The sequence below is a fragment of the Nicotiana sylvestris genome, chromosome 7, assembly GCF_000393655.2.
Source record: "Nicotiana sylvestris chromosome 7, ASM39365v2, whole genome shotgun sequence".
NCBI lineage: Eukaryota > Viridiplantae > Streptophyta > Magnoliopsida > Solanales > Solanaceae > Nicotiana > Nicotiana sylvestris.
Window position 1 is genome coordinate 28,193,166 of NC_091063.1, and position 72,089 is coordinate 28,265,254.

Sequence of the window (72,089 nt, forward strand, 5' to 3'; positions counted from 1 at the left end):
AAAAGAAAGAGGCGGAAAAAGATCAGGAAATATACCTAAAGAAAGAACTCTGGCGAATCAGAACAACTTCAAAATAGATCCAAAAAATAAGTTAATCAATCATTCTTGTTGAGAACGATCAATTAAGGTAGGTTTTAATCCAAATCGAGTCTTGAAAACTCGAAGAAAATCGAAAAGGGGAAAAACTAGGGTTTCTGTTTCTTAGATTTGGGATTCAAAGAAATTAACGGGGAATTTAGGGAAATAGATGGTAGGATAGTGTTGAGAGGAGGCTTGGGATTGTGGAGTGTGATTTTGGGGGTTTTCTGGGCGGCCTAGGATTTGGTTGAAATCTCATATCTGAGATTGATGGAAATCGGCGGGGATTTTGGTGAAAACGTTGATGGATTAACATTTGAGGGAGTGTAGGGTGTGAATTTGGGGTGGTTTGGAGGTGTTCCGCCGCCATAGTGCGATTTCAGGGCGGCGGAGCCGGTGGGGATCCTACGACGGCTAGGGTTTGGGTCTCTGAGGTTGGAGATGAGAGAATGAAGACAGTTTTTAGGGTTTTTGGGGGGGAGGGGGTTCGGACATTTAAATAATTAAGAGGAGGTGAGTTACAAGCCGTTAAATCAAAATGGTGTCGTTTTGAAATGATCCAACGGCTGGAATTGAAAGGGGGGAAACGGTGTCATTTCAGGAATAGGATCGGCATGGGGAGGTTTAGGCTTAGGAGTAATCGGACAAAAAAAATGTAATTGGGCCACTGATTTTGTTCTTTGGGCGGCCCAAAAATCAGAGACCAAATTATTTTTTCCCCATTTTCCTTTCTTTTTCTTTAATTTTAAATACTTAACTAAATTAATTAAATTCTAAATTAATCTAATCTGTAAAATCAGACTAATTATCTATTTACAAAATTAGTTAATCCTAAATTGATGAAGAGAAATTTTTTGTGATTTTTATTTTAATAAAGCAATTAATTAACCTAAAATATGAACACAAAACCTAATATGCAATGCATGAAATTTTGACATTTTTATGGTACTTTTCATGATTTTAACAAAATTAAATGAGCATAAGAATGCAGACAATTAATAAAATCCTACAAAAATCCTATGAAATTAAAAGCAATTTAGAAAAATCTATTTCTTTAATTTTTGTAGGATTATTTCTAGTAGGGCAAAAATCACATGCTCACACCAGATGATAAGAAAGACTTAACAAAACTCAAGCTTAAAGTGAAGAAAATAATTTCGAAGAAAAAATAAATGTGGTGTGGGCCCCACTTAAAAATAATTTAAACTAAAAATAAAAATAAAAACTCTAATAGAAGTCCTCACGTGCTCAATTTTAATTGAGACACAATTGAATTTCCATGTCAGCGAGGTGTTTACAAGACACGCTTAATAGTCACTTAAAGTTTCTAACTGAAAATGAGCTCAGTTAAAGTGGTCGTCTGTTTGTTGGGGACAACTTAAAGGGGCCGTTTATGTATTTCATTCCAGTTTTTTTTTTCTTTTCAAAACAATGTTGGGTTATGAAAATTTTACTTTTTTCAAATTCAACTTGAAAATGCATTTTCGAATTTGAAAAATTGCTGAGAACTAGTTTTTCAATTAAAAAATTGGAAAGTTGATTAAATGTTACAAATTTACCCTATATTTTTGAAAATTATAAAGACCCCAATCAGTTATTAAACCTAGGTAATACCTACAATTACCCACCATCTGATTGAGAGGCCTTGAACTATATTTTGATATCCACTATTGAGATATACAATTTATACTTTTACCTGAAGGAGTCAGTACAACTTCTATTAGAGATTATTCGTATAGTTAAACAATCATCATGTTTAATTATTTATTTCAAGTGGGATAATCAAGTTGGGATGATTTTGATACTTTTATAAATTATGAGTATAAATCATGTTTCATGATTTTGAAAAAAGTACATCTAAATATATTGCAAAAATTATAACCAACAAGTTCAACATCAAATCAAATTTTAGTGAAATTTCAAATTTGAAAAAAAAAACTTGGAATTTATGTCCAAATGCCTACTAAATAGAAGAAAACAACAACAACAACAAATCGAGTGTTGTCCCACAAGTGGGGTCTAGGGATGGTAGAGTGTACTTAGACCTTATCCCTAGCTTTAAAAAGGCAGATAGGCGATTTCCGGTAAGCCCTCGGCTTAGGAAGAATAAAAAGGGTAGGGAAATAACAAACAAACCAATTTGACAACCGAAGCAAAAATACAAACTAACACTAAGTAATGCAACCAGAAAACAAAAACAAGGCACCAACAAGTAATAACAACAATCTAGGGTAAAAAATACACGAAGAACACTAAATGATGTATCAAAGCTATTGTGACAAACAAGGACAATACTCGACTACCTTAGCCTCTACCTCTATTCTCAACCTCCACACCTTCCTATCCATGGTCATGTCCTCAGTCAGCTGAAGCAATGTCATATCTCGCATAATCACCTCTCCCCGATACTTTTTTGGCCTACCTCTACATCTTCGTTGGCCCTCCAACGCCATCCTCTCACACCTCCTCACTGGAGCATCAATGCCTCCCTTTTTAACATGCCCGAACCATCTAAATAGAAGAATAATAGAATAAGAATTAGCCCAAATAGTCATTCACCTAATCACTTAAACTAAAAATAGCCGATGAAGATATAATATATACATAATTTATGTATTATATATGTATAATTATATATATAATAAATATATAATCTATGTATATCGCTAGAAAAAATAAACAATAAATATAAACGGCAATTTATGTAAAGGTAATAGAAGCAATAGACCATCTTTGATCTAAAAGGTTGATTGTTATGGTCTTTTATGGTACGTACGTGTCAACTAATAAGTTTACATCTCATTTTCGACAAATCATTCTTTTTTAGGGAAATTTCACATAAGAACAATTGGGATCCCTACTTTTTAATTTTATAACCAATATTTTAATTTTACAATCAACTAGCTCAAAAATAATAGGTTAATATTCAACATCCAACTCCCAATAGGTTCTCAAAATTACTATTTAATTTTTAAAAAAGATTGGTCAAGCTTTTAAGTTAATTTTCGAATCAGTAAATGTAACTCAAATATTAGTTCAACAAATCAAATCCATTTGGATAATGAAAATTAGATTTTTAACAAGCTTAAATATGTGGGTTTAGGTTTCGAATTTGATTTTGTGAGAAATTTGGAGTGAGTATTATCTAGAATTGTTAGAAATAGTATAAGGAGATTGTATATAAAATTTGAAGTCATTTAATGGAGATTTGGACTGATTTTGAACAAGAATTCCAACTGAAAATTGTGGAAGAAGTTCGTCTACAGATGTTTGTATAAAGGTGTATAAAAATGTATAATAGTGTATAAGATGTGTTTATACACTCATATACACTATTATACAAGATTATACATAATTATACAAAAAACTGACGTCGTCTTCTTCCTTGCGTTTTTTCTGAAATTTAACTCAATTCTTGCTCAATTCTACTCCAAATCACTTCAAACTTAAATTTTGAACTCCTTTTGATATTTTCAATCAATTGGAACAACACTCAATCCAAACAACTAACAAACCCAAAATATCTTATTTTTGAAAGCAAAGCTTTGAATGACCTTAAATGGTGGAATGTTGAATCTTCAATTTTCTTACATTGCAACCGGGTGATACAGGGAAGAAGCAGTAATGGCGGACGACCCTTTGAAGGATATGTAGAAGATGTGAGAAGAAAAGAGAGTGAAAACAATGGTTGTGGGAACATAGATTTAACTCCATAGCTTTTAGAAGCAATGATTGTAAGAAAACAGATTTTGAATTTATTAGTGCTTTCAAAATATGTACAATATTAGCTAGGTCGGGTAAAACTTAAAATTATGGGCCATTTTTTATTATGGTGTAAAGTTGTGTGTATTTTCTTGTAATTCTTTCTAATTTTTGTATGTTGAAAAATGAATATTTTTTATTTAATCAAGTATAAATGTGTACAACTATTAACTCATTTGAACTATCAACTAGCTTTTCACATACATCCACTACATACCTAGTTAGTAAACAACATGTAATAGAAATACAATCCAAAACAAAGTATATTACTATTTTTAGATAGGGGTGTCAATTGGGGCGAGGCGGGGCAGGGTAAGCTTTGGTAAAAATAGCACGGTATAGTCAGTTTTCGGATTTCATTCAAAAATAGCCAGCATTTACGAAGTTAATGAAAAATAGCCACTATTTTGCTGCAACAGAGACTGGTCCAACATAATATACTGGAGTTCGGTGCACCTGTGTATGAACTCCAGCATATTATGCTGGACCGGTATACTTTGCTGACTCCAGTATAATATATTGGAGACTGGAGTACCGGTGCTCCAAACTCCAGTATATTATACTGGGCAATTATACTTGCTGGAACTCCAGTATATTATGCTGGAGTTCTAGTGTACTTATGCTGGAACTCCATCATATTATGCTGGAGTTCCAGCATACTTATCCTGGAACTCTAGTATAATATACTGGCGTATTTTTCATGTTTTGAATAGTATTTTCGCTCAGATTTATCTTTACATGAAAAGTGACTAAATTTCGATTACTTTTGAAACTTGGCTATTTTTGAACGACCAGTTGTAAATCTGGCTATTTTTGAATTTCTCCTCAAGCAGGCCTGCTAACATTTTGACCCACCCTACCTTGCCCCATTTAGTATTTTCTTAGATTTTTGCCCAGCCCGCCCCGCTAAGCCCTGCCCCGCCCTGCCCCGTTTATGTTTTTTCATCATTTTCTTTATTTTGTCTTTTATAATATTCTAAATTAATTCTTTTAACTTTTTGAAATTTTTATTTGAACCAATTTGTTTCGTTTAGTCGTTATTTTCTTAAAAGTTGTCAAAACTGATTAAACTTCAATCGTGTGGCTATTTGTCAATTTTTAAAAATTATTGTCAGAAAATAATAGATATTTATCTGGAGGGGAATGTTGAAATTCTATCTCCATATTGTATACTTTAATGCCTTATTGAGGATAGCAAAGATAGTTGTTAATACTTTATATAATATTTCTCTTTCAACTTAAAAAGATAACTTAAAGCTAACACTATGAGCAACAGTGATATTATACATGTTGAACCTCTTGAAAACTTATATTTTATACGAGATGCACGCCTGAAACACTTGACTTCTTTAATATTTTCTCTTTTATATAATTAAATAGCTGAGTTTTTTGGTCACATAATTAGTTGAGGGTTTACAATTCTTTCATAATTTTAACTCAACAAAAATTGTAGTTTTTTTACAAAACACAAATAAAATTATTGCCATTTGGATACCTAAAATTCTTAGTCTTGGTGGAGAATCCCAATCTTCTACAAAAGATTGCTAGCAATTGCTTCTCTATGTGGCAGAAGAAACTGTCACATATTCTACATATTTTCCAAATTAAAGTTTGCCCTACCCTGCCCTAACCCACTAATTTATCAAAAAAAATATTAGCCCTACCCCGCCCCATTTAAATCTTGGGGAAAAGACAAGAGTACCTATAAAAGTGAAACTATTTACCTTGCCCTACCCATTAAAGAATTCTACCCACTAAATAATTACAATCTCCTACCCATTTAATAAATAAACGGGAATATCAAAATAACTACCCCACGCTTAATGCCCTACCTATAAAAACGCAAAAGCTGCTCAAAATTTCAGAAAATCAGCGCACAAAATTGAGATTTCCACCGACATTCCCTAATTTGAAGATCACTAAGTGTGAAAAAACAGATCGAAGATGTTGATTCGCATCTTCTTTTCGGATTTTGATTTCGCTGTTGTTTTCAGATTTTGATTTCACTATTGTTTTGATTTTGATTTCGGAGCTAAACTTCTGAATTTTAGCTGAAAATTCTAATCTAGGTTTGGAGATCTAGAGATCTAGAGTTTTGATTTCGAAAACTCTGTTGCAGCTATATACTGTTGAAATTTCGAACACTGTTGAAATTTGCATTATTGAGATTCAATTTTAGACATAAAAGTGATTATAACTTTAGAATCATGGAAAATATTCCAATTCTGCTGCAGCATAGTGGAGAATGGGATGATAACAATAATTTCATAAATTTTCATGTTGATGCAATTCTAATAAAGACTTCTTGGAAATTTGAACAACTTCTCAGAGAAATTGCAAAGCAACTGCAAAAGGACAGTAAAACAATAGCTATTCAGTATGCTATTGCTCAAGGATATCTACCAATTACAATTTGCAGCGATATGAGTGTTAGTGTTTACATGGAATTGAAAAAATCAAGTGCAGGGATGACAACACTTCCCCTGTGTGTGTCGTTTGCTAAAAACATTATAGCTGCAAGCACCTCTAGTTTCGATGTTGCTCCAATTTCATCAGAAATTGCACAATTTGAAAGCACTGATATGATTACTACGTTTGATGTGCAAGAAGGAGATGACACCATTTTAGAACTTGATGATGCAAACATCATAACTGATCAATTTCATCAAAATGTTAAAAAGGGACAAATTTATGAAGACAAGAACTTGCTGGCTCTCGTTATAAAACAGTATGTCGTTAGAGAAAAATGTAAATATCGGGTTCATAAATCATGCCCAAGAAGGCCCGTATGCATGTTTTCAAGTAAAAAACTATGTGATACCTATATAGTATATAAGTATGCTAAATCAGTATACTATGCGAGTATAGAATTGTATTGGTTTGTCTGTATTTTTTATCAGTGATACTGGTATAGTATATAAGTATGCTATATCAGTATACTATGCGAGTATATAACTGTATTGGTTTGTCTTTGTTATTATCAGTAAAACATAATACCAATATAGTATATATGTATGCTAAATCAGTATACTATGTGAGTATAGAATTGTGCTGCTTTGTCTATATTTTTTATCAGCAAAATATAATACTGATACAGTATATAAGTATACCAACAGAGTATACCATGTGAGTATATAATTGTACGGATTTTTGTGTGTGTGTTTTTATCAATAAAACATTATACATAACTGTATTTGTATTATAAACAAGTATATCCTTGAATGCGTGGATGAAAGATGCACTTGGAGACTTAAAGCATTAAGTCTGCGAGCATCAAATCTTTTCAAAGTGACGGATTTCAATTCTGTCCACAGTTGTTTAACTGATAAGAGATTTTGTTCACAAAAGCAAGCTGTCTCAGCTTTTGTTGCAGCTGTGGTACAAGATAAACTTGTTGACCCGAAAACCATATATACACCAACAGATATCCAGAGAGACATCCAAAAAGCATATGGTATGGACTTAAGCTACATGCAAGCATGGAGATAAAAAAAATAATGCAATTATTGAGACGATCACCAAGTGAATCATACAAGAAAATGCCAACATATCTTTATATGTTAGAGTACGCTAACCCAGGATTAGTGACATGACTACAGACTGAAGGAGATGGGAGCTTCTTGTATGTATTCATAGCTATATATGCATCGATTAGAGGATGGGTCTATTGTAGGCCAACAATTGTAGTTGATGGAAGTTTTTTAAAGTCAACATATAGAGGGACCATACTCACGGCTTCCACGCAAGACGCAGAGGGTAAGAATACAATCCAATTACATTCGATTAAAGAAACAAAAAATATTTTCAAATATTATATGATACCAGTACGGTATACAAGTATACCAACAGAGTATATAGTTGTTTTGCTACACACTTGCACGTACCTATAACTATACTACTATATGAAATACTAAATTAATATTTTGTGTACAATCCAATTACATTCAGTTAAAGAAACAAAAAGCATTTTCAAATATTGTATGATACCAGTATGGTATACAAGTATACCAACAAAGTATATAGTTGTTTTGCTACACACCTGCGCGTACCTATGACTATACTACTGTATGAAATACTAAATTAATATTTTGTGTACAATCCAATTACATTCAGTTAAAGAAACAAAAAACATTTTCAAATATTATATGATACCAATATGGTATACAAGTATACCAACAAAGTATATAGTTGTTTTGCTACACACATGCACCTACCTATGACTATACTACTATATGAAATGCTAAATTAATATTTTGTGTACAATCCAATTACATTCAGTTAAAGAAACAAAAAATATTTTCAAATATTATATGATACCAGTATGGTATACAAGTATACCAACAGAGTATATAGTTATTTTGCTACACACCTGCACGTACCTATGACTATACAACTATATGAAATACTAAATTAATATTTTGTGTACAATCCAATTACATTCAGTTAAAGAAACAAAAAATATTTTCAAATATTATATGATACCAGTATGGTATACAAGTATACCAACAGAGTATATAGTTGTTTTGCTACACACCTGCACGTACCTATGACTATACTACTATATGAAATACTAAATTAATATTTTGTGTACAATCCAATTACATTCAGTTAAAGAAACAAAAAATATTTTCAAATATTATATGATACAAGTATACCAACAGAGTATATAGTTGTTTTGCTACACACCTGCACCTACCTATGACTATACTACTCTATGAAATACTAAATTAATATTTTGTGTACAATCCAATTACATTCAGTTAAAGAAATAAAAAATATTTTCAAATATTATATGATACCAGTATGGTATACAAGTATACCAACATAATATATAGTTGTTTTGCTACACACCTGCACCTACCTATGACTATACTACTATATGAAATGCTAAATTAATATAGTGTGTTGTAATTGATATTTTGTTCGTTGGGTTTACAGTACAAATTCTACCCCTTGCATATTCAATTGTTGATTCGGAAAATGATGCATCATGGGAATGGTTCTTCGTGCAGTTCAGAGAAACCTATGGACAAAGAGAGGGAATGTGCATTATATCAGACATGCATGATGCTATATCGAAAGCAACTTCAATTGTCTATCCAGAAGTCCCTCATTGTGCATGTATGTTTCATCTATGGAACAACATAAAGACAAACTTCAGGAAGAGCCAAAAACAAATCAAAGAAGTATATTTTGCGTTAGCAAGAGCATGCACTGTTGAAGAGTTCAACAGGCATATGGCAGAGTTAGAAGCTATTGATAGTAGAGTGAAAACATACCTGATGGATATTGGATATGATAAATGGTCCCGAGCGCATTCCAAGGCAAATAGCACCATGACCATGACATCGAATATTGCGGAATCAGTAAATGCAGCAAACAAGCACGCAAGAGACCTCCCAGTTGTGAATTTGCTTGACTTTATGACAACATTGATTCAAAAATAGAATTACACCAATCGGAAGGATGCAGTGGAATCATTTATGAAGATTGGTGCAAAGTATGAAAAAATATTGGCAAATAATACTATCTTATCACAGACGATGACGGTATGCATTTTCAAAATCATAAAAACACTGCATGTACTGTATTTTTACTTTTTTACCTTTGTGATTTCACTAAACAACTGAATATTGTTATTTAAGAAATACTATTACTTCATATAGCTAATGACTTTTCTTAATTAAAATTATACTAGGTGTTGCCATCAACTGAATTCTTACATTTAGTAATTGATGGCCAAACAAGAAATGTGGTGCACCTACATGAAAGAAACTGCACTTGTGGGAGGTTTCAGCTAGACGATATTCCATGTCCACATGCAATGGCAGTTATACAAAAATTCCATATGGATTCATACAAGTATTGCTCGGATTACTACAACATAGACTACTTGCTGAAAACATATGAGATACCAATAAATCCATTGCCTGATGAAACAACGTGGCAAATTCCAGAAGATGTCTCTTCGCAGGTGGTACTGCCACCAAGAGGAAAAATCAAACCAGGAAGACCTAAAAAGAAGAGAGGCATAGGAGGCTGGGAAGGAAATACAGTTACATGTGCACTATGCGGGAGAAAAGGACACAACCGGAGAACATGCCGAAATATTCCAAAGAAAGATTGATATAATGCTTCAATATTTTTATAGAACTCATATATCGTAGAATCATAGCATTTGAATTGCAAAAAAATAAAATGCATTTCTTGCACTAGACATATATTTGGTATGATGATTCTTTGAGAAATTACTTTTTGGCAACAAATTTATATGGCTACTTGTATTTTCAATAAGAATCTATTTATTTTCTATTTTAGTATATAAAAGTGGGATGCATTTACATCTAGTTGTTGCAGGAAAAAAAATGCTAAAATATATATGTGATACCCAAGTGGTATATCTGTATACCTTATTGGTATATCTGTATATCTTATTAGTATCAAAATATGTGCAGAAATAGAAGTGGTGCTGCAAATGCAACATTTGTACATAATTTGTTAACAAAATGGGCACGGTTTGCAGCTCATGTCTGTATTGAAGTATAACAAATTGGAAGCCATTTACATGCATTTATTGTACATCATCAGGTACATTAATACAAGGTGATACTCAAATGTTATATTTGTATACCTCGCTGGTATATAGTGGTATTGCACTAATATGGCTAAAACAAAATATGCGCATAAATACAAATGGTGCACTAGATACAACGTGATACCCAAAATGCGCACGCTTTGTAACTCATGTCAGTACTTACATCTAGTTGCTGAAGGAAAAAAGGTGAGTCAAATGGTATATCAGTATACCTGATTGGTATATAGTTCTACTACACTAATACACCATCTATGCTAAAACTACAGATGAACATTAAAGCTTAGACCATCATCACATTCGAAAGCAGATCATTTAACTTCTGTCACAACTACTTTGTATGTTGTTGAAAGTGTTTGCTTCATATGCCCCTAATTTTCACTTGCAGAATCCATTAAACCTTACCCTCTGGCAAAGGAATGGACCTCGGCATCCTAATAAACCAACAACTTTATGGAAGAAGCCTAAGAAAAGCCTAATAAAACAAGCTGAAATCAGAAACAAAATCAGCAAATTTTCAGCATCAAGAGACATAACTAAACTGATAACCCCCATGTACTTGAAGAAATCTATACCACATATTCTGAACCAGAATAATTAAATATGACAAAAGAAACATTAGCAGCTGAAAATATTTTATAAAGGCACAAGTTTCCTACAGTTTTGAATCAGCAGAAGGTCATTTACTACTAATAATACCATACTTCACCAAAAACTATTAAAATCCTGCAAAGTTTTCATGATACGATTAACTAAAACCAAAAAGAGACCTATACTACTTCATGCGTTTCTTTCCACGAGTCTTTTTAGGTGCTACTGGAGCCTCAGATTCACTTGATTCGCCATGCAACTGCTTGTTTCTCCCATAGTGCCACAACAGTATACCAAACCTAGCTCGAAGACCATCCACATCAAAATTGGCAACAGGGATTGGAAGATCTTCAATAATATACTCAGCAAAGCAAGCAACATATACTCCACAATCTCTGAAATAAAATAAATGAATAGACTATAAAAATCAATTAGAAGTGAAAATGTTAATATGAATGAGGAAAACAAAGTAAAAAAAAGTAACTATTCTTACGAATTTTGCTGTGTTGGCAGATTTGTAATCAGTTCAATCTCAAAAGGATCAGTCAACTTCTTTCCCATGTGCAGACCATTTTCTACTACAATGTCACTTCTTTGGTTATAAAATTCAATACTAACTAGAAATAGGGGGATCAACACAACATAAGTCTCTGCCACTTTTTGAATAGGTTTTTTGTGCTTTCGACTACGTAGCGAGTCATATACGTAAAAACATCTCTTGTGGAATGACACACACCCCAATATCCAATGCCAAATTTCTGCCAAATTAATTGGAAAAATGACATGATCAACCTGGTGCCATGGAGTGTTGCAATGCATCCTAAATCCTTTCATATACTCCATGATATCGTCTGATCTATCAATCAAATGATCTTGTTTTCCACCTTTTACAAATTCTGTGAAAATCCTTTGAATGATATTATTAAAAAGAGTATCTGTAGTTGTGACTTTGATTGGCATATTAATTCCATATTTTGCCTTCTTCCTAAGATAGTAGAATATAATATTCAAGTTCTGCAAAAAAGAGAGAAAGAAAACATGACTACCACTAACAATATGAATGAACTACTACAACAACAAAAATAAAAAGCAGTACACATACCGAACTAGAGAGCGGCCTGCCAGAATAGTTTAAGGTATGGAAAAACGTCTTATCATCAATCTGTTCAACTTCAAAGTCAAAACAAGGCTCTAGCTTTTGATCACCAGGTAAATACACTTCCCTATTTCGTATAAAAGAAGATATGGATAAGAAATATAACAACAAACATTAAGAAAAAATGAAAACAAAAGTACATGGAAACGAATACGCACTCTCCCAATTGCATGTTTGCTTCAACAAAGTTTGAGAATGCAGTCGTAAGCTTAAAATCAACAGTCTCTAAAATGTCATTTACAAATGGAAATCTTCCTTTGATAACCTTCGAGGATCCCCCAACTGCACTAACACCAGATTGCCATTCATTCCTATACGGCGACTGTTTTACAGCTGCGGGGCGCCTTCTCCGTGCGAAAATTGCAGGAGTAGTTTCAACGTCTGTTTGTATTTGGACAATACTTCTTGATGCCGATTGATCAAGTTTAGACTTATTTACAGCACGAGTTGTCAGTTCATTTCCAGATTGATTTACATTACGTCTCCCTCCCTGTGTAATGGCAGCAATTAGATCAAGTTGAGAATCAGTATATTCAAAATCAGAATCCAAGTGAAGATCACCCCCGTGTCGACATGGAGCTTAAATTAGAAAATGCTAGTGAATAAATAAATATACAAATTTAAGAAATTTAGATAAAAAGAATGAAAAGTTATATATAGAAGACATTACCAGAAGGCAAATTCACATTACTGCCACCAACATCCACTTGACCAACACCATCAACCCGACATGCTGAACACATAAAAGCATTATCAGCATCACTACTTAAATAAAAATTAAAAAACTATCAAGAACCTATCATTTATATACTAACTACAGAATTAGTAACATCAACATCGTACCCTGTGGAGCAGTATTAGACTCAATAACAACATCTGCTCGTGTCTGTACAGGGATTCCTGATGGCAGCGGAGCAGGACCCGACTTTTTAACATCATGAGATGACTGCTTATATGTTGCTTGTTGTGTAATGGCGGTGATTTGATCAATTGCAGATGCAGACAGTTCAAAGTTAGAATCTAAGCCAAAATCATCATTAACTACACCATCACTTGTTGTGACGTTCTTCACATTGACACCAGTGGCACCTCCATCTTGACCAACCCCACCAAAACCAGATACTAAACATATAAAAGTATAAGCAAGAGTACTATTTTCAAAAACAACAACAAAAAAAATCAATCAAATCTATGATTTACATACTAGAAGGCGCTTTGGGCGTGCTATCTCCAAGAACTACAGGATCATTCCCAACGTGGCCACTTTCAAACTGGTCATAATCATTATGCATCTCACGAAAGTCAAGATCATTATCCTGTTGCTTATGCTGAAAATGAGAAACTAACAATTTTAGTATTATGTATATTACAAGAATACTATGTGCACTAAAAGTAAAGAATGGAATAGTATCCTATAAGCATATATTGCATCTTTGAACAATATACTATAGCATTATATTATATAAAAGATCAATACCGCTGAATTTCCCTCTGGTTTCATTGACTGCCTACCAATAGCTGCAAGCACCTCCTCAAACTTGGTCTCTACAAAAAGCTTCAAAGCTTGTAACTCCTTCATTACCTCAGCATTGGTAGGTTGGGAATCACCTCCAGTACTTTCATGCATACTTTGCGTCTTTGGTAATTGAGTGCTAAAAAACTGAAAGCTATCGGGCTGACTGTCAGTGCACTCAACTTCAATTTCAAAGTTTAGACCACACACATCAAATAGTTGCTTCTCATCATCAGTTGGGGTGATGTTCTTTAGCTGCAATTATTAAGCATACTAGTTAGAAATAGAAATGATAATAAAGTATGGAAAGATAAAAGATCCCTATTACCATATGATACCAATATAGTATACATGTATACCAACAGAGTATATCACTGAACTGGGATATTGCTACAACTGTGACTAAACTACTGTACCAAAACACTAAGAGATGCAATAAAACTATGAGAAAATTACCTGCTCGCGTTGCAAGCTACATATTTGCAAAGCAACTTGCTCATTCGGTATTTGACCCATGACTACCGAATTCAAAATTCGTGGAAGTTTGTTTCCAAGATGATCAGCAAAGTAACCATCCAAACTTGGGCATCATTCATACAACCAAGTCTGTAAAGCCAACGGGAAGCCACCGAGTCTATAAAAAGAAGGCTTATCTTGAAACTTGTTGGAACACGAGTCAATTGTAGATTTATAAACATCTATACCCCAGGGATAATTATTAAAATCACCGCACTCAACCAAGTCAATGTAAGACCGTGAAATAACCTTTGTTTTGAGTTGAGAAAGTAAGAAGTTGTTCACAAAATAAAGAACTGCTATCTTCAACGCATCATCATCTGTTTCCCATTTCTTCTTCTTAAAACAGTCTGCTAGTTGGGCAAATGTCACGGATGCAGTCCCAAAATATTTTGAAATCAACCTTTTCTCTGCTATGCTCTCTATACTTGTATCACTCTTACATTTCAACCCAGTAACAAGTGCAAATTCACCCAAGCCAAAGCGCAACCTAGAATCATTCACTACAAACCGCATCTCATTTTTCACCTCATCATGTACTTCTCTAATAAGCAAATGGCGCAACCCGAATCTGCACAATAACTGGTGGCAGATCCAAAAAATAGCCAAAGCATGTTTTCTTAAACAGTTGAAGTTGCCTCTTTGATAAATTTGCTTTCAATTGATGAATAACATGGCAGTTGGTATCCCAATCAACCTTTGGTTTATAATCTAAGTCCATAGGCACAAGGAGACTGCAAAACATGTTCATATAAAATAATTTTAGAAATAGAATTCACTTCAAATGCAACTAAACCAACTAAAAATATTACAACTACCATACGATACCAACACGACATATAACTATACCAACAGGGTATACAATTCTACTAACTAATTTCCGGCAACTACAAATTTTACTTATAAAGAAACAAAAGGAAAATAGTGTGGGAACAATTTGCAGTAATACTAAGTGACCATCAATGCATAAACTTACTTTAAGTTGTTTCATTTGAAGATGCATATTCAATATTACTAGGGAGGGAAAGCCAAAAGAAACTTAGCTATTAAATCTACAGTATCCGAAAACTATTCTATCAAATACATATTTGAGAGGATAGTAGCAAAATACTTTTCATCTTGCATATTCTTGAGATTACTAAGGAAGTAAAAGAATAGCATAAACTCACATCAAATTGCACTACAAGCTAGCTAATATTCGACAAGGAACTTATGCTACAGTACCAGCGCTTCTCGCCCATTGACCTCATCCACACAATGCCACCTATAAAGAAAAGCTCATTCTGCACTCCTAACTTACACGGTCCCATTCCTTCCATGCTTCTCTCCACCACTGTCAACTGGCTAAATACTAAATCATGTACAAAACCATCTAATGCAAAGCTGAAAATCAAAAATCACACAGAGTATCTCTAGCTTCAATAAATATGGTTGACTATAACTACTGAATCAGTGACCTTTTTTAAACCTCAAGCAGAACATTAATTTAATCTGTCTATATTGATTCAAAAACATTGAGAAACTAATAGCAAAGACAAATATGCCATCCAAAATTAACAAGCTCATTATTGCAAATTAACTGGTCTGTACAATATACTAGAAAAGATCACTCAATTCCTTCACGCTCAAACACAATGTATACAAAATGATATCTTTTACTTCTTCTAAGCAGAATGATAGGCCTAAATTTTGCTAATATCACAGAAACATACACATAGAACAACTCAAATGAACTTCACCCAAAAACTCAAAATTCGCTGGTACTTGATTTTCTCTTAGTTAATCATCTAGTGATGGATTTTGACAGCTATAAACACTATTACATCGCACTGAACATTGATGAAACGGATAGCTGGAATAAACAGATAAATAGAAATCGTAATAAATTTACAACAGTTCTCTTAAATGTACAGAATGAACTTGAAGAAATAGAATTCACTTAAAATTAACACAACTGACTATAACTATAATATAATACAAAAGCATAACAGGAAATCAAAAAATAACAATGTACTATACATTAAAAATTTCAAAGATCATAATTGTAAGAAAATTACCTTCTTGGGTGCGATACCAATTTTTTTCTTCTTTAACTGAGAATCATCACTACAATCAACATCTACTGGTTGAGTCTCTGTTTTAGGCACGGATTCACGTCGGCTTCCCCCTAACTCAGAATCCTCAACAACTTTACCTTTTCCCTTATAAGTCACAGGAACACCTCCTATGACTGGTTCGGAATTTGTGTCGGGTAATGACAAGTAGGGAGTTTCATCGACTGACGAAACATTAATATTGTTGCCTTTTCCACCCTCTAATTCTACATTTTCAGTTGTGTTTTCAACATGACTACTGCTAGGGTTACGACTAAATAGAGACGAGAATCAGAAAATAAGGAAAAACTAGGAACAGACATGGCTGAGGCAACAGATTCAGCAGCTACTTGTGTTGAAGAATGATATTGTCCACGGCGCCACCATCTACGCGCACAATACTTCCGACCCATAGAGAAGACAACAACCCATATACATTGATTCACAAAAGTACAAAGGAAAACACAAAAATCCTATGATTTTGAAAACCCACTTTCACTAAAATGTACTTTCAGAAGCAAAAATTTCACCCAAAGCAAAAATGTCACCCAAAAATAGGTACCAGACGAAGAGATAGAACGGAATCGAAAAAAAAAATTAACAACTCGAATGTGGGTGAATTTTGCGTTCTCATCGGTTGGCTATGGAGATTTGGAAACTGTACTCTAGTCTACTTGTTAACTGTTAAAGAACGAAGAAAAGCGTGAGAAGCTTGTGCCGGGTGAAATAGGTGGGTTGGATCGAAGATAAGGAGAGATTGGTAGATTGGGCCGCGTGAAATATAGGGGCCGGGTAAATAAATTGGGCCGACTGGGTAGGCAGGGTAAATAGTTTGGGCATGAGTATTAAAAGGTAAATAGTTTGGGCTTAATAGGTGTAAAGTGAGATTTTCCCTTAAATCTTTCCCTGCCCTGCCCCATTTAGAGTTTACCCTGCCCCGCCCGTCCCAATTGCCATCCCTAAATTCTAGATAGGGAAACTAGATTTTAGAATATCTAATAGCTTTCACTCCATATATATTATATGAAATACAAAAGGCAATATATAAGAATCCAATACTCTTGCTTTAGATCCGCTGTTACATGGTAGTCGACCATTTCATATTTTCATCAGTTTCGGAGTCATATAGGTTGAGTTTAAAAAAACGTTAATGGAGTTTTTAAAAAGGAAAATTATTTTCAAGTACTAAAATTTTGATATTCATGATATTAGAATAAATTGGTCCAACTTAATGTATCTCCTGGAAACAGTCTCTCTGCCCCTCGGGGTAGGGGTAAGGTCTGAGTACATATTACCCTCCCCAGACTTCACTTGTGAGATTATACTGGGTTATGTTGTTGTTGTTGTTGTCTACTAAGTCTATAACTATATTTTTCTTTCTTCATATATAAAGACACAACTACAAAAAAAAATTGTTACCTTATTATTGTATATATATATATATATTGATCACGCGAGTAAACATGTTTGTTAAGTTAAATAATTACATATTGTATACACTTTAAATGACAATAAAATTTATAACGTTAAGTATTTGGACTTTTTTCTTTATAATGATTCTATATCCGAAATTCACTGGTCCGATTAATTCAAATTCTCCTTATCAGGATAATTGAAATTTCATTTCAAGAGCGGAAATCGAGTCCTTTAGAGAAGAGCGGAGGGATTTTATCCCTTCATCACAATTCTTATAGTTTTATTTTTTATAAAGACCTATTTGGAGTATTTTTAAAAATCCTTTTTGGAGTTTATGTATAAACTATGTTATTATGTGTAATTTTTCTCAAAATTCTATGCATAAATTACAAAACGCTATGCTACAACTTGTACTTTAGGTTGGACCATCTGTTCATAGGAAAGTTGAAACATTAGAGATACTTGTACAAAAATATAAAACTACTTGTCAATTCGTAAATACAGAAGTCTATAAGATTTTCGACCACTTCATGAAGTTCAAAAAATTAAAATAGACATAAAATAAAACAGTATTGTAAAACGATAAAATAAGGAGAGTATTACAGAAAAAAATAGGGAGAATTCTAACTTTAGGATAACTTACGATAAAAGAACTCTTTATTAGAAAATTAACTTAATCACAAAGTAACAAACTTTAATACAAACTCTAATTTAGCTTAAATATAATATTATCTTTGTTATAGTTTATTTGAAACTATTTCTTTTTTGGTCCATTTCAAAAAAAAATATTATTTTTAAATTTAATAACAATTTAGCTTAAACTTAGCCGGCATGGAGTACTATTTATAAAGAAAAAGAAAAGAAAAGTAAAGAAATGTTGGCGGATCTTCACTCAGATCCCCTGTTCAAGGAAGTGAAGTGGAGGGTGCGATTACAAACAGAAACCCTATTTCCATAATTAACACGCCCCGGTGATTACCTGCTGCAAAAGAGAGAACGAAGAAAAAATGGGTGCTTTCGTGAAGCTACTGGACTTTCTTCTTTTCATCTACTTTTGCTTCATAGCCATTGTTGCACCATTCTTTGATGGGCAAGCTGCTCTTCCTAAACACATGTTTCCGCCCGTGTTCGTTAACCTAAAAAGCTGGTACACTCAAGAATATGGTGACTATTTGGTTTCTGAGCAACCCCATTTCTTTGTTGGGTTAATTTGGTTGGAGCTTCTCTTTGCATGGCCCCTCTCTATCATTACTCTTACTGCGATTGCTACTGGAAAATCTTGGGTTAATACTGCCTGCTTGGTCTATGGTGTTTCCACTCTCACATCAATGGTATTGAATTTGTGTAAATCTAATTTCCAATTTTATTTATTGTTTTTCTATTCTAATTGTCTTTTTTCTTTACATGTCTCTTTTAATTGAAGATTGTAGATTGTTGTGCTAGCTTCAAATTATATCTTTTCTCGTGATTGCTGATTTTGAAATCTGTGGAATTTGATTTAATTAGATGGAATTTAACAATATTATGGGATGAAACAGATCCGTCATGGTTGATAGATGTGGGGGTGGAGGGGGGGGGGGGCGCTTATCCATTTTTTTTTTTAAAACCGTATAAGACTGGAAAGATCTAAACTTTCTAGAGTAAGTGGCATTGCCGTTAACCCAAAGCTGTAAAAACTGTAACTTTTGGATCTAAAAATCTCCTTAATTTTTTCTTTGGGTGCGGGGATAGGCAACAAAGTGAAAGGCAATATAATTGACATTGGAAAACTTAAGAGCAAAAGAAGGTAACATTATGAACATTGGAGAATTCAAGAGTAACAATTACCGGTATCATAGTGCAATAGAGAAGAGTCCTAGATGCACAAGCACAATCACAACTTATTCTAGCGCTTCTGGTTTTTGAGGGATCAGTTGTGCTATACTTTTGTCTTGCAGAAATCAGTCTTCCACTTAATTATGAGGGTGCCAAAATTCTGTTGCAAATGTTGAATTCAGATTCAAAAACTAGCCTTCATAATTGTGCACTTTGTGAAACAATTGGAATATTTATGTCGACTGTTGAAATTGTTTGCAGAACACATTTTCGTTTATGAAATTATTATGATATCTAAAGGAGTTCCCAGTAGAAGGGTTTGACACGTCCTTTTGCAATAGTTTTAGTTTCACTAAAGTAAATCTTTTGTCTGTTGATTGCTTTCAATTATTATAAAAACATTTGATTCTGGATGAGGGTAAAAGGTCATATTAGAGTTGCAGAAGTTCACAACTTGAGATAGCAGTGAAGTAGAGTTGCATCTGCTTGTGGTTTGCTTTTCTAATTAATGGTACAAATTTCAGGTGGCGATACTAAGTGAAATGGTGGGTTCCCAAAGAGCGTCGGACAAGTTGCTGATGTGTTACTATCCATTTCTTGGATTTGCTGTTTTAGCAATTTTACGTGGTCTAATACCTCCTTCTGGCAAGACTATGAGCATTGGAAAAAGATCTGCTATAAGCAGGAAGAAGAGGGCTTAATCTTTCAACTTAGAAGCTATAATCGAAGAGTTTGTATTTCTTCTGGCATTGACACCTAAAAACCTTATCAATTTTTGTTCTTGGTTCTTTCTTTGTTTCCCCTGTTGATATTAAGTTCTGATGCTTGGGTATGAGTTTTGACGTGAACAATCCCAAAATGAGTTGTAGTTTCACAATTGCTGGTAACTTGTTAGTTTTAAAAGCTTGATGTGATTTTTTTTAATCTCAAATTTGGTTCGTGACAATCTGCCTTTGTATCTTTGAAGAATCATTGATTTAGATGGAATAATAGATAGGAATTAATATTTAGTAATTCTCTAAAAAGCCTACCAAAGTACTATGAGGGTGTTTGGGTAAGCTTATAAGCACTTTTTGGCGTGTTATATACCAGAAATAGAGAATCCATTTGAGTTCTCTAGAAGACAATTACAACGTATTGTAGAGCATTTCAATTGGATAAAATTGGTCATTTGCGTGTTTTATAGTAGTTGACAGGAAAAAAGAAGCTGCAATATTTGACAACATTACTTAAGGTAAAAATTCTAGCTAATTGACAGTTTAGTAGTAACAAATGACTTCTGATCTTTTCACAGTATGCTGAGGAGTTTGACTGGAATGTTTAACGTATCAGTGTAATAGTTCATCACTCAGAATGGACGAAGGAAATAGCTTTGGACATTCATATATTATGCTTTCTTGCATTTTCTCCTTATGATTTTCTCTTGTTGGTACAATAGAAGCTGCTTAATTATGATGGTGGAAGCTGAAATGGACCCAAATTCCTTGCATGATTTCTGTGTACAATTTGGTGGGAAGTCTACTTGTATGATTTTTCATGCTATGACTGGAAATGTTTGACTTAATTAGAAATAAACCCAGTAGATACTTTTTCTTTATTTGGCCCTATCAGCAATGAGAAAATCTTTGCTTTTCCCGCTTGGATGAAGTGCTTTGAACTAGAGAACAGCACATGCTTAGTAGCTATAATAACTTTAGTATTAAGATTTCATACTACTTCAAACCGTTTGTGTTTCTTGATCGTAGTTAAGAATAAATGAGATCCATGGAAGTTTTTTCGAAGTAGCTGAACAATTGAATCGGCTGGTATAGAATCAGCTGCACATTAATCTTCCTCTATTCTATCAATTTCATTCTTTTTTATGTCCACATGTTTGCTTGCTTCTGTGTTGAATCATGTGCCTCTTGAGTTATGCCAACAACACGGCGTGGAACTCCTTAGAATAATCACAGTATCCTCTTTCTGGTCAACTCCACTACTTAATAGCTAGATCATCATGGTGCTTGCTTGATCTATGGTTTCACTTGTGTAACCATATTAGAGTTAACTTTTGAGAGCACACAAGGCATTGCCGAGCCTGTTGCTCATCTGGCATATGTTGGTCTTTCTCTATACAGTCAGACCTTTCTATAACAACATCTCTATATAATAATCATTCACTATAAAAGCTAAGTTTTCTCGGAACTATTTTTTACGTTACGTTATAATATACGTTCTCTATAACAGCACTTCACTATAACTGTCAAAAAATATCGGAACAAACGCAGTTGTTATAGAGAGCACTATGTATTTCTCCCTCAACCAGAGATGTTATTGGCATTGACTACGAACCCACAAAGGTCCTGCAAAATTAACTGTTGTGAAACCTTCTACATCTTAATTTTGTGTGTGTGCCTTTTTATCTCTGAATTTGTTGCATCTCCTGTTGATTTAACTATGACAGTGATGTGTGTCTTTGCTCCATTGGTTAACCATATGGCTAAATCAGTTATAGCCATAGCCCCAAACAAGATTCTGTATATTTGTAATGCACTGAGAGAAATTGATGCTATGGAAGTAGTTGGTCTAAGGGATTCAATAGGGCAGGGCAGAACGGGGCGGGTGAAGCATTGCCCTGCTACAAATTCAACTCGCCTTGCCCTGCTACAAATTCAACTCGCCTTGCCCTGCCCCGTGGAACAATTTTTCTCTTTTTGTGCCCCGCCCTATTTAGCCCCGCCCCATTTAGCTCTTCTTCTTTTCTTTTAAGTTTGGAACTGGAATTTATCCATGTTTATTATAGAAAGAATGAGGAATAACTTCAAAGCAACAAAATATGATTTCCATGATAAATTTGATAACGGTATGGCTTTGGTTTGCATGATGTATAATTTCTTTGTTATTTCTTTTCTAATGCTTGCCTTAAATTGTTAAATACTTTAGTAAATAGTTTACACCAAATGAAACAAACTTTTTTCTTTACGAGTGCAAGTTATATCTGCTATAGCTTTCTTTGTACTTCTACTCCCTTCAATCCACAATAAGTGACTATTTTACCTTTGGCACACCCATTAAGGAAATACGAACTCCTAGAGGAAAAAAAGATGTATTCACTAAATAAACTTTAATTAACTGTTACCTTGATATATTGGAATATGTAAATAAGGGCAAATTTTGAAAAAATAAAATTAATTTCTTGTTGATTATGTACAATAGAGGGAGACTATCCAGTTAGGAGTTAGACTAGGAAGGTCATTGGTCGTCTATTGATGCAGGACTTTCCCTTCTAGTTGTACTATACCAGCCATCTATTTCGTATTTCGTATTTTGTATCCTGTATTTCATATTTCATATCTCTTATATATTCGTATTTTATATCCTGTATTTCATATTTCATATCTCTTATATATTGTTGTTGTTATTGTTGTTATTTTTATTACGCATTTTTATGGTACTAATATATCATCTCCTATTGCTTTTTTGAGCCGAGGGTCTCCTGGAAACAGCCTCTCTACCCTTCGGGGTAGGGGTAAGGTCTGCGTACATATTACCCTCCCCAGACCCCACTTGTGGGATTATACTGGGTCGTTGTTGTTGTTGTTGTTGTATGTAAATCGACATTTATTTTGGACCAAAATATAAAGGTAAAATGATCACTTGGGAGTACTTGCTCCAACCAATATATAAATATTTTTCATTACTTGCTCGGCATAAAGCAAAAATGTTAAGAAACAAATTGATATCTTATAGAAGTATTATATTTGCTAGTATGCTACTAATAATGAAAAATAGTTTCTTAATGTAATAGTTTTATAAGACCAATGGTCTTGCATGTGCTTGTGGCTTGTTGTTTCCGAGCTTGTACCTCCTGTTGTCTTTTAACGTTAAAGCAGGGATGTTAAGGGACCAACTTTGGTTGAACGAACGGGGAATGAGTTGTTGTCTCCTTTTATGGTCAGACAATGAGTTGCTGTCTCCTTATATGGTTAGACAATTTTCACCTGTGAGCTAGCTTTTGAGTATAAGTTAGTCCTAAAGTCTACTTGTTTAATTAGGTTGGGTTGCTGTTGATCATTTGTCTAAACCAGTTCTTTTTTTCATAAAATTCTAAATTATTTTATACCAGAATAGGAAGTTATATATCTATACGTCCGAAGGAGAAGGAACTCGGAAACAGATGCACTTGAAAGAAGTTGGTGTTGTAGTCTTTCTTTTGTTTCTTTCTTCGACGTTCAATTCCACTGCCCTTGATTTTGATTAAGATATTTTTGTTCTTTGTGAGATTTTGCATGGAAAATCTGGTCGATCAATATGAACCATGAATGCACCCTTCACCAGTCACATCCTCATAAAAATAAATTGAACGTTGTAGCTACCTGAGTTTTTGGAAAGAAACAAACCACATGAGCAGTAGGTGAGATGGCTGCAATCTTCTAATTCATGTTATTGGTGTTCTCGAGCACATTGGGCCATACTAGTCAGTGCATCTAACACTCAATTTTTAGCCACAAAATTCAAAGATTATTTTTGGTGCATTATAAAAAAGTGTAGATAACAATATATTCAGCATGTAAATTAAATAAATCGTTCCAGAAAATTTAAAGAATGGAACTTAATTTAAAAGTATACGTGTAGCTAGGTCCTTGTGAAGTTTGGAAGAGCAGGTACATTGTCCGATAAATCGAGACATGACGAGAAGTAATTACAAATATAGGAAACCTCTATGTATTTGTTGACACAATTAGTCTAAAAAGGAGACATAAAATGTAGTCATAGTTGCATAACAAATATGTTTATCAAGCAGTTGTTAAATGGAACACATATGTATCGCACCAAACTTGAGGAAATCAAAGTGATGTGGAAAAGGACAGGAACGAGCTGCCAAGGCTTTGAGTACAATTAGTTAGGTTATGAATTATGATAGTGATTGCAACGATGGCCATGCATTTGCCCGAGCTGTATGTTTGCTAGATATTTGCAGACATTATTGATTTCCTTCTATGACCTATAGCATTAGTGAATGGCATTATGACTTGTCAAAATGTTTTGTCATACTTCGAAAAGATTTCTGTGCAAGGAAACTTGACCTGAATCTTCAATAATGATCGTTCATTACTTTCAAACTTACCCCCACCCTCTCCCAACACCTCCCCCTCCTCCCCAAGGAAAAAATCAAAAAGAAAATTTATTCCCCCAACTCAGCATTTTCAATAATCCATTGTTGAAAGTATATGTAAGCTACAATAACCCGTTTATGAATAATATATGTTAGAAAAATAATGGGATGAAATAATCTGGCTTCGATATTGTAATTGTCCTTAAGGAATTTTAAGCTTCCCATTTTGTTGCTGCAGGGATAATATCATGGGAATTTTAAGATATTTTTTTTTTATTTTGAAGATGATACAGGTATTTATAATACCTCTAGGAGTCTGTTGGAATTAACAGATTCATCTTTTCATAACATGCACCTTTTAAAACCAATGGTCACCTTTTTTGAATTTAAAAAAGAAAATTGTTAAAAAATGTTTTCTGAAATTTAATTTAAAAAAACGCTTTAAATTAATTAATGAAATAATAGGTGACAATAATATAGTCAAATTTCATTTTTTATCCAACACATCCTTTAAAATATTCAAATTATATAGACAAATAAGTGCTTTTAAACACTTTTTTCTTTTTTTCTTTTTCCAATTATGAGAAACAAAACAATCTCTTTTTAAATACTCTCATCAATCACTAACTAATCTAACAATATTTTTCGTCTTATTATTACTTACTTTGAAATCCTTACTATGCGGAATGATTCTCTATAAAACTAGTTCTTTTACTGACTACATCCTTTGCTATTTTTGGCATTTTATAAAATACAATTTGCGAATAGCTTGCGTCATAAAACCGTGTTTTGCATATTATTGATATGCTCATTAACACTTAAGGTAAATTAGTATGGGCTAAAAGAAGATCCATTTGTAAAACCTCTACTATATTACGAGGATACTCAATTACTTGAACGTATCTCCATTTCTCCACTTTTCTTACAGAGGAGTTCCCACCACTTGTTTAAATGACCTGATATTTTTCCAAAAAAATCTTGGAATCTTCAACTAAATAAGTTGCTTTTCTACCGTTATGTATAGGAGTTTCATAGTTCGGTTTGGACAGATTTTCCTCTAAAAAGAAGCCAAACTAATTAAATTGATTTTTCAAACTTTAGAACCAAACAGAACCAATTCAACTTTCAATAAGAGCATTCTATTTTTCTGTATTTCGCCTTGGTTGTATTAGTTGCTTGAACGAATATTATCGATAAACCCCTGTATTTCGCCTTGGTTGTATTCGTTGCGTGAACGAACACAATTGACACAAGCTATATTTATTACGCATATGAATAAAAGTTATATAAGCCTGTAACCATTGAACAATATCTTCAAATAATAATTAAGCAAATTATAGTTACATATAGTAATTAGTCTCTAAATTATAGTGCTTTATGAAAATTCCTCTATGTTATTTGGACGGATGAATATCAAAGGTAATGACACTGTATAACCGCTGTAAAAATAACAGCCGAAGAAATATATAAAATTTGTATGCATATATATATATATATATATATATATATATATTCTGTGTGTTATACAAAAAAATTATACAAATTTTATACATTTTTCGACTACCAGATATAAATAGTTTCTGACGCGGGCTAAAAGTGATAATACTTTAGAGAAATTTTCAGAAATCACTATATTTTAGCGATTATTAGCTTGCTATAGCTACCATTTACTAAATTATTTCCTATAGCTATGTTTTCAATTGTTATTGTCACGACCCGAATTTTCCACCCTCGGGAGTCGTGATTGCGCCTACTGGTGAAAGCTAGGCAAACCAACCGTTTGAATTATTTACCTTGTTCCCATTTTAGTCCTTTAACAATTTATAGCTAACATTAGATAAACAACGGAAATTTAATAAGTGGAAGACTAAAATGTAATATTTTTAATAATGATGCCAATACCAATCCATACAAACACTACCCATAACTAGTGTCACAATTTCACAGACTGTCTAGGATTACTACAAACAAAGGTCCGAAAAATTTATTACAACACTGTCTCTGAAATATATACAAGAAATAGAATAAAAGGATAGGAGGAGACACCAAGGCCTGCGGACGCCTGCAGGAGTACCTCGGATCTCCGAATGGACGGAAGGAAGCAACCCAAAGCTACGACACTGGGATCTGCACATAGTGCAGAGTGTAGTATCAACACAACCGACCAACATATGCTGGTAAGTGCCTAGCCTAACCTCGACGAAGTAATGACGAGGCTAGGACTAGACTACCAAATAAACCTGTACAGTTAAATCATATACAACGAAAATAAAAGTAGAATGTAGGGAAACATGCTGCGGGAATATCGAATAATAATAGAAGAACAACAAATAAATATAAGGATCACCACAGTTCAATTGAAGATAGGAAGGGGGAACCATGCTGCGAGGTACAACAAGTATCAATAGAAAACCAACAATTAAATGTAGAGAAACCATAACTTAGTTATCAATAAAAAATAGGAAATCAAAGACAAGTGCACGACATCACCCTTCGTGCTTTAACACTCTCTCACAAATAACATGCACGATATCACCCTTCGTGCTTTATACTCTTCCTCATCCAAGCAACAATCACAAAGCAATTTGGGCAAGGGAATCAATAACATCACAATAAAATCAAGTAACAATAGGAAATCAGTAAATAAACGTAGAGAACACCATAACTCAATTATTAGCAAGAATTAGGAAAATCAAGGACAAGTGCACGGCATCACCCTTCGTGCTTTTAATCTCGTCCAAGGCATCCTGTATTAGATTTGTACCCAACAACCGAGCCTCTCCCGGTTCAAACCATCCAACTGGCACCGCCTACCATATAAAGCCTCATAAGGAGCTATCTGAATGCTCGACTGGTAACTGTTGTTGTAGGCAAACTCAGCTAAACACAAAAACTGATCCCACGAGCCTCCAAAGTCAATGACACAAGCTCGGAGCATATCCTCCAAAATCTGAATAGTATGCTTGGACTGCCCGTTCGTCTGAGGATGAAATGTTATGCTCAACTCGACCCGTGTGCCCAACTCACCCTGAACTGATCTCCAGAAATGTGAGGTAAACTGCGTACCTCGGTCCGAAATGATAGACACGGGCACACCATGAAGACGGACAATCTCCTGGATATAGATCTCAGCTAACCTCTCAGAAGAATAGGAGACTGCCACATAAATGAAATGCGCTGACTTAGTGAGCCTATCAACAATAACCTACACTGCATCGAACTTCCTCTGAGTCCGTGGGAGTCCAACAACAAAGTCTATAGTGATACGCTCCCACTTCCACTCAAGAATCTCAATTTTTTGGAACATACCACCAGGTCTCTGATGCTCGTACTTTACCTGCTGACAATTCAAACAACGAGCCACATATGGAACAATATCCTTCTTCATTCTCCTCTACCAATAATGCCGCCACAAATTCTGATACATCTTAGCGGCGCTCGGATGAATGGAGTACCGGGAACTATGGGCCTCCTCCAAAATCAACTTTCGAAGCCCATCCATATTAGGCACACAAACTCGATCCTGCAGCCTCAAAACTCCATCGTCTCCTAATGTAACCTGTTCGGCACCTCCGTGCTGCACCGTGTCTTTAAGGATATACAAATGAGGATCATCATACTGCCGATCTCAGATACGCTCCAATAAAGAAGAACGAGTGACTTTGCAAGCTAATACACATCTGGGCTCAGAAACATCCAACCTCACGAACTGATTGGCCAAATCTTGAACATCCAAAGCAAGTGGTCTCTCATCGATCGGAATATACGCAAGACTGCCCATACTGGCTGACTCCCTACTCAAAGCATCGACCCCCACATTGGCCTTCCCCGGATGATATAAGATGGTGATATCATAGCCTTTCAATATCTCCAACCACCTTCTCTGCCTCAAATTTAGCTCCCTCTGCTTGAACAAATACTTTAGACTCTTGTGATCCGTGAACACCTCCCATGCCACGCCATACAAATAATGCCTCCAAATCTTCAATGCGTGAACAATGGCTGCTAACTCCAAATCATGAACCAGATAGTTCTTATCATGAATCTTTAACTAATGTGAAGCATAAGTAATGACCTTGTCATCTTGCATCAACACTGCACTAAGTCCAATACGAGATGCATCACAATAGACTGTATATGTCCCTGAACCTGTGGGCAAAACCAACACTGGCACCATAGTCAAAGGTGTCTTGAGCTTCTGAAAGCTCGCTTCACACTCGTCCGACCATCTGAACTGGGCACCCTTCTGGGTCAACCTGGTCATCGGGGCTGCAATAGATGAAAACTATTCCACAAACCGACGATAATAGCATGCCAAACCCAAGAAACTCAGGATCTCTGTAGCTGATGCGGGTCTAGGCCAGTCCTTGACTGCCTCTATCTTCTTTAAATCTACCTGAATACCCTCTGCTGAAACAACACGACCCAAGAAAGCAACTGACCCCAACCAAAACTCGCACTTCAAAAACTTAGCATACAACTGACTATCTCTCAAGGTCTGAAGAACAAATCTCAAATACTGCTCATGCTCCTCCCCGTTGCGCGAATAAATAAAAATGTCATCAATGAACACTATCATGAATGAATTCAAGTAAGGCCTGAACAATCGGTTCATCAAATCCATAAAAGTTGCTGGGGTATTTGTCAACCCAAATGACATCACGAAGAACTCATAGTGCCCGTACCGAGTGCAAAGAGTTGTCTTAGGGACATTGGATGCCCTAATCCTCAATTGATGGTAGCCAGATCTCAAGTCAATCTTCGAAAATACCTAGCACCCTAAAACTGATCAAACAAATCATCAATCCTCGGTAATGGATATTTATTCTTGTTTGTAACCTTGTTCAACTACCGGTAATCTATACACATCCTTATCAATCCGTCCTTCTTCTTAACAAACAACACCGGCGCACCCTAAGGCAAGACACTAGGTCTAATGAACCCTTTATCAAGCAAGTCTTGCAACTGCTCCTTTAACTCTTTCAACTCAGGCGGGGCCATACGATACAGCGGAAAATAGAAATGGGCTGGGTGCCTGGAGCCAAATCAATGCAGAAGTCAATATCCCTATTGGGTGGCATACCCGGCAGGTCTGAAGGAAATACCTCAGGGAACTCATGAACAACAGGCACAAAATCAATAGAAGGAACCTCGTCACTAGAATCATGAACATATGCCAAATAAGCCAAACACCCCTTCTCGACCATACGCCGAGCCTTCATGTATGAGATAACACTACGGGTAGAATGACCAGGAGTCCCTCTCCACTCTAAACGAGGCAACCCCTGCAAAGCTAAGGTCACAGTCTTGGCATGACAGTCCAAGATAGCGTGGTAAGGTGATAACCAGTCCATCCCCAATATGACATCAAAATTAATCATATCCAGAAGTAACAAATCTACATGAGTCTCAAGACCCCCAATCACAACTATACATGAATGATGGACACGATCTACTATAATAGAATTATCCACCAGTGTAGACACATATACAGGAGCACTCAAAAAATCACTAGGCATGACCAGATATGATGCAAAAGAAGATGACACATAGGAGTACGTAGATCCTGGATCAAATAAAACCGAAGCATTTCTACTACAAACCAGAATAGTACCTGTGATAACTGCATCAAAAGCCTCAGTCTCAGGCCTGGATGGAAGAGTATAACATTGGGACTAGGCCCCACCACTCTGAACTACATCTTTGGGATGGCTTGCTGCTGACTGGCCTCCACCTCTAGCGGCCTGACCTCTACCTCTAATACCTATATCTCCACCTCTAGCACCTCTACCTCCACATCTAACTGGCTGAGCGGGCTGAATGAGTCCCTCAATGAATCTTCTCACTCTCTCTCTCGGTGGGAAGTATAAGGAGAGCATGACGGTCCAAATCAATAAACTGGGTCTCGTACTGATTAACAGTCATGGAACCCTACTAGAGGCGCTCAAACTGCCTCTGATAGATCTCCCTCTGAGTGATAGGAAGAAACCTCTCCAGAAATAAATGAGAAAACTGATCCCAAGTCAAAGCTGGTGACCCAACTGGTCTATCCAAACAACAATCTCCCCACCAAGTCTTGGCGAATCCAGACAAACGAAAAGCAGCAAAGTCGACCCCATTGGTCTCCACTATCCCTATGTTCCTGAGAACCTCATGACAACCTTCTTAAATATCCCGGGGATCCTCAGAAGATGCACCGTTGTAAGTGGTAATGAAGAGCTTGGTGAAACCTATCCAACCTCCACAAAGCCTCCGAAAATGTAGTTGATCTATCACCGGTCTGTGCTGCTGCTTGGCTGAAGAAGCGGTACGTGAATTTGCCATTCGTGAAAGGACAAGAGTAGAGGTTTCAATTTAGCAGTGAGAGAACAAAATCGCACGACAGAGAAGAATAGAAGTGAAAAGTTTCCTAACTCTGTAGCCTCTAGCGGATATATACAGACGCCTCCGTACCGATCCCTCAGACTCTACTAAGCTTGTCCATGAATTGTGAGACCTAAGTAACCTAGAGCTTTGATACCAACTTGTCACGACCCGAATTTCCCACCCTCGGGAGTCGTGATGGCGCCTACTGGTGAAAACTAGGCAAGCCAACCATTTGAATTATTTACCTTTTTCCCATTTTAGTCCTTTAATAATTTATAGCCAACATTAGATAAATAGCAAAATTTCATAAGCGGAAGACTGAAACGCAATATTTTTAATAATGATGCCAATACCAATCTATACAAACACTACCCAGAACTGGTGTCACAATTCCACAAATTGTCTAGGATTACTACAAACAAAGGTCCGAAAGATTTATTACAACATTGTCTCTGAAATATATACAAGAAATAGAATAAAAGGATAGGAGGAGACGCCAAGGCCTGTGAACGCCTGCAGGACTATCTCGGATGTCCGAATGGACTGAAGGCAGCAACCCAAAGCTACGGCACTGGGATATGCACACAGTGCAGAGTGTAGTATCAGCACAACCGAACCCATATGCTGGTAAGTGCCTAGCCTAACCTCGGTAAAGTAGTGACGAGGCTAGGACTAGACTATCAAATAAACCTGTGCAATTAAATCATGTACAACAGAAATAAAAGCAGAATGTACAGTAAAGGATGGGAGGGGGAAACATGCTGCGGGAACATCAAATAATAACAGAAGAACAACAAATAAATATAAGGATCACCATAGTTTAATTGAAGATAGGAAGGGGGAATCATGCTGCGGGGTACAACAAGTATCAACAGAAAACCAACAATTAAATGTAGAGAAACCATAACTCAGTTATCAATAAAAATCAAGAAATCAAAGACAAGTGCACGACATCACCCTTCGTACTTTAACACTCTCTCGTAAATAACATGCACCACATCACTCTTCGTGCTTTAACACTCTCTCACCAAAACAATGCACGACATCATCCTTCGTGCTTTATACTCTTCCTCACCCAATCAACAATCACAAAGCAATTTGGGCAAGGAAATCAATAACATCACAATAAAATCAAGTAACAACAGGAAATCAGTAAATAAACGTAAAGAACACCATAACTCAATTATCAGCAAGAATTAGGAAAATCAAAGACAAGTGCACGACATCACCCTTCGTTCTTTTACTCTCGTCTTCACAATAAAATAAATATAAATGGCACGAAATTGTACATCGTGCGGCACGACATCACTCTTCGTGCTTATACACTCTTCCTCACAAAATCATACACGACATCACCCTTCGTGCTTTAACACTCTCTTACCAAAATAATGCACGACATCACCCTTAGTGCTTTAACACTCTTCCTCGCCCAAACAACAATCACAAAGCAATAAGCGTAAGGGAATCAACAATTTACAATTAAATCCTAGCAAGGGAACAATAGTACAATAGTCATAGCCCGACAAGGGAAAACAATATCAGTGATAACATCCCAGCAAGGGAGACAACATTAAATAACAACATCCCGGCAAGGAAGACAATATCATAATCCTCTTTTATTTTTTCACCTTTACTTCACAACTCAATTCACAATTTGAGCCAATGCTCTATAAGGTTCAATTACCAATTATACTTCCACAAATCACTTTACAACTTGAGCCAACGCTCTTCAATGTTCAAATACAAATATCACTTCCATAAGCCTTGCTCAACAATAGAAATCATTACATAAAGCATGAACAATACAAATAGAGTCACATTAATCATAATATAAGACTTACGGGCATGATGGACACCAACTTATAGATACTCGTCACCATGCCTATACGTTATACTCAATAACTAGCACGTAGCAAATGGGACACAACTCCTAATCCATCAAGCTAAGGTTAGACCAAACACTTAATCTCAAACTTCCATGACCAACTCAAGCCTCAAACACCGCTTTTTCTTTAGAATTCGCCTCCAAATAACTCGTATCTAGTCCAAATTGATTTAACAACATCAATAAATGCTAAAGAATTCATACCCAATGCTTAATTATAGGTTTTCTATCATTTTTCCCAAAAAGTCAAAAAATCGATCGCGGGCCCGCTTGGTCAAAACTCAAGGTTCGGACCAAAATCCGATCACCCATTTACCCACGAGCTCAAATATGCAATTAGTTTGGAAATCCGATCCCAAAACAAGGTCTAAATTCCAATTAATCAAAAAGCCCTAACTCTACCCAAATTCCTAATTTCTACCATAAAAATCCTAGATTTTTGGATGAAAATTGATGAAATGCAATGGAAAATCGAAAGAAAAAGTTTAGAATCATATACCAATGTTTTGGGGAAGAACTTATTCTTTGAAAATCGTCTCAATGCTCTCTAGTTTTGAAAATATGAAGCTTTGAACTAAATCCCGATTTGCTATTGTTTTTAATTCACTGGACAGGCTTTCTTCGCGTTCGCGAAGGGTCAGGCCCATTAGCCTTCGCGTTTAGCGGCTCGCATTCGCGGAGCTTTGACTCCTCAAGCCTTCGTAGTCGCGTAGAACAAAATCCCCTTCCTCCTGTCCCAGCCCAAAGGCCTTCGCGTTTGCGATAGCAGGTTCGTGTTCGCGAAGGGTAGCACCCCCAAAGCTTCGCGTTCGCGACCTCTTTCTCGCGTTCGCGTAGAAGGAAAATTCCATCAGCCCGAGTTACCCTTTGCGTTCGCGAGAGTCCTTCCGCGAACACGAAGAACAAAACATCAGAATACCAGAAACTAAAAACCTGTAACTTTTCTAAGTTTAAAAACCTTCCGAAACCTATCCGAAACTCACCCGAGCCCTCGGGGCTCCAAACCAAACATGCATACTAACTCAAAAATATCATATGGACTTATTCATGCGATCAAATTGCCAAATTACCAGCTTTAACAACGAATTTAGCATCAAAATCAAAGAAAAATTTCAAGAACACTTAAGTTTCAATTTTCACAACCGAGGGTCCGATTCATATCATTTCAAGTCCGTTTCTTACCAAATTTTACAGGCTCAACTTAAATCATATATAAACCTGTACTGGGCTCCAGAACAGAATACGGGCCCGATACCATCAAATTCAATTACATTCAAATTTCCAAAAACTCTAAAATTTCAGTTAAACAATTTTCTTCAATAATTCATTTCTCGGGCTTGGGACCTCGTAACTCAATTCCAGGCATACACCCAAGTCCCATATTTTCCTACGGACCCTCTAGGACAATTAAATCACAAGTTCGGGTCCGTTTACTTAAAATGTTGACCGAAGTCCACTTAAATTAAATTTTAAAGGCCAAATTAACATTTTCATCACATTTCCACATAAAAGCATTCCGGATATACGCCCAGATCGCGTATGCAAATCGAGGTGAGGAAAAAGGAGGCTTCTAAGGCCTCGAAACACAGAATTTACTCGTATGGACTATATTCGATGTATTTTTGCTACTGTATTCATGAATACAGTAGCAAAACTCGGCGGAAAACAAGGGAGTCCAGCTAAGCAGAGAATGTTTTTGACTGTATTCGCGAGCTGTATTCGCGAATACAGTAATGAAATTTACGGAAAAGAATAGGTTTTCAGCTGTTTAAAAACGGTAGGTGAATCAATTAACGCGATAGACTCCTAATATAACTCAACAAACTCAATTATAACACACAAAATTTGTATTTACAGTTATAGAAAAGATTCTTAATCGAAAAACATCCCAAAATAGAGCAATCTTCTGAGATTCAATCCATCTTTTTTTGGTGGTATCTTTATTAAAATATTTTTTAGTGGTATCTTTACAAATAGATTTATTTATTAAATTATATAATTACATTGAATACAGTTAAATACATAAAAATATATTGAATACATAAATTTATATTGAATACATAAAGTATAGCAGATCATCTATAGTGCAAATACACATGAATACATACTGCAGATATATTTGAATACATATATACATCTGAATACATAAATTATATTAATTAAGAAAATATATGAATACATTCTACAATATATTGAATACATACTGCTGGACAAAACAGTGAAACTAAGTGAAGCTTTGAAATTATATAATTACATTGAATATAATTAAATACAGTGAATGTATTGAAAAAGTAGAAAAAACTAAAGATAGTGAAGACAATGAAATACATGAAATACAACGAGATACATTGAAATACAATAAAAAAAGATGACAGACTCTTCAAGTTTCTCAGCCCCAAACTTCGTCCCCAATCCACCGATATCCAGGCCGCCTCCATGTAGGGCATCGCCGACGGTTAAATGAAGACAGTTGTTGAAGAAGCACCAATTTAAAGGATCAAATGAAAATTAGAGACAAAACTTCTTCGGATCTCACAAGGCAAACATGACCCATCAATGCAAAATTTAAGAAAAATTTAGAATGTGTAACACAACTGTGTGAAAGAAATCGCCGGCAAGAGGAGAGGGTTAGGGGTGACACAATAAGGAAGGGGGGAAGTGGTTGCCGACCGGATCTGTCGTTGGCGGAACACAACCCCTTCTAGGGTTTCTAAAGAAGGGGAGGAAAAAACCGGGTGGAAAAGAGAAGAAAGAGGAAAGAGAAAAGAGGAGAGAGGGAAGAGAGAGGGAGAGAGAAAAATAATACACAGCGTATTTAATGGCTTAAAGGTAGGAAATGACCATAAATAGATATTTTATTATAAAACTTAAAAGGTATAGGAGATAATATTTTAAAAGGATATTTATTTATAATAAATAAGGTATCAATCTTTGCTATAGGAGGTAAAATTTCCAATACTTTAACGTTTGACAGTGACGGACAAGAAGACGTGGGTCTAGTATCATACCAGTTTGGGTCTTAGCCCATCTCTCCGATTTGGGACGTTGGGCCCATGTTAATATAACACTCGTGTCTGTCATACTCAAAACCATGAACCATTAATTTCATATTTTAATTAAGAGAAATTTTCATAAAGCACTATCTTTTAGTGATAGTTAGCTATCTATAAATACCATTTGCTATATTACGGATTGTAGATACGTTTTCTGTTGTTATAAGATGTATTAGATGTATTTAAGCTACTGTATTCATGAATACAGTAGCAAAAATAGGCGTGAATCAGGGAAGTCTAGCTAATCAGTTGTTGTATTCGAGTGTATTTGACTGTATTCATGGCGTGAAACATAGGATTACAGCTGGACAAATTATTGTATTGGACTGTATTCAATTGTATTCACGGCGTGAAACAGGGGATTACACTATTTTTAAATAGAAAGTGAATCAATTAACATAATAAACTCCTAATATAACTCAACAAACTCAATTATAACACATAAATTTTGTATTTCCAGTTATAAAAAAGATTCTCAACTGAAAAATACCCCAAAACATAGCAAACTTCAGAGAAATTATATACTACATCTGAATAGATAAATTATATTAATTAAAAAAATATATGAATATATTCATGGAATACAACAAGATAGTGAATACAATGAAATACATGGAATACAATGAGATACATTGAAATACAATAAAAAAAAGACAGTGAATACAATGAAATACATGGAAATACAGCGAGATACATTGAAATATATTAACAGAAAATTCAAGTTGCTCAACCCCAAACTCCGTCGTCTTTGTTGAAGAACAAGCCCTAATTTCCGGCGAATCCGCCGTCGAGCAATGATGGCAGAATAAGGACTCCATTAAAGCTTGAATCTTGTATTGAAGCAATTGCAAGGGTGTGAAAGAATCCATTACCGAAACAAATTGGTTGTATTCTTAACAAACATAAATATAGTGATAAATGACCATCGAGCTTGAATCTGTTAAACTTTATATAGATATGTTTGCAGTTGCAGTCCTACGCAACCGATGACCCTAGTGCTATCTGTCCAAATTGTCGAAACCATATGTCAACATATTTGACGTGGTAACATATATGCATTCTTCGATGGAATTGGGGAAATTGGGATCAGAGAGAACATAGGTGATGTGGGTGAGAGGAATTTTGAGATTGAGCATCGTGTTTTCAGAGAATGGGAGAAGAGAATGACATGTATCAAAGTAGAGAGAAAGAAAATAGTGTAATTGAATAGCGTATTTAGTGGCTTAGAGTTAAGAGGTAATCAAAATTAGATATTTTGCTATAAACATTAAAAGGTATCTATAAGATATAATTTTTTAAATAGTATTTATTTAAAATAAATAAATTGTTAATCTTTGCTCTAGGAGGTAAAAATTCCTTTAATTAATTCTTAGAAATTGCCTCCATGTGGATATTGAGGGTCAAATATCTGATACCCCATTGGCTTATAATAGACCGTAGAGTAATGTAGAAGATGAGCCTCATCACCTCATCTCTGATGTATACTCAAACTGGTAAAATAAATTTGTGTTTACTTTATTTTCTTGAAGTAAAATCATTTCTCTGGACTTATGAACATCTATTAGCTTTATGGTACGCGCTTTGTGCGTGTACTTGTATCAATGAATGCTAAATTTAGAAGATATAAATATTACTTCCTCTATTTTAATTTGCATAATATATTTTTCTTATTAAAATAAGATAGACAGATAGATAGATCCGTGTACATTTTTGTTGTTGTGCACAATACATATAGTTAAAATTAAACAAAGATCTAATGTTAATTGTTTTTAGTCCTTTTATATTTAAAAAAATATAGTTTTCGATTGGCGACTTTAAATAATTTTGATACATGGTTTTAACTTTGTGAGTTATTTCGATTTTAAATAATTTTGATACATGATTTTAACTTTGTGAGTTATAATTTTTTTTTCTATTTTTTTCTTTTATGTCAAATATAAATAAAATTTACTGTCTTCATCTTTTAGAAAATACAATTCCACCAACCAGAACTTAGTTAATTTTGCTAGTAAACTCATGAGTTTATTGATTAGTGCAACTTCAGTACTAACATCTGTAACGGTAATCGTTTCATTTACCAATTGATGTGATTTCTGACATTGATCAATTATTTGTTTGATTGGAGTTACGTTCTTGTTGTTAAAATAAATGTTTCATATAACTAATAAGTTCACCATTTTTTACCTATTTAAATGCTCTTGATTACTAATAAATATTTCCTTTGTCTTAAACTATTTATCGTATTTCTATTACAAACAGCTAAAGAAAATATTATTTCAAAGGATTTTTTTAACTATTTAACCCTTATTATGTCATAAATATAATATCTCTTCGTTGAACATTTACTTAATTTATGTGCCATCTCCATCTTCAAGAACAATTACTACTAAGAATATAACAAAAACAAATTAGTTTGAAACAATTACTTCTAAAATGACAAATAATTTGAAACATCTATTTTTAGAATTACGATAAATAACTTGAGATGGAGGGAGTAGAAATTAATTCCCTTATATTAATTATATATTGGCTTATTTTAACTCTAATTCTCATCTAGCTTGACTTTTAGAATATCGATAGTACTTAGAAATAAAAAGAAGAATTAATAATAGTAGTTTTTTTCTTCAAATTAAAAAGTAGTAATAGTTCGTCTCATTTTTTTTTGCCTTTAATGTCTAGAATCCCAATTTAATGCTTAGTGGTGAGACATTAATACTTTGAAATTTGAATTCCTAAAACGTATTTCAATGTCAGAATTAGTTCTTATATTTGGTCCTAAATATTAGGATTTTAAATTATAAAAGGAAAATTTTAGTTGATTTTAATATCTTAAATATTGGGATTTCCTATTATAATAACTAAAGTTTTAGTTGATTTTAAAATCCTAAATATTAGAAAATTAATAAAATGACTATTTTATTCATTGTGAACTCTATTTTTAAAGGGCAAAAAAGGCGAACGTCATTTCGCTAAGAGTCTTCGTGCTTTTAATATAGTATAGATTTTAGTTATTTTATCATCAAAAAGCTAAATTACGATCTACTCTTACTTTAAACAATATTTATATCTGTCAACTGTATCTTCTATTACCATAAACAATATTTATATCTGTCAACAAGTTAACTTTATCTTTATTTTGGGCACTTCTATTTTTATAAAATGAACCTCTATTTTTTAATTATCTTAAATGGACACCTAACCTAAGTTGGAGTTGAGAGAGCGTATTTTTTTTTCTTCTAGAAAAATAAAAATTCTGACTATCAAGTTGTATGAAGCTCGTGCAAAACTTGCAGTTTCCAGTGCGTACTAAAATTTTCTAAGAGTCTTTGAATTGATTAGAAATAATGAATCATTGGAAAATGGATGGAAACTAGGAGAAATTATCATTCTTTCCTTCTGCAAATGACACGTAAGACAAATATTCATAATCAAACAATATTGCTACCACTCCTGTTGTTATTGATTTATAGTATAAACTTCTATTATTTCTACGATTCTATCTTATATAATTAATCATGATTAAGTGTTTGAAAACGATGAAAAAAAATATATCTTGCATCCATTGATTTGGTGTATGTTTTTATCAAGAATCTAGCTTAAACCATTGATCACTTAAGACGGAAGAAGAGAAAGATAATAGGAAATTATAATTTGACTAAAATCGTCACAAGTCAACAATTTCAAAATCCTCCAAAACGAACTTACGAAGAAAAAAGAAAAAGATCTTGAGATTCATACTAAAAAAATGCTTAAAATTGAATTGGAAACTGTTAAGAAATAACGAAGGAGGCCAAGAATCCAAATTCAATTTGTGCACAGTTTCAACTATTCTAAGAAACACTGCATTTTGTGACTCGATTAGAATTTTCACCATTTGCCTTTTGCAACATGTTTATAGACAGCACATTTACAACTACCCTTCTCTACCTCGAGAGGTCGGTCATCTTATTGCGCCCCCCCCCCCCCCAACAACAACCCAACCAATAAAAATAATACTATAAATTCAAGCCCCCCGCAAAGCATCTCTCTCCATAGTTACAATTTTAGCTAAGTATTAGTCTTCTGGCCATAGCATTATACTTCATTTATTTCCACTCTTAAGTTAAGAATTAGTACAAGATGGCCTTCTCTGTAGGGAAATCTTTTGGACTTTCCACAACTTTTGATCCCCTGCAACAAAATATTTTCAGTTCTAAACCTTATGTTTCATCATTTTTCTCCAAGAAAATTGCCCTGCAAAAGTGTGACAAAGCCAATATTCTGTCCAAAAAACCTCTGTATATTTCAGCAGTTAGTGGATTTGGACATGTTGATGAATCAAAATCTAGGGACAAATTGGTCCAATGCAATGCCTATGAAGCAAGCAGACCACAGTCAATACCAATTAGCATTGATTTTGATCAAGAAACTCAAGTTGCTGCAGCTCAGAAGCTCAAGATTGGGCTTTATTTTGCAACATGGTGGGCTCTGAATGTGGTGTTCAATATTTATAATAAGAAGGTTTTAAATGCCTTTCCATTTCCATGGCTTACTTCCACTCTTTCACTTGCTGCTGGCTCTCTCATTATGCTGGTTTCTTGGGCTACTAGAATTGCTGAAACTCCCAAAACTGACATTGATTTTTGGAAAGCTTTGTTTCCTGTAAGTAAATGATGGAATATAAATTGTTTTTTAAGGTTCATTTTGGACATTGAATTCTTACTATGTGTTGTGTTTTGTTAATAGGTTGCTGTGGCGCATACAATTGGACATGTTGCTGCAACAGTAAGCATGTCAAAAGTTGCAGTTTCATTCACACACATAATCAAGAGTGGAGAGCCTGCTTTCAGTGTTTTGGTTTCAAGTTTACTTTTGGGTGAAACGTTTCCATTGCCAGTTTACCTTTCACTTTTGCCAATAATTGGTGGTTGTGCACTTGCTGCTGTTACTGAGCTCAATTTTAACCTAATTGGTAATTTACAAATCAATCTTGGCTATTTAATACTTTGAAATTTATTGGCCCGACTAACGCACATTTGCACCACCTAGGATCCCCTAAAGGGAAGCACTCCCGAATAGGCTTGAACTCGAGACCTTCATTCATTCATGGAAATCATCTAGTAAGGAAGAAGTGAGCTCTAGCCATAGTCTTAGTAAGCCCACTCCGATCAGCGTCGAAGCTAGGAATTTTTCCAAGGGTGTTCAAATTTAAAAGAAGTAAAAAAAAATTCCAACAAAAAGTGTTTAATATGTGTTATATACCTCTAAAACGTAATATTTTATCTATGTACACAGTGCAATTTTTCGACGAAGGGTGCTCAGTTGACCACCCTCATAACTATGTGGCTTCGCCATTGACTCCGACTTATGGCTTTTTGATGATTTCAATCAGACAGAAGCTGAGAGTGGTTAAGAGTGCAGGAATCTTATCCATCCCGCCATACTACTTAGTAGTAGTCGTCAAGTTTTAGAGTTATATGAGATTTATGTTGCTAATAATGCAATTCTTGATGTTAATAACATGCAGGTTTTATGGGGGCAATGGTATCAAACTTGGCATTTGTATTCAGAAACATATTCTCAAAGAAAGGGATGAAAGGGAAGTCTGTTGGAGGGATGAATTACTATGCTTGTCTTTCCATTATGTCTCTTTTGATTCTTACACCCTTTGCCATTGCTGTGGAGGGTCCACAAGTATGGGCACTTGGTTGGCAGAATGCAGTCTCCCAAATTGGTCCTAATTTTGTATGGTAAGTACAATACTTTTTACTAATATATTAATATTTGGTTTTAATATTCCCTACTAAATTTAATTCTTCAAGTTAGCTTCTTGATGACTTTAGATTTTACTTAATGAAATGGAAATGGGAAGTGATATTAGATATTTGAATAATTATCTCGATCAGATGAATGTTTGATATTGACATAAGAACAGAAAATCATATACAAGTTCTAAGTACCAACTTGCTGTAGGATCTCATGTCACTTTCAGTTTCTTTTAACTGCAAATACAAATGTCTTCTCACATGTTTCCATTGCTCATAGTTTATACTTATTGCATATGTGGTTCTGGTGCAACGTAACTTGCAGGATCTTTAAAAACCTAAAAGAAAATCGAAGATTTGCAAGATTTTGTTTAACTTTGTTTGGTCAATTCTTAGACTTGAGGTTTTGTATATATGTATCATGTGTCAGTAGTCTATATAACAACATATAAACTTATGGTTCTTGAAATTGCTCTTGGTTTAGGTGGGTTGTGGCCCAGAGTGTGTTCTATCATTTGTACAATCAAGTCTCCTACATGTCCCTAAATGAGATCTCCCCATTGACATTTAGCATTGGTAACACTATGAAGAGAATTTCAGTCATAGTTTCCTCCATCATCATATTCCAAAATCCAATTCAACCAGTGAATGCCCTTGGTGCGGCCATTGCAATTTTTGGAACTTTCCTCTACTCACAGGTAAAAATACATTCATATGTTTTGTATTGTTGTCAATGTGAATGACTTTTCATTGTTAGTCTGGTACCTATGTTGCTTGTACTCTCCAAAAATATCGCTAGGTGCGAGTCGTATCCTCCAAAAGTAGTACATTTTTGAAGGATCTGATACGGGTATGACAACATTTTGAAAAGTCCGTGCAATATAGCTGGGCCAAGAAAGATCCAAATGAATCTAGCACATTTACAACTTGTTGCTTGTTTTCATCCTTGGTACCATCACTGCACTCCATACTTTGACAACTAGACTTGTGACAACTCAATACAAACCATAACATCAATTTTGAACCTTTTTTTTTTGATTAATTTTGTCCTTATGATTTTCATGCAGGCAAAGCAGTAAGAGAAGTTTGGCTAGAAAGTTAAGTGGAGAAAGGGGAGATTCTGACTTGAGTCGTTGGGAATTAAAAGATGGGCAGCAGTGGACTAACATTTTGTAATAGAAGATTGACATTGACTTTTAGAATAACTATCTACTAGTAAATATAAGAGGCAAATGATCATGAATGAATGACTATGGCTTTTTTAGTGATGGAAAAGTTGAGAAAAGAAAATAGTGCTGCCCTTTCCCAGTTGCAAACTTCTACACAAGATTTTTTATTATATAGCAATGTTGTATGAAGTGATGGTTATGATTAATTTATTATTCCTTATTATGATTGTAGATTTTGTAATATACTCATATGATTTTTTTTAATGTGCTTGGAGTGCACCTTAACTTGCAAACAGTTATTTTAATTCTTTGAACTGACCAAACTTGGCTTGGCAACAGTCGCCTACATCTTACGTGCCAATACAAAGATAATGTCCCTTTCTAGTAGTCAAAGGGCAAAATTGAATGAAACAAGTTTTGACTAATAATTAATACCAAATGTCAGCTTGACTCATTTGCTAAACCAAAAACTATTCAACCTTAAATTTGGAAGCGAAAACTTTCATTTTGTTCAAACTTTAGTGCTACAAGGCTCCATTCGCCTCCGGGCAAAATGCTATTATTACCCCTTTGCTATTAAATAGTACTCCCTCTGTTTCACATTGAATGAGATAGTTTGACTCGGCACGGAGTTTAAGAAAAAAGAAAATGACTTTAGGTACTTGTGATCTTAAAAGCTTAAGGGGTAAAAAGTTTGTGGGGTCATGACATTTGTGTGGCTATAAAAGCTTCTCATGAAGGGTAAATGGGTAAAATGAAAGAGTTTAAAGTTGAATTATTTTCAAATTTAGAAATGTATCATTTATTTTGGAACAGACTAAAAGGAAAGTACCTCATTTAATATGAAACGGAGGGAGTAATAGGTTGTTAGGAAGACACCCAGTTGAAGTTTAACTTAGGAAGACAAAATGTTTTGGTCCTTTTATATTTGTACATAGAACTGTTACATACTGTTTACCTTGAAAATGATAATTACAATTAGATTTGATTTTGTGGTTCTAAAATATGTGATTGTTATAAAATAATAAAAGGAGAAGAAGAGTATTGCATAGAAAAGTAGGGAGAAAGAATTCTTTTTGATTTTAGGATGAATTACAATGGAATAGAACCCTCTATTTATAGGGAAAAAGTGACTTAGCCACCAAGTACTAAATCCTATAATCTCTCTAAATATAGACATTCACCATAAATAAAATTCTATTTATAACACTCCCCCTTGAATGCTTATTCAATAGATAATGTGCCTCGTTAAAACCTTAGCTAAAATAAAACCCAATGGGAAAAAAATTCTAGAAAAGAAAAAAGAGTACACATATCTAATAATACGCCTTTTGGTTGCCTCGTTAAAAACCTTTCAAGGAAAATCCAGTGGGACAAAACTTTGTAAGGGAAAAAGAGTGCAACATGCATTAACTCCCCCTGATGAGAGCATCAATTCACATCCTTGAGCCTTCGCATCCCAATCTTGTACACTAGCTTCTTGAAGGTTAACGTCGGTAGAGATTTGGTGAACAAATCATATTTTCACTTGAACGAATTTGGTGCACATTAATATCACCATTCTTTTGAAGATCATGTGTGAAAAATAACTTTGGTGAAATGTGCTTTGTCCTATCTCCTTTTATGAATCTTCTCTTCAATTGGGCTATGCATGCTGCATTGTCTTCATACAAAATCGTGGGTAGTTTGTCACATTTCACACCATATTTGTCTCGAATAAGATGTATTATAGACCTCAACCACAGACATTCTCGACTTGCTTCATGAATAGCAATTATCTCAGCATAATTAGATGAAGTAGCCACAATTGATTGCTTAGTCGATCGCCAAGATATGGTAGTGCCTCCACAGGTAAACACATAACCTGTTTGAGACCGAGCCTTTTGTGGGTCAGATAAATACCCAGCATCGGCATAACTAACATAATCAGGACTGCAATTATTGCCATAAAATAAACCCATATCGATAGTTCCTTTTAGATACCGCAATATGTGTTTGATTCCATTCCAATGTCTTCTTGTGGGAGCAGAGCTATATCTTGCTAAGACATTAACTGAAAAAGTTATGTCAGACCTTGTAGTGTTAGCAAGATACATTAGTGCACCAATTGTACTAAGATATGGTACTTCAGGACCAAGTAGCTCTTCATTCTCTTCTTGAGGTTGGAATGGATCCTTATTCACATCAAATGAACGAACAACCATCAGAGTACTTAATGGATGTGCTCCATCCATGTAAAACTGTTTCAATACCTTTTCTATGTAGGCAGATTGATGAACAAAAATTCCGTTTGCCAAATGTTCAATTTGCAAACCAAGACATAATTTTGTCTTTCTGAGATCTTTCATCTCGAATTCCTTCTTTAAATAATCAGTTGCCTTTTGGAGTTCTATAGGAGTTCCAATAAGGTTTATGTCATCAACATATACGGCAAGTACAACAAATTTCGATGTTATTTTTTTTATAAAAACACATGGACAAATGACATCATTTATATAACCTTTCTTTAATAAATACTCACTAAGACAATTATACCACATACGTACTGATTGCTTTAGACCGTACAAAGATCTTTGCAATTTGATTGAAAATATTTTCCGGGATTTTGAATTATGTGTGTTATGCATTTTAAATCCCTCGGGAATTTTCATGTATATCTCATTATCAAGTGAGCCATAAAGGTAGGCGATAACCACACCCATTAATACCTTTATGGTAATAATTTTGTCTTCTTTCAGACGTATCATATAGTGCTATCACATTCTCTTAAGGGAATGAGAATGAAGCAAATTCAATGGGAGGAGTTTTCATTTCTTTGCCCACAATCATACATGAATTTGATTATGACAAGATAGAGAAATTTTACCACTTCGAGTGGTTGTAATTTCTTACAAACTCTATTCGAGTTATAATCAAAGTTTATTGTCTTTGCTTGTATTTAAAATCAAATTATAGAATTCAAGAATTTAAAAGAGAGAAATAAAGTAAAATACTTACCTTAAATCTAGAATTTAATCATGAAGGAAGTTCATGGAATAATTGACAATCATTATGCTCAATCCTAAAGCTTCTACTCAATAGGTTAGAGTCTCGTGCTGACAACGTGTTATAAAATAATAAAAGGAGAAGAAGAGTATTGCAGAGAAAAGTAGGGAGAGAGAATTCTTATTGATTTTGGGATGAATTACAATGGAATAGAACCCTCTATTTATAGGGAGAGAGTGACTTAGCCACCAAGTAATGAATCCTAGAATCTCTCTAAATATAGACATTCACCATAAAAAAAATTCTATTTATAACAGTGATCTATTTTTATGCTAGTCGTTAGGCAATTGATGCTAAGTGAAAGACTTGGAAACAACATAATAGCTTGAAAATAATGTGATAACCAATCCGAGTGGCTAATAATCGGGGCCTCGAGGTCGAGTCGGATGCCCTGCCGAGGGTAGTCGATGGAGGACTAACAATTGCAATAAATTCAATGACGGCTCTCTATGGCCAATAATAAGCAATAAATAAAGAACAATAAATAGAACACAATGGATATGAGCAATAAATGGAAGTAATAAGATCAAGTGAATATATTAGAGAGTAGAGAGAATGTTCTTGTGTATTCAATATTGAGCATAACTCCTTCTACAAAATGACAAGGGCCCCCTTTATATATGAGGGGGAATCCCAACATAGTACAAATGCATGTGTAATTATTACATAAAGTAGCAGGTACAACCACTGAATCAGCATGGTGTAGACTGTCACTGTTTGCGCAGGCGTTTGTCAGAAAATACAGCTCCTAGGGAACTTCCCGCTTATCGACGATAAACACCGCCCCATTCCGCCCCAATACCGGGCGCGAGGACTCCCCGAAGGCATCGAACCCCGAGTTATCCTCCGGGACCTTCAAGGCAAGATTGCGCAATGCCTTGTCAATTGTAAAATTGGTCTTCCCGATTTTAGCCGTATACAGATAGTCCCCGCGTTTCTCATAGTAAAACGAAGAGAAACATCCTCGAGATCTTACCCCTCGGGCGCCTTCATCAAAGCAAATAGTTGTGCCCTACCAGGCGACCGATGTAATAGGGCTTCCAAAGGTCGCGTCCACACAATCCTCAAAATCTTCGAATTAATTATAGCTGTTGGCTGTCTTTTGGTCTGCTCCAATCGCACATGTTAGGCTTCTATAAATACTCATTTCTTTGCCCATTCCTCTCTACTGCATCATTAGGCTCCCAATTGAGTTTTTCTTTTCTCTTACCTCTCTCTTGGTCTTTTCCTGAAACCTATTTTTCGTTTCTTCTTTGCAATCCTATGGTAAAAATGGCGAACACTTCCACCCCTATCCCTCATAAAGATACGCCTTCCTATTCTATGCTCCCCTCTGAGGGTAAAACAATAGCGTTTCCCAGCACTGGAGAATGCGCTCTAGAGACCTTTGAGATGACCTCTAATTTTAATGTCGAGAGACCTTTTTCAAAGTCGGGGCGATGCGTACCTGCATCTCGATACATCAGTTTAATAACGGACATCGAAAGGATAAAAATCGACTATCGTTGGGGAGATACGATGTTAGTGGAGGTTTCTTCTCGGGGGGAAGACATAACGATGTATAAGGCTGACTTCCTCGGTGTGTATACTTATCCATTTACCCTTGGCCCGGCGGTGCCCTCTATGACTTTGATAGATACTGTGGTCCTCCACTTTTGCAGACGATATCAAGTGACTCTCGGCCAAATTCATCCGTCATTCTGGTGTATTGTTTACATGAACAGATATTACATGAATATGATCGAGGGGCTGCCCTTCATGCTTGATCATTTGATCAGAATGTACAGTCCCCGACTCTTCCACGGGGGACCTGATTAAGCTCCTTTGCTGGGACTCTAGGGCCCTCTTTGCTTGCACCGATGAGGTTAAGAATGGGGGATGGATGAGCTGCTTTGTCCGAGTTAGGACTTCGGACTTGATTCCCACAGAGAGGATGTCGTTCCCCGAAAGATGGAACATGAAGCGTAAGTAGACATACTTAATTAACTGCTCATTTTCTTCTTTTGGATACATTTCTTTATGGACTGATTTCCTCCGCTGATGCAGCTGCCGCGGCGTACCCTGATACGGCAAGGGATCTTTCAGGCTGGGTATCTAAATTGGACTCGACTTGCCCATATGTCGAGCGCGTGTGGCACAATTTATCCAAGGCTCGATGGGAAGCCAAGGAACATGGTAGGACTTCATTTTCTGTTATAGTTTCAATTTTACAACGGTCATTGCTAATTGCGCTCTCATTTCCCAAGCTTGATTTTGTATTTGGGCAGGTCTGGGGGAGGTCTTCTTGATGAGAGAAACTTTACCTGGGGAAGCGGGTGCTCCAACACCCGATGAAGGGAGGAAAAGATGAGGGGGATAACCGACTTGTCCTCCAAAATCCAAGAAAACCATAATGGAAGATCCTAAGGATGGTTTAGCGGTCTTAATTCCAGAAGGGTTGAGGAGTCCCCGAGCTAGAGGCAAAAGGAAAGATGATCCTTTGTCAGCGCCCAAAGGGGGAGAGGACTTGACTATCTCTCATACTGTTGAGTCGGCATCTTCCGAGTCGCGGCTTGGTTATGTCGCTGCCCCGCCTCGGGGTGAAGAGGCCTGTGTGGGTGTATCAGATGTTATTGCCGACGACCAAAATTTCCCTTGAGCCGAAGTGCACTTGGCAGGCGATCTAGGGGAGCCCAATTCTAAGGCTCTTCAAAAGTAAGGGGCAACCCCGATTGACCCAGTCGAGGTCATTGAAGTGAGTGATTCCCCTTCTGAATCGGCCTTTCCTCCGAGGAAGACGCAAGATATCCCCAATATAGAGTCTTTCCTCGTAGGGACACCCATGGGTGATAAAGATGTGTTCGAAAAGCCTTCTGCTGTGCCTGAGGAAAAGCATGAGCTTGATGTTTTGCTTATTTTTACTGAGATCGACAAGCTATGCGAGCAGGTAATCTATTTGTAAATTCTACTCGGCGCCCCAACTTTCCCTTCTAACATTTTTTCTTCCATGGTTCCAGGCCAAGGTGCTTTATGACAAAACGTTTACCAATTTTGAAGTCGAGCTAACTCGCCGTGAGGGTGAACATAAGAAGCTTACCTCAGAAGACAATGAGCTTAGGGCTCTTTCTACCAAGAGGGAGGAAGAACTCTGTGGCCTTCGAGATTGCTTGGATGCGGCGTCCCAGGAAAAGGCTCGTCTTACTGAACATGTTACATAACTCCTGTCTATTTTTTGTCTATATGTTTGACTAAATTTTGTGTTTTAATATCTTTGGGTCGATTCTTGCAGTTTAAGGAGAAGGAGGTCTTTATGGTGAAGGAGCTCCAAGCCAGGGACTCCGAAATTCTCGAGCTTAAGCGGTATCTGAGTGAGCTAATATCTGAGAGAGATGTCCTTTGGGGAGAGGTGGTTTCGGTCGGGCGTTGCCTCGAAGATGAGAGAGCCTAAAGTAGTAGGCATAAGGATCTCCATACTTAGTTTGTTTCTACGCTGTCTGAGGTTAGGGCTGAGGCCGAGGTGCTCATGGCCTCACATAAGAAGGACGCCGCTACTACAAATGCTCAGGCCTAGAAGGTGTTCGAAGAGGCTGAGCTGCACCTGACCCGAGCAGTGGATCATGCCCGATTAAAGTCTCGGAGATAGATACTCGAGGGTGTCTATGCGGGGGGCATTGATTTAATCGCCGAAATTGAGAGGGTGAAGATCCTAGAAAAGGAAGCTGCGGCCCTGCTTCCTTCCGAAAGCGAGTTGGGCAGCAACTCAGGATGTGATGAAGATGGAGGCGAGGTCCCTAAAGAGGAGGAGGCCGTTGGAAACCCGAAGGCTATGGCCAAGGCTTCCGAAAGCGTATTTTCTGCCGTCGAAGGCGTAGCTCTGGTGCTAGATTAAAGTTTTCTTTTGCTTTTTGCCTTCGCAAGGGCTTTTAGATGTAGGCTTTGTAGTTTTACTCTTATGAATCTTTTTGTATGTGTATCAATTTTTCTGACTTATGGCATTCGTTTGGCGATTGATCCGGAGTTGTGGGTCTTAATTTTAGACCCTTGGATTCTTGCCACCTTTGAGAGTTTATCAATGGTTGAGAGTGGATCTGCAAGTCTGATGTGTTGGCTCCGAGGCCACTAGCGCGAATTTTTTAGATTTTCATGCGTCGGGTCGATACGACCTTTTAATGTAAGCTGGCATCTTAGGCTCTTATGCTTTCACCCTTAGGCAAATTCGGTTAATTGCTTCGGGTTTAGTCTCCGAATCGGTTTCGACTCGTGATTATTGACTCTTAAGTTTTCGGACTTAAAGGTGGCCCTTAGGCTCTTACGCGTTGGATTGGTATGACCTTTTGTATGGGCTGACGACAGTGGCTCTTACGCGTTGGGTCGGTACGACCTCTTATATAGGCTGGCGATAGTGTCTCTTACGCATTGGGTCGATATGACCTCTTATATGGGCTGGCAATAATGGCTCTTACGCATTGGGTTGGTACAACCTCTAGTATGGGCTGGCGGTAGTGGCTCTTACGCATAGGGTCGCTACGACCTCTAGTAAGGGCTGGCAACAATGGCTCTTATGCCTTGGGTCGGTACGACCTCTAGTATGGGTTGGGGGCAGTGGCTCTTACGCCTTGGGTTAGTACAACCTCTAGTAGGCTTTATTTTTCCCTCATTAAGGACCTTTTGAAATTGTGTTTTCCTGACTCTTCGACGGTTCAATAGGAACCTCGATTGTGAGTCGTTAGATGGCGATGATCAAGCACCTCGGGAGGTTCGACTTGGTGGCTGAGTATCTTGAAGCCTATAGTTTGGAGCTGATATGGTCGAAGCTCTTTTGCCTATGTCGAGGGTAGCATGTTTAACCAGTTCTTTTCGAAGTATTTTCGAAGTAATTGAAGGCTTGTAATTTTATAGCGACGATCGGGCGTCCCCGAGTCGCGTTAGTTTGGCTGGTACAACCTTGTGACCGTAGTTATTGTGTTTGGCCGGAGCCTTTCAGTCCCCAAGTGAAGTAGTCTCGGCGTCTATATCGAGGGTATGCCTTTTTAAGGGTCTTACAAGTTCGATATATAGCCTTAACTTTAAGATCAGGATTATGCCTTTTGTAAGGGCTTACAATTTTTTACATGCCTTTGAGGTCTTATAGTTTTTGGTTACTTGGTACAAGTATGGTTCATGCCTTGCTTAAGGTCTTACAGTTTTGGTCACTTGGTACAAGTGTGGTTCAAGCCTTGCTTGAGGTCTTACAGATATTTTTGTTGCCTTATATAGGTCTTACGAGACCGAGGCTGCCCACGTGGGGTCTTATGGCCTCGGATTTTTTGATAAGTTAATGGGGGTGGCAATTGGCGGCAGTCCCCGAGTCATTGAAAGTTTTTGGCTGGAACCATTCCTTGTAAACTTGGTATTGCCTCATCGAGGGCTTACGAGTTATAATCTTCCGACCCGGAGGTCATGCGGCCTCGAGTTTTTGACACTATTTCTCGAGTGCTCGGGATGTTCTTTTTGGCTCTGGGGCCGTTTTTTGAACTTGATGTTGACTCATTGAGGGTTTACGAGTTTGAAGCTCCAACCCGGAGGTCATATGGTTTCAAGTTGTTGACACCAGTCCCCGAGTGTTCGGGACATTTTTTTGGCTTTGGGGCCATTTTGTGAACTTGATGTTGCCTCATCAAGGGCTTACGAGTTTGAAGCTCCGACCCAGAGGTCGTATGGTTTCGAGTTGTTGACGCAAGTCCCTGAGTGTTTGGGACATTTTTTAGCTCTGGGGCTGTTTTTGCAAAAAATATCGAGCTTTCTTGAAACGCGAAATGCTTTGATGAAGGGGAAAGTGTTCTTTGATTACTTGGTACAAGTATAAACGTTTTCGCTGTTAAGGGCTCGGTTATTCTATACAGACACGGTTCGTTCGACCATTTGGCTCGGTACATTATTTTCCTATCGAGACCCCATTTAGCACATCTTGGCTTCTCCGAGGAGGCGCCCTTCCGGGAGGGATGCCCTCTAGTAGAGGCTGATTGAAAAGAAGTCTTGAATACTTGTTGAGTCTTCCTTAGGTAGCATATAGATATTGCCTCGTTAAAAACCTTGCTGGTAAAAACCCTTCTTGGGATCAAAACCCGATCGAAGGAAAAGAATGTAATGCATGCTTTTGATATTTAAGGCCTTTGAGCTTTTAGCAGTAATAACGTTTAAGCATTGAGACATTCCAATTGCTTGGAAGCTGTTCGCCTTCCATGGTGCCGAGTTTGTAGGATCCTTTAGCAACTATCCCAAGGATACGGTATGGTCCTTCCCAGTTCTGACCTAGCTTTTCTTTATTAGGATTCGAGTATTCAAGGTGACCTTCATTAGGACTAAGTCCCTGATTCCAAAATGTCGGAGATTTGTTCTCTTATTGTAGTATCTTTCGATCCTCTGTTTTTGTGCGGCTATTCGGACCAGTAAGGCTTCTCGCTTTTCATCCAATAATTCGAGAGGAGTAGCCATGGCCTCATTATTCGAGCTCTCGGTGGTGTGTCAGACTTTGGTAGTAGGTTCTCCGACCTCGACCAGTATCAAAGACTCAGAGCCATATACCAAGGAGAAAGGCGTTTCCCCCGTGCTTGATTTTGGAGTTGTTCGATATGCCCAGAGTACTTCGGGCAATATTTCTCTCCATCTTCCCTTTGCGCCTTCTAGTTTCTTCTTTAAGTTTTGAATGATGGTTTTGTTTGTGGACTCGCTTGGCCGTTTGCACACGGGTGATAGGGTGTTGATAAGATCCTTTTAATCTTGTGATCCTCGAGGAACTGAGTCACTTTGCTTCCGATGAATTGCTTCCCATTATCATACGTTATTTCGGAAGGAATTCCGAATCGGCATATGATGTGGTCCCAGATGAAATTAATGACTTCTTTTTCCCTTATTTTTTCGAAGGCCTATGCTTCAAAACATTTTGAGAAGTAGTCAGTCATAAATAAAATAAATCTAGCTTTACCTAGCGCCGTTGGTAGAGGTCCGACGATGTCCATCCCCCATTTCATGAACGACCATGGTGACAAAACTGAATGTAGTTGTTCACCAGGTTGGTAGATCATTGGGGAGAATCTTTGGCATTTGTCGCATTTGCGGACGAACTCTTTGGTGTCCTTCTCCATGCTGTCCCAATAGTAGCCTGCCCTGATTATTTTTCAAATTAAGGAATCAACACTGGAATGATTTCTGCAGGTGCCCTTGTGGATCTCTCGGAGCACATAGTCAGTATCTCCTGGCCCTAGGCATACTTCTTGAGGGCCATCAAAGGTTCTTCTGTAAAGAGTTCTGCTTTCGTCGAGCGAGAATCGGGCTACTTTGGTACTAGGGCCCTCGACTCTTTTGGGTCCGCGGGTATCTTCCCGCTTTCTAAATAGTCGATATATTCATTTATCTAATCCCATGTTAGGCTAGGGGAGTTGATCTTGGCGTGGCCTTCCTCGATCACTGACTTGGACAGTTGAACATGCAGATCCGGGGAGTATGTTATCTTCTTCGACGGATGATCCCAGGTTTGCGAGTGCATCAACTTCGCTATTCTCCCTCTCAGGGTATGTGGACCAGGATCCATTCTTTGAAGCGGTGCAATGTGATTTGAATTTTGTCTAAGTATCTTTGCATCATGTCTTCCCGAACCTCGAAGCTCCATTTACCTGATTTACCACCAGGAGAGAATAGCATTTTGCTTCGATGACCTCAGCTCCGAGGCCTCTGGCCAATTTCAAACCCGCAATCATGGCCTCATACTCGGCTTCATTGTTAGTTAACCTTACGGTTTTTATAGATTGTCTAATCACGCTGGCCGTAGGTGGCTTAGGACTATGCCGAGCCCGGACCCTCTTACGTTCGAGGCACCGTCGGTGAACAGGGTCCATATCCCGAAGGATGTGCCTATTTTTAGCAAAAGTTCTTTCCCACCTCGGGTATGAGAGAGGGAGTGAAGTCGGCTAGGAAGTCTGCCACAATTTGAGACTTTATAGTCGTCCGAGGCTAATACTCGATATCGTATCCCTCGAGTTCGATGGCCCATTTGGCCAACCGGCCCAATAATTCGGGTTTATGAAATATGCTTCGAAGGGTATACGTTGTTAAAATGCAAATATGATGACATTGAAAGTAAGGTTTCAATTTTCGAGATGCACTTATTAATGCAAGAGCTAGTTTTTCTAGATGCGGATACCTAGTTTCGTCATCACCCAGGGTCTGACTTATATAATAAACAAGGAATTGCGTACCTTATTTTTCTTGGACCAGCATGCCACTTACCGCTATCTCGGATACGGCCAGGTACAAAAACAATGTCTCATCCTCTTTTAGGGTGTGGAGCAAAGACCGGCTCATCAGGTATAGCTTCAACTCCTCCAAGGCGTGTTGACACTCCAGAGTCCATTCAAAGTTGTTTTTCTTTTTGAGCAATGAGAAGAAATGATGACTTTTGTCTGATGATCTTGATATAAACAGGCCCAAGGCTGCTATCCGTCTGGTCAGCCGCTGTATGACCTTCATGTTATTTACCATCGTAATTTCTTCGATGGCTTTGATTTTATCGGGGTTGATCTCGATTCCTCTGTTCGATACCATGAAACCCAAGAATTTGCCTGATCCTACCCCGAAGGTGCACTCTTCGAGATTGAGTTTCATGTTGTAACTTTTGAGGATGTCGAATGTTTCCTGCAAATGAGTCAAATGGTCCTCTGCACATAGGGACTTAACTAGCATATCATCAATATAAACTTCCATGGACTTGCCTATTTGATGCTCGAATATCTTATTAACTAGGAGCTGATATGTAGCCCCTGCATTTTTTAGCCCAAATGGCATTACATTGTAACAGTACGTACCGTACTTTGTGATGAAAGAAGTCTTTTCTCTATCCTCGGGGTTCATTTGAATTTGATTATACCCCGAATAGGCATCGAGATTAGTAAGGGTTTCATGGCCGGCCGTGGCATCGACCAATCAGTCGATGTTGGGCAGTAGGAATGAATCCTTTGGGCATGCCCTGTTTAGATCTTTATAATATACTCACATCCTTAGTTTATTCCCCTTTTTGGGAACTACCACCACATTGGCCACCCATTTGGGATATTTACTTCCCTAATAGATCCTATCTTGGGGAGCTTTGTTACCCCGTCCTTGATGAATGCATGCTTTACCTCGGACTGGGGTCTCCTTTTTTGCTTTACCGGTGTGTATCTGGGGTGGACACTCAGTTGATGGGTAGTTATATCTGGTGGGATCCTTGTCATGTCTAAATGGGACCAAGCAAAGAAAACAATGTTGTTAATAAGGAATTGGATGAGTTTTTTCCTGAGTTCGGGGGTTAATCCCGTCCCTAGGTATACCTTCCGATCGGGGAGATGCTCGACCAATACGGCTTGCTCCATCTCTTCGACAGTCGACTTCATTGCATCTGATTCTTCGAGGGCAATGAAGGTTCTTGGGGTGAGGAAATCCTCTTCATCGTCCTCGTGGGTCTGTTGGCTTTCTGATTCCTCCGAGGTGGAGTGTACAGAATTTGGTACCTCTTCGTGGACCACAAACATTTCTTTTGCCTTAAGTTGCTCTCAGTATATTATCTTTATTCCGTCCTTTGTTGGAAACTTTATCATCTAATATAGGGTCGATGGTACCGCCTTCATGTTATGTATCTATGGTCTACCGAGCAAGGCATTGTACCTTGTATCACATTTAATGATATGGAACCTGGTATCTTGAATTGCATTTGATATATTAACCAGGAGAGTGATTTCTCCTTCAATTACTTTGCCGGCCATATTAAAGCTGTTGAGGATTCGGGAGGTAGGTATGATCTGATCGACCAATCCGAGCTGCTCTACGACCGTCGATCTAATTACATTGGCCGAGCTACCTGGATCCATGAGTACATGTTTAATTTGGATGTTATTTAAGAGAAATGAGATTACCAGTGCATCGTTGTACGGATGAGATAGAGTCTCGAAGTCTTCTTTGCTGAATGCGAGGATGTCCTCAGACGCCCGACCCCAGGTTTGCCCTTGTGTTGCTGCGGAAACCTTTATCCGCTTGATTACGGGTCCCTGGGAAACGTTGGTTCCCCTGATAATCATATGAATGGTGTGCTGAGGTTTTCCCATTTTGCTTCCCCTATTTGCCTCTCTTTCTTCCCGGGTGGGGTTTTTCCGAGTGTCCTGTTGATTTTACCTGCGCATAGTCCTATTGGTGTGGGAACTTATGCCAATGTATCGAGTGTTGCGCGAGACCGCGCCCATGTGAATTGGTTTTGGTGCATTCTCAGGGTTTCGTGGTGGTACACCAACATCTGGAACATCCACACCATTCTCTCCATGGTCCTCGAGATTGTTGTTTTCACGTGTGTTTACTAAGTTAGACATTTTGACCTGAAATCAAAAGATCTTGGACAAGAAAAAGTGTGAAAGATAACTTGTGTTATGTATTAAAATCAACAAGAAAATAATCGCTATTATTTTTATCCCCACGGTGGGCGCCAAACTGTTTACCTTGAAAATGGTAATTACAATTAGATTTGATTTTGTGGTTTTAAAAATATGTGATCTATTTTTATGCTAGTTGTTAGGTAATTGATGCTAAGTGAAAACTTGGAAACAAGATAATAGCTTGAAAATGATGTGATAACCAAACCGAACGGCTAATAATCGGGGCCTCGAGCTTGCGTATTCGGGGCCTCGAGGTCAAGTCGGATGCCCTGCCGAGGGTAGTCAATGGAGGACTAACAGTTGTGATAAATTCAATGACGACTCTCTATGGCCAATAATAGGCAATAAATGAAGAACAATAAATAGAACGCATTGGATATGAGCAATAAATGGAAGTAATAAGATCAAATGAATATGTTAGAGAGCAGAGAGAATGTTCTTGTGTATTCAATATTGAGCATCAGCCCCTTCTACAAAATAACAAGGGTCCCCTTTATATATGAGGGGGAATCCCAATATAGTATAAATGCATGTGTAATTATTACATCAATTAGCTGGTACAACCACTCAATCAGCTTGGTGTAGACTGTCTTTTGCGCAGGCGTTTGTCAGAAAATACAGCTCCTAGGAAACTTCCCGCTTATCGACGATAAACACCGGTCCATTCTGCCCCGATATCGAGTGCGAGGACTCCCCGAAGGCATTGAACCCCAGGATATCCTCCGGGACCTTCGAGGCGAGATTGCGCAATACCTTGTCAATTGTAAAATTGGTCTTCCCGATATTAGCCATATACACATACCAAGTATTTTATTGAAATGAAATTTCTTATAAAATCTTTTTATTTAACATAACCCTCTTCGATCAGAAATGCACCTTCTTATTAGAAGGTAATTGCAGATTTCCCAAATTGATAGCCAAAAAGTACACTGTTTGATCCAGAAGAACTATATAATATCTTTTGGTCTAACTTATTTTGAATTTTTTTCTTCTCAAAAGTGCTTTTCAAAAAAGTACTTTTGGTGAGAAGTAGTTTGTGGTTGGCTAATTAATTTAAAAAGGAATTTTTACATTCCTATACACTATATGAAACTATATTACCCTCCCCACTCAAGTTTTACTATAATTATATTTTATATACCCAATTACCATACATGTATATTTTAAGGGAATTAATGGTATTAATTACTGTCCTAAAATAACTCTACCGTATATTCTCACTCCCCCCACATTTCTCTCTCCACATCCCATCCCCTCACCCACGTATCTTCACCCACGATTTTCTCTTCATAATTCTCAGAATCCTCCATTAACCCTTTTTTCATCTCTTCTTCACAAACCAGACGAAATTGAGACTCTTATTCAAATATCCTACCTCCATTAATGTCTCTGATTACCTTGATTTTCAATGAAGAAGAAGATATCTTCAAAGAATAGCCCTACAAAAGACAAAGGAGAAGAAGTTCCTTCATTTAATTTGGGTGTTGTTTCACCAAATTCACCAAAAAAGACTTCAAAATCAGCTCATGCAAAAGAAGAGAACAAGCCCAAGCTTTCCCCTCGTGAAGCTAGGGCAGAAGCTCGAACAAAGCAAAAGCACGAAATTGATGCTGGTGAATCTTCCATACCTGTCAAATCTGCGAAAAGGAAAGGCAAAGAGAATGATTTCGATGATGATTTTGTCAAAGAAAAAGCTGCCATTAAAGTTGCAAAAAAGTTAGAGTGTCTCCTAATGTAAAAGCTTCAAAAATCTACTAAAACTGTTCCCCAACAGTCATTGGTGAAGGTAAGAATTTATTAGTTTCAAAAATAAATTTTGGTAAAAGCTAAAAAAAATTGTTCTCATTCTTATAAAACTATATAATGTTTGATTTTGTTGTCTGTAGAAATTTTGTCTACATTGTGTAGATTTGTTTTAGGTTTATAATTGATGATTGTAGATACATTTTTATATAAATGTTTGCCTTGTTTTGACTCTGTTTAAAAATTATAGAAATTTGGTAATTAAATTGTAGTTATGTTGTTATCTATTTTTGACTCTGTTATATAATTGTATAGGAATATTGTATTAAAAATGTAGATAGTTTGTTTTGTTTTAGGTTTGAGCCTTGTTTTAATAAGGAAATTTTCCTTTTGCTGCAGAATGAACCTTTTTTTGCACCTCATAATGTTGATTATGGGGTCGTTAGGTTTCAGATATTATTTAACCCAGTATTCATGGACAAATCAAGGATTTATTGTCTGTAAATGGTTTAAAGCTTTTCAAAAAGACATGTTTTGGTTATTTTCTTTCATTGCCCAGAATATGTATGCAAAATCAAGCAATTCATCTTCTAATGAAGTATGAATTGAATGCATCTGGTTCTGACTTTTTTTCAGCAAAGATAAAGGGTCAGAGGTTGAATTTTGGCTTGAGAGAGTTTGCGTTGATAACTGGTCTAAAATGTTTTACGAAAGTGACAGACTTTGGTTACACACCTACATATGACACTAAAATAATGAGAAACTACTTTCCATACAAGGAAAAAGTTGAGAAGTCATGCTTAAAACAAATTGTAACCACCAAAGGTTGGTTGAACGATGACGATGCAGTCAAGTTGTGTATTCTATATCTCATAGAATTCTTCCTCTGTCCTTCATACAAAGACAATGTAGGGTTGGTAGACCATTTTAGGTTTTATTTGGTGGACTCAGGACAGTATGCGAACTACGCATGGGGTATTGATTCTTACAAACAATTGCTTCAGTCTGTTAGGCACAAGCTCAATCCTACTGTTCATTCTTATCTCATTCGAGGATGTGCACTAGCTATGCAAATATGGTTGTATGAGCGTTGCTCTACCGTCAAAATTGATATAGCTACAAGGGTTGTTAATTCTATCCCTCGCATACTTAGCTCGTCAGCTAGTAAGGACAAGATATGGTTATCTGCAATTGTAGATAGAATGATCAAACCAGCATGGATCAAGGTAAATGGTTTTTACTTATGAGCAGACAATTTAATACAATTTATCTACAACTTTTGTACATATTATGTCTAAGTCAAACTAATTTCCTTTTTCACGTAGTTCACCAACATAATTGAAGCACCCGAAGAGCTTTCTAGAATGTCTTTGCCTGATAAAATTGAATACATACTTAAAGAAGTTGAAACCAAGTCCGAGGCTCTGAAAGATGATGCATCTCCATCGGGACACACGAAGTCAATTGGAATAGAGGAAAAGATAGATATTCTGACAGAAATTAAAAATTTAAGAAAAGATATTGAGAAGGTAACATATATACAGAATCTTGGATGTTTCTTTAATTTATGTTAAGTCAATATTTCCGTTAACTCTCTATATTTTAATATGTAGGTTGCTTTAGATCTTGGATCTTTCAAGACAGATGTTTTTGAAGAACTAGGTAGCTTTCAACTGCTACTCAATGACTCAATCAAGGCTGTTTTGCAGGCGATAAACAGTCAAAAGGATAAAATTGATGCCACGATAATATTTGAAATATATTCATTTAACAGAACAATTTATATCACCTCTAAGTTTATATTATCATCCATAAAGTATATATCCTAACAAAATTAAAGCGTGCAGTTTGCTGGAAGTTCTACAAAAATTGCTGAGCAATCAAAAGAAAAGAACAATCAAAATTTTCCGTGCAGTAGTGAGAAACCAACACATGCCAACAACAGTAAAAAAAGCATGTACACCATATCTACATTATATACAATATATCTACAATATGTCTAGACATATCTATATTATGCCTACAGTATATCTACACAGATTTACATATCTATGTAGATGTCTATAATGTACCTCTATATTGCCTAAAAATGTATCAACTAATGTGCATTATAATTCAAATGGGTTTCTTAGATACAGGACATGTAAATGACATGGAAATTAATGAGAGTGCTCCTGTACATGTTGCTTTAGATTCTCATTTTGAAGCGACAATTGATGAAGAGAATGCAGGTATGAGTTAATACATGTTATCATCACATCAACATTATAAACTTAGTAATTATCATATGCATGACATCATTTCAACAAAATTACTACATTTAAACTACAATTTATATTCTGAAAATGTTAGTGTTTAGTACAATTTTTCTACGAAATGATTAAGTTGAACATACTTACTGTAATAGTGTGTCACGACCCCAAATACCGGTCGTGATGGCGCCTATCACATTACTAGGCAAGCCGAACCAATTATATACTACAACCCATTTTAATTTTAAATAAATCATTTGCTAATATGGTTTAATTACCAATTATCATAATAAGTGTTTAAAACAGCAAGATAGACATGTAAAAGTCAACAATACATAGAAACTACATAGCCCACCTGATCTGGTGTCACAAGTCTAGAGCCTCTAATACAATTCTGGACAACCTACTACATAGATAGTCTAGGAATGCAGAAGAGTAATAAGATAGAAGGGACAAATCAGGGCTGCGGACGCCATGCAGCTACCTCGAAATCCCCGACAATTGCTGAATGACTGAAAAGCTCTCACTCGGACTCGGGGGCAACTGGATCTGCACGCAAGGTGCAGGGAGTAATGTGAGTACTCTGACCTAGTGAGTAATAAAGATAAATAATGACTGAAAGTAAGAAAACACGTATACACGGGGTATTCTATAATGAAGCAATTAAATAGGTAATTGTAAGCAGTAAACCAATGAAAAGCAAAATAAAGTACTTCTACAACAAGTAAACAGGTAATTGACAGATAGTTATGATAAAGTCAACACATAGAAGTTCACCCCTCGGGCACAGTATCAACAATTTCTGCCCCTCGGGCTCAATCTCACATCACAATGGGTACCCGCGCTCACTAGGGGTGTGCAGACTCCAGGAAGGGCCCCTTACGGCCCAAGCGCAATATCAAACCATCTCGTCGCATCAAATCTAGGCCCTCGGCCTCATATCAATCAAGCCACCTCGTGGCATATATATGCATCTCAAGCCCTCAGCCTCATATCAGTATCAGTATATCCTCGCAACTAGGCCCTTGGCCTTACTCAGTCCAAAAATTATCACAATCCCCTCGGGGAATAGTAAAACAGTATTTCTCAGCCCAAAACATCATTTAAAATATCATTTAAGTCTCAAAACTGAGTAAAAATGGCTGAGTAGTAAAACAGTGGAAAATAACGGGTCTGAGTTCAAGTAATAAGTCAAAACAGTGAGGAAGTAGTAATAAACATCCCCGAAGGGTTCAAATAGTTGGCACGAAGCCCAAATATGGCAATTAGCGCAAATAATGATGATAGCAAATAAGTTTCAGTCAAATACACGGTAAAATCATCAATCAGGACGGACCAAGTCACAATCCCTAATAGTATACGACCCCACGCTCATCATCAAGCACGTGTCTCACCTCAATATAGCACTACAATATGCAAATCCGGGGTTTCAAGCCCTCAGAGCATCATTTATAATCATTACTCACCTCGAACCGGCTAAATCTCTAGCTTTTGACACCTTTTCCCCTCAAATCGGCCTCCACGCGCGTCGAATCTATCCAAAATCAAAACGAATACGTCACAATATACTAAGGGAACAAGGACCAAGTGAGAACAATCAACAAAGGGCTCGATTCCCGAAATTACCAAAACCCGAGCCCCGGGCCCACGTATCAGAATCGGGTAAAATTTACATTTTCAAAATCCTCATACCCTCACGAGTCTAACCATACCAAAATTATCCGATTCCGGTATCATTTGGTCCTTCAAATCATCATTTTATATTTTTGGAAGATTCCACAAATTTTCTTCCAAAATTCCATCCCAAATCATGAATTAAATGATGAATTCAATGATAGATTCATGTATTCTAGCCAAATATGAGTTAGAATCACTTACCCCGTTGAATTTCTTGAATAACCATTGAAAAATCGCCAAAATTCGAGCTCTCTAGGTCAAAATATCAAATAAAACCCAAAACCTCATATTTATAGAGTACCCCAGAGATTTCCACCTCCGCAAACCGCACAAAATCGACCGCGGTCTGTACAAAACCAGTGCGGTCCACACAAAAATGACCGCGGCCCCACAGGCTTTCCTTTACAGTGACAGACTTTAGTATTTTGAATATAGCTTTCTCTAAAATGTCCAAATTGCAATATCTTTACATTTCTGGAAACTGGACACGAAGGGCTACAACTTTCCTTTTTGAATCATCTCAAAATTCCTTGTAGATCAAAGGATATGAGCTTCCGAAGTAGGACAAGTGAAATGCTCCCCACCGCGGCCGCACTGCATTTTGTGCGGTCCGTACAACACCTACTGCGGCTGCACTTCATTTTGTGTGGTCCGTACAACACATACCGCAGTCGCACTTCTTTTTGTGTGGACCACACGGGTGAGTTCCGAGGCTTGCAACCCTTCTGGACCTGCTACAGCTATGATTTTCGACCTAAAACATCCTGGAACCTACCCGGAACTTCAAACCAATTATACCAACACATCCCATGACATCGTTCAAACTTGTTCAAAACTTTGGAACGCTCACAACAACATCAATCACCAATTTAACATAGGATTCAAGCCTAAGAACTCCAAGAACTCTTAAATTATGCTTTCGATCAAAAAGTCTATCAAATCTCGTCCGAATGACCTAATATTTTGCACACACATCCCAAATGACACAATGAAGCTAATCTCACTCTCGGAATTCTATTCCGACCCCTATATCAAAATCTCTCCTATCAATCGGAACCGCCAAAATATCAACTTCGCCAATTTAAGCCTTAATCTTCTCTACAACTCCAAAACCCATTCCGATCGCGCTCCTAAGTCACAAATCACTTCCCAAAGCTAGCAGAACCATCAGAACTCACTTCCGAGCCTTCTAACACATATGTTAACATCCGATTGACTTTTTCAACTTAAGCCTTCTTAAAAGAGACTAAGTGTCTCAAACTTCACCAAACTCATTTCGGACTCGATCCGCCCAACCCGATACCACAAAAACACGGATAACGAAGTATGAAGAAGCTAAAATAGGGGAAACGAAGCGGTAACTCATGAGACGACTGGCCGGGTCGTCATATAGTGAAGGAAGCTATACCTGCATAATCTCTAATACATGAAGATACAATAAGCATTCAAGGAGAACAGAAGAATGAGGAGAAGGGGAAAAAAATTCAATCTCCCATTGAAGAAGAGAATGTTATAAAAGAAGGAGATGATTGCTATGAAGAAGGAGGATAGAAGAATGAGGAGAAGAGGAAAAAAATTCAATCTCCCATTGAAGAAGAGAATGTGTGATGACCCAAAAGATCATCACTTGATTTACGAGTAAATTCTGTGTTTCCAGGCCTTAGAAGCCTCTTTTTTCCTCACCTCGATTTGCGTACGTGGTCCGGGCGTATATCCGGAACATTTTTATGTTGAAATGTGATGAAAACGTTAATTTGGCCTTTAAAAATTAAATTTAAGTTGACTTCGATCAATATTTTGGGTAAACGGACTCGGACTTGTGATTTGACGGTCCCGAGGGGTCTATAGGAAAATATGGGACTTGAACGTATGCCTGGAATCGAATTCCGAGGTCTCAAGCTCGAGAAATAAATTTTTGAAAGAAATTATTTAACTGAAAATATAAGAGTTTTTGAAAATTTGATTATATTTGCAATTTATGGTATCGGGCCTGTATTTTGGTTCCAGAGCCCGGTACATGTTCAATATGATGTTTGAGTTGTGTCTGTAAAATTTGGTAAGAAGCGGAGGTCGTTTGATGTGATTCGGGCCCGTATGTGTGAAGTTTGAAACTTTGAAACTTTTGAGATTTTTCTTAGATTTCTATGCTAAATTCGTTGTTTAAGATATTATTTTGGCGATTTGATCGCACAAGTAAATATGTGGGATGATTTTGAGGTTGTGTACATGTTTGGTTTGGAGCCCCGAGGGCTCGGGTGAGTTTCGGATAGGCGTCAGAGTGTTTTTGGACTTAGAAATCTGGTGTTTTTGCTGTTTGAGTTTTTACTCTATGCGAACACGTGGTAACCCAAGAGAACACACTGAACAAATTGGGAGAGGGCAGGTTTGCACTATGAGATCACATAGAACCAGGTGCGAATGCGGAGCCTTAGTAGTTCACTCTACGCGAACGCACCCGGGCTGTCGCGAACGCATAGAATAGGAGAGGGGCTGGGGGCTGGGTAGTTTTAACCCTGTGCGAACGCAGCCCTTAGCTCGCGAACGCGTAGGTCTAGTTAGTCAACCCTATGCGAATGCGGCCAAAGGCACGTGAACGCAGTGAACAAATGCCCAGTTATTGTAAGCACGTGATTTTTGCTTCGCGGGAATTACTCCAAAAAGAAAAAAAAGAGAAAATCCTAAGTGTATTTTGTCATTGAGTGATTTTAATTAATGTTGAAACTGTGCGTTAATTACTGTAAGCTGTTAACCAATATGTGTGTAATTGTATTTTTAATTTTACAATTTATTTGGAGTTTAGTTCAATTTTGGTAAATTGAAGAAAAGAAAAGAGTGAAGAAAATCTGTTTGGGCCAAAGAAATGAAACTAAAATCAGGCCCAGACCAATTAAAATTGACCCAGCCCAAACCAGGCTGCCCAGGCATAGCTCAAACGACGATGTATCTGCGCCTCAATCTGAGCCGTTGATTTGTTGCAATGAAACGGCCCAATGCAGCCCCAGCCAAGTCAGAACGACGCCGTTTAGGCAAACTCAATCTGAGCCACTCATCCACATTGATCCAACGGATCCAGGCCTTCCCCTAGACCCATCAAAATTTGACCCGATCCAGTCCCCCACCCGGTCTCACCCACCATACACCTAAACGACGTCGTTCTTCCCAAGTGAATAGATCCTGGCCATAGATCTCACTTGATCCAACGGTCAGGATCCAAACCCTTAATGCATATATAAACCTAACCCTTTTACCCCGCCCCCTACCCAAGCCCCACCCCATTCCTTCGTCTCTCTCAGAAAGGACCCCAAACCCCCGAAACCCTAGCAGCCGCCCTGTTGCCCTTTCAACATAAATCCGGCGACCAGGATGCCGGTGGCTACCATAGTTACACCACGGGACCTACGAGCCACCCTGAACACAAATCCCTAACCACTTAACTTCGAATCACCTCCAGGGTGCTCGAATCTTCGATCAAAGATTCGAGCAAAAACCTTAAGTCACCGGATGAGTCCCAAATTCACCCTAGTCACTCCCCTAACATCCCTCAGGCCCTAATCAGCTTTGGTTCCGGTCAAATACAAGCAGAACTTTCCAAATCCCAAATCTGAGTTCAAGAACCCTAAAAAACCAGACCTGTTTCGTTTTGAGGTAAGTTTCCGATGTAATCGTCTTTTCCTTCCTTTTGTCTAGGTGTTATGCATATGTTCATGGATTTGTTCTAGATTTTTGACTATTTTTCTGTCCATCTTCAAGACCCTTTTGTTTGGTCGATTTCTTTTCTTAAGTGTTAATTGTGTGTTATAAGATGTCTATTCGCTTCGATTGACGTTGTCGACTAGTTAAGTTTTGTGAATCCGATGTTAAATGACTCGAATTTTGAAATAAAATTGGTGCCCTGTTGTTAGTCGATTAATTGTTATGTATAATAGTTCGTATAGTCTACCTGAGTAACGTCGTCACATAATTGAGTGTCGTAAAGTTCCATTATTATCCGAAAATGCCTGAATCACTCAGTTTGTTCTGTCTTGAGTTTAGTTGATTAGCGACTAATTAGTATACGTTATAACTCGCAAAGTCGACTCGACACATGTTGTCGTTTGTTTCACAGTATTAAAATGGTGAACGACCTAACTCTTACTGGCTGATTTAGTTGAAGGGTTGTGTTGGACTGATTATAGGTCTGTTTGTTAGCTGTGGGAGGGGTTCTCTTCAGAGTTGTGAACGACCTGTTTGTTAGGACTGACCTAACGTCATCAAGGGCCTTTTGGGTAATCTTGGTTGGGCAAAGACTGATTAAATATTCAGGATTAATGGGCTATCAATTATTTAATCAGAAATACTATTAATCTAGTATTAGTGGGGACAAAACATAAGAGTATGGGAGTTTAATACTTAACTAAACCCATGACTCTTGAATAGAGCAATAGGCCAGGCGTGGGGAACCAAATGACTTGCATCAAGAAGATGCTTAGGCATGGGGAATGAAGGGGATGGGCAGACCTTAGGCTGGAAATTCTAGGCAGACCTGAGGGGGTTCTCTTTTAGGTTATAAATAGAGCTATTTTAGCTAAAAAAGGGCTGGACATTTTTTAGTCTTCAGAGAGGTTTTAAGTTGGAAAAACTGAAAGAAAGAAACACAAAGAAAATTCCAGAATACTGTAACCAAACACTGTCTGAAAACTGCATAAGAGTTTAAGTTGGTCGAGCTGTCTTTGCCAATTGTTGTTGGTTATTTGCCGAGCTGTTTGTGATCATTGGATTGCTGTTGCTATTGCATTGAACATTCTGATTTTCTCGGCTATTTTACTACTCTGTTTCGGGGATTGTTTGCTCGGTGTTTAATCACTTGTGGGCTTCATAATTGTTGTGGAACTGCTGTTGCTGTCTATTACTGCTGTGACTGCTGCTTGGTTGCTTGCTGCTGACACCCTTCCTTTTCTTTTGTTTGGTTAACTGAATCCAGGTACACATACTTAATCGATGTAATTCCATGTTTGAAGTTGACATTTGAAGCATGAGTACACACTTGCAGAAGCTGAAGCTATAAACTGAAATTCCTTTTGTTTATTGATTGTACTTGAGCCATTTCGTGTATCGCTAGTACGTAATATGCTACCATTGTCCTGCTGTTTGTAGTGTAGAATATTTGTGTGCTTAACGCGAAAAGTTTGGTTTTCAAGCTATGTAATGCAATAGTTTTAGTCCATAAGGAGTTTGGTATGGTAATCTATCGTGGTATGTTAGTCAGAAAGAGGCCAGCTGGATAGTAATGATGCTGGGCCAACAATGGTTTTATATAGGGTCTGCTGAAATGAATGCAGTAGTCACATGTGCTTCGCCTTAACTCATCAGTATATAACGTATATTTCGAAGGCATGCTAGGCAATCTGGGTATAGCAAAAAGGGAAAAATCGTGTAGTCATACATACAACAATATCACGCCGAGTTAGATAGGTTCGGTTTCAATTGTTTCGTTCTCTTTTAACGTCAAGTATGTAAGGAATCACTAATCGAACCTCATGTGCATGCCCGTCAATAAACAAGGTTGCATATGTCTAGTTTCTTCATCTAAAAATAATCTGTTTCGATATTATTGTGCGTCAACCCCGTGTTTCAATTTTTGTTGAATAATAGAATATAGAATGCAAACCGTTTTCTTTGTACAAACTCGATCGCAATTTTCATTTCGCATTAGCCGTAAACTAATAACTAATAAGTTACGTTTTTCAGCATGTAATTAATTAAGAGTTTTTCTTTTATTTTAGAGACGGACTCAATAGAAAATGTAGTTGCTGTAGGTTTATCCTTAAAAATAAAAATGAGATGAGCCTCGCCGAAAAAAAAAAAAAACAAAAATCGCGGGGCCCTCAGTAAATATTTGTTTTAAAATTTGCTTAGACTTCGGGATGGACCGTCTAGCAAAATTCTACGGCCTTCCCAAAATAATGATACGCTAGTCATTTTAGGACACGCCTTAATAAACCTTACCTTCTTAAACTTGGGTGCACATTTATGTGACCCAAACCCAAATCTCAGCGGAGTCGAAATGTGTCTCTAATCACGGGTACATTGATTGTGACGTGGTTCGAGATGCATTTCCATGACGTTGCAAATTTCTTTTTAAAATAACAAATGAGACGAGCCTCGACAAACAAAAAATGCACAAGCTGCAGGGCCCTCTAAATGTATATATATTAAAACACTTAGAATTCGGGACACGCCGTTTAGCGAATTTTACGACCTTCCCCAAGATAACAATACGCTAGTTGCGTTAGGCACGCCTTTAATAATTTATTTTCCTTAACTCGGGTGCACATTTATGTGACCTAAATCCAAATCTCAACCGAGTCGAGATATGTCAAACAACCCCGGGTGCATTGATGTAACGTGGTTCGAGATATGTTTTCACGATGTTGCAATTCTCGTAAAATATAATAATGAAAGCAGTAAACAGTTAAAATTTGCACATAAGTTCATATTTGTATAAAATCAGATTAATCAAGCCGAATATAACAGTTGAGCGACCGTGCTAGAACCACGGAACTCGGGAATGCCTAACACCTTCTCCCGGGTTAATAGAATTCCTTATCCGGATTTCTGGTACGCAGACTGTAATATAGAGTCATTCTTTTCCTCGATTCGGGATTAAAATTGGTGACTTGGGACACCCTAAATCTCCCAAGTGGTGACTCTGAAATAAATAAACCAATCCCGTTTCGATTGTCCTTTAATTGGAAAAACTCCCTTGTACCCTCTCGGGTACGTAAAAAGGAGGTGTGACAGCTCTGGCGACTCTGCTGGGGATAGTATTGTAACCCAGAACCACTGGTTCAGGGTTAGAAATTCGAGCTTAGATAAATTGTTATATTTGGCTTTATCTGATTTTTACATGTTTGAGCCTAATGTGCTAAATGCTGCTTTTACCACTTTGATATTATCTGAACTGTATATAAATTGTGCCGAAACCTTTCTCTTCTTACCTTCGGGGATGTGCTTAATGGTTGAGACTCCCTATTCTGTTAGTGTCATACCCTAAATAAAAGAGGCTCGGAAAGTTTCTAAGCCGGCTGGCCTTTTGGTTCCCGGAAAAGAGCTCCTTCCTCAGCTTGATTTGTCCGCTCGGGTACACTATCTAGAATAAAGACCCAGGTTTTGAACATAGAATAACGTGACTTCATGCCGGATCCCTAGTAGGAACGCTTATCTGCGTCATGTGCATTTTGACTTAGAGGACTCAACACAGGGGTTGGGCCCGTCTAGGAATGGCAACCTGAAACAGAAAAGACCATCCTGATGCATCTTACTTGCTATGTACATATATTTGTTTCGAACCTGCATGTTGACCGGTTTCTGAATCTCGGGAATGTTGAAAACAAAAAGAGAAATAACAGTTAAGGCGTTAATTGATTATTTTAGAAAATGAAAAATAGAAAAAAAAAGTCTTTTATTTTTGGAAAGTCGTTTGTTGAAAAAGAAAATGAAAAAGAGTCTTTATTTTAGTTTGGAAAAATAGGTTGTTTTATTTTTTTTTGAAAATGAAAAAGAGAGTTATTTTGTCTTGTTTTCAAAAATAGGAAAGGAAAATGGTTTGTCCTGCAATGAAAAATGAAAATAAAAAAAAAGAAAAAAAAAGACTTGTTTTAAAATGGTTCAGTTAATTTGCCCGAACTACGCGGGTTTGATTCTCATAGGGTGTGAGATACGTAGGCAACCTCCGTCGGGTCCAACCTCCCATTTTTTTTTAAAATTTTTTTGATAAAAGTAGCAAAAACGCCAAAGTATATTTTCCTGTCACAGGGTCGGGTGACACCGCTTATATCAAAAATAGCCAAATGTTCCCAAAAGGAACTCCGGAAGGTTGCCTTTGTACAGACGGCCACCTCTTGTTGTTTTTTTATCACACAACCTTAAAAATCTTCGTTCATGAAGTGCTGAGAGGTCGTGTTCAGAAATCCTTTTGAGAAAAGTAGCATATGTTTTTGTTTTTATCAAAATAAGTTTCGTTTGTTAAAATCTTATTAATAAATGTGCAGAATGAGCACGACTCCAAATGAACCCTTTTCAATCATGAATAAATTTCCCCTCCAATTGCGGCTCTGGTGGAATGATTTAGGCAAAGAAGGGCATGACGAAATCAAGAAATATCTGAAAGGCTTCACGAGTTTGTTGGATATCAGGCCACGGGGAGATATCATAAGGGCACTGGTCCCCCACTGGGATCCTGCGCACAATGTATTCCACTTCTCGAACTTTGAACTTACCCCAACTTTAGAAGAAATAGCAGGGTATATCGGCATTGCTGAGACTCCATTGAGGCACAAATACCTGGTTGCTCCAAGAGCTGTGGCAATACACCGGTTTCTGGACTCATTAAAGATAGTCAGAACAATTCATAACCCTAACTTGGCAAAAGGTTTTTGCACTATGAGTTTCATAAACCAAAGATATGGTCACATAGGAGGATTCGACAAGCCAGAAAACCAGTTGTGCAGCAAAAGTAATCGTCAAAAGTGGGATGAACATAGACAGATTGCTTTCATGATAACTTTCTTAGGACTCTTAGTATTCCCAAGAAAAGACGGGAATATCGACGTAAAGATAGCAGGGGTCGTCAGTACTTTGCTCACACAGAAAGATAGTACGTTGGCGCCCATGATAGTATCTGATATGTTCCGGGCTCTCACGTCTTGCAAGGCCGGAGGAAACTTTTTTGAAGGTTGAAACCTGTTGTTGCAAATGTGGATGACTGAACACCTATGTCACCGGGCCCAGTTTCTGAGCCATGGATCCGCTAAAAAGACATGCATAGAGGAGTTCTATACCAGAGTTAATGAGGCCTACCTACCTCAAGGAGTCTCGGCATGGACCTCATATTTCCGTACCCTCAACGCCAGTCAAATACAGTGGACGCTGGGGTGGTTACCGATCGACGAAGTCATATACATGCCAGCAGCCAGGCCCCATTTTCTCTTTATGGGACTTAAGAGCATTCAACCATATGCGCCGCATCGGGTTTTAAGGCAACTTGGAAGGTGTTAAATAGTGCCAAAAGACGAGGATTTAAACACCCAGGTGATTGAGATCAGCCCCGATGGCCAGTTTCCTGAAGCAAGGGTTCGCCAAATGTGGGGCCAATGTCAATACTTAGAGGCAATACTTGTGTATTGAATCGGACAAAAGGGGAAGTTTCGCCCGGATATCAGGCTTGGTACAAAGGGGAAACGTCATCTGCAACGTCAGCTAAAAGACCTCACCTGCAAGAATTTGCCAGATCCTCACAAGAGCAATCGGGCTGGTTGGCCAAAGAGCGGGAATATCTTGCCAAAACAGGAAGACTGAAACAACAACTCCAGGATATGAAGTTTGAAAGCCAACTACAGTTCGCCGCCCACGAGGGAGAAAAGAACAGATTAATCAGAGAAGGCGAGATCCTCAAAACCCAGATCCGGAAGATGAAAAGAGAGGCCGACAACCAACTGAGAAGCCGGGCGGATAAAAGGTTGATAGCAGGGTTAAGAAATCAGGTTGCGGAATGCCAGGAAGAGTTGGAAAGATCCAAGGCTAGCACAGCGAGATTACGGACCAAGTGGGCAAAAGGTAAAATGGCCCGGAGGCGGCGCCTGCAACAAGTCATAAGGGATTATGAAATGAGCATCGGGACATTAAGGAAAACGAACTCCACTCTTCATGATCGGATCATCAAACAAGCACGAGATGCCCAGGCCGACAGAAGACGCTGTTACGATGCAATGGCCTGCATGGAAAGACAAATGGAGATGTTCCAGGATCGACTTGCCGACAATGCTCAGGCACTGGGGTTGAAGAACCGACGAATCAGGCAATTGTTTGTTGAAAGGGACAACATTCGAGGAAGGATCGACGAAATTGGGCATTTCATTTACACAAAATGCCTAGCATGCGAGCAAATACCTTGGAAGACCCTCCTTGTTTCCATCATGGGCTGCATCCATCGGATTATGAACGAGTTGAAAAGCTTGCAGAAAGACCTCACACCAAGGACCGCGGAAAGGCCGAATGATGCCTCGCGGGCCCCTAAGTTGGAAAATTAATCTTTGGTCGAGTCCTGTTTATTTGGCTTTGTTGCTTTCCCATATG

The 72,089-nt window shown here is 37.1% G+C and overlaps 2 protein-coding genes across 2 annotated transcripts; both read left to right on the plus strand.

Annotated features, from left to right (window-relative positions):
• Positions 1-18,588: 18,588 nt before the first annotated feature.
• On the plus strand, positions 18,589-20,478 carry LOC104216746 (uncharacterized). The gene is made up of 2 exons (XM_009766864.2): positions 18,589-19,048; positions 20,057-20,478. The coding sequence occupies exons 1-2, from the start codon at positions 18,725-18,727 to the stop codon at positions 20,231-20,233; spliced, it is 501 nt and encodes a 166-aa protein (XP_009765166.1). The 5' UTR covers positions 18,589-18,724; the 3' UTR covers positions 20,234-20,478.
• A 19,481-nt stretch (positions 20,479-39,959) lies between these two features.
• Positions 39,960-43,108, plus strand: LOC104241528 (glucose-6-phosphate/phosphate translocator 2, chloroplastic-like). Its single transcript, XM_070150985.1, has 5 exons — positions 39,960-40,572; positions 40,657-40,882; positions 41,438-41,660; positions 42,160-42,373; positions 42,743-43,108. The coding sequence occupies exons 1-5, from the start codon at positions 40,051-40,053 to the stop codon at positions 42,752-42,754; spliced, it is 1,197 nt and encodes a 398-aa protein (XP_070007086.1). The 5' UTR covers positions 39,960-40,050; the 3' UTR covers positions 42,755-43,108.
• The last annotated feature ends 28,981 nt before the right edge of the window (positions 43,109-72,089 follow it).

Bases quoted from the DNA above. Each gene is read 5' to 3' on its own strand.
- LOC104216746 (XM_009766864.2), top strand. From the start codon at position 18,725: ATGGGTGCTTTCGTGAAGCTACTGGACTTTCTTCTTTTCATCTACTTT. The intron at 19,049-20,056 runs GTATTGAATTTG...TACAAATTTCAG, and splicing joins TTTCCACTCTCACATCAATG to GTGGCGATACTAAGTGAAAT.
- LOC104241528 (XM_070150985.1), top strand. From the start codon at position 40,051: ATGGCCTTCTCTGTAGGGAAATCTTTTGGACTTTCCACAACTTTTGAT. The intron at 40,573-40,656 runs GTAAGTAAATGA...TTTTGTTAATAG, and splicing joins TTTGGAAAGCTTTGTTTCCT to GTTGCTGTGGCGCATACAAT. The intron at 41,661-42,159 runs GTAAGTACAATA...CTCTTGGTTTAG, and splicing joins ATTGGTCCTAATTTTGTATG to GTGGGTTGTGGCCCAGAGTG.